Below are 72,089 nucleotides of genomic sequence, written 5' to 3'. Positions count from 1 at the left end.
AGTTGTCAGAACTAGACATCTATAAGGGAGAAATTCAAGTTAGTTGATTTAAGTCCTTAATATAACACCCAAAATGAAATATTAAGGCTAGGACCCAACACAATATTTCACAATTCGGAAGAGGGATGTCGTAATCCAATTGTAAAATGTTTGAAGGTAGGTAAACGACGATTTACCAATTTCCACCATGAAAAACGAAAATAAACATTAGGTTTTAAATGAATTGAAATTCCTAGATCCTTTGAGATTCATTGAACTTTTTCAATGGCATTTTTAATCTCGATTATGCCCTTCAAGTTTGTGACTGGGATGCCGAGGATCACAAACAAGGTGTGAATAACCATGCAAATTAACTTGGTACTCTTAATGTTACAAATCACCTAATCAATGTGCCAGTTAACCATACACGCAGGGCCGGTCCATTAGTTTTTCATGCCCAGGGCGAGATGAATATTAGTGCCCCTATGTTTGTACTATTCAATGCGCCGAACACATATAACAAAGAAACATATATTAATATAAACAAAAACTTGCGAAATGGGGTGCTTGAGATTACTTACTTAAAACAAATCATATTTTTTACAGAACGTATTGACTTATCTATACCAAAACAAAGTTCTGAAAATGTGTTTTGATTAGCTTATGAGGCCAAAACGCAAAAAGCTAGAAAGTTGTAACTATTGTTTAACAAATTCTGCTTATACATATAAAATGACCAAAATGTCATATTTTTTTTCACATATAACAATTTCTTTTTTATCACTTGGAATAATATTTTAGACAATAAATTTTATCAGCAAGAGAAAAATTAAATGGTTGTTCATTGTTCTTCCCTTCGCCTTTTCTTCCTCCTTAATCCCATTCGGGATTTTTTATTTTTATTTTGATTCCAAGTGTAAAAACCCATCAAATAAATCCAAGGATTGACTAATCATTTATGGGAATTCATTAAGTACTTACTCAATCCACCCAATTTTTGAAGCATATGTGAAGAGGATAGCTATTACAAAACATAACTACAAGTTGTTGCCGTCACTAATTAGTTTCATAGAAAACCCAAGATCCATTCTTCCTAACTAATCTTTCAATAAAAAGGATGTCAAGGAACTAAACTGTTTGATCACAAAAGAAAAGGCAGATTTTAAGGTCAAAAACACAGTAGGCCATTTGTTGACTTTTATGATCATAACAAATCAATATCAAAGACATATATTTAAAACAAATATTGTTAATGGGAATGTTACTGATGTTCACAAGAGCTATACCAATCGGAATTTTAAGGTCAAAAGCACAGTAGGCCACTAGTAGCAATTTAAAGCAATGAAAACCAATTTTTATTATTTGCTTCCTTAAAAAAACAATCATGAGCACGGTAGCATCAATTCAAAAAACAATCAAACAAATAGGCGTGCAAAAAAATTGCAAATCACTAATCGAATAAGAACAATAGAAAAAAAATAATAACTAGTTAGAACCGAAAAATTAGTTATTTCACTAATCAATTAATTAGCACCCACAACAAGAAAATCAAAATTCATAACAGGAAAACTGTAAACAAGATTCTCAAATAAAAAATCGGAAATTACCTCAGGCTCATGCTCGATCCTCGTCGCCCTAATATTTTCACATCAACAACACCACTAATCAAAACTAAGAACTCAGAAGAACTCGCATTCCGCTTTCCACAGCCTCGTTTCTCAAAGACTCGGACTCTAAAGACTAGAAATCTGGATGAAAATTTCTGAACGCAACTAAAAATGAAAAAGACTCAAACGATTGGTTTTTTTACCATTGGAGAGGTGAATGACAATCGAGTTAACATCGACAATGCCAATGCTGATTTTCCAGATTGCAACGACTAACAAGTAACAAGACTCCTCGTCTTCTGAATTACTTAGGAATTAAGCGCTGATTTTTCTTTTTTTGCTTTACCGTGTTTCGTTCACTTTCCAAGCGATGCCTCTTTCCCTTGTTGAAGTATTGGATCAAACCTTTAGCCCAAGTAAAAGGTACAACCATAAGATATAGAATAAGTCTGAATATTTGATGCCCCTCATGTTTTGATGCCCTGGGCCGTAGCCCAAGTCGCCCATGGCTTGGGCCGGCCCTGCACACACGCTCCACTGATCCATGATTAACATCAAGCTACCCTTTGCCACCCTTGCTAGTCCCAAATTAGTGTGTCGGTTAACCACACACGCTCCACTAACGACTTAGTAAGGTGCAAAGTGCAATTTCATGAGTTAGCACCAAATTCACATTTTTCCTAAGTAACTAAGATTGAGAATTTATAAATGTTTAGTTACTTTGTATGTTCATCATACTTTAAGTGGGAGTTTGTGTCCTATCCTACCCGTTCGGCTAACGACCCTCCACCAATCAAGGAAGCGGTGGGTGAGAGTGGACACCCATTTAACCGTCATTTTATAGGCAGTTTCCTTATACCCCCCCTTATAGATTGGCTTCGTAAATGAGGCCTGCTAACAGTAAGACTGACCTTTTACTTATACATATATAATATATTAAACTTCTAATTTTATATAGTATAAGGGTGTATTTTAAACTTTTAAAATACTTGATGGTTTAATCTATTAATAAATTATACTCTTAATTTAATTAAACTTAAACCATATGATTATGGATTTAATAATAATCTTTTAATTAAACATTTAATTAACTATTAATAAAGTCCATAAGAGTTAATTGAACTTATTCAAAAACATCAAGATGCTAGATCAAATTAAAACTATTTAATTAATTTTAAGTTATGAACCCATGAGTTACATTTTTGAAAACTTTTCAAATTACTAGGGTTTCTATGAATTCAATGTTTCTTAATTGAGACTTTTCAACTTTTAAAACTTGAGGGCAAGTTTTGTAATTCTTGAAAACTTTTGAACTCCATAACTTAAGGAGTTAATTTGTTTTATGAAGATGAGACTTTTCAAGTTCCATAACTTATGGAACTCTTCAAAAAAACTTTTGAGTTGAAAATTTGATAAAAAATATTGTAACTCCTTAAAAAAAACTTTTATAATTCCAAAACTTAAAACCAAGTTTTGTAACTCCTTAAAAACATTTAGATCAAATTACAAACTTATAAAATAACCATTTTTATCTTTTACCAATTTGATCATAATACAACTCTTGAAAACATTTTCATTTCCATAACTTATGAGTTTATTGTCATTTTAATGGATAAGACTTTTCATGTTCCATAACTTAAGGACAAGTTATGGAAGTCATTAAAAAACATTTAGGTCAATTTTAACAAATATAATTATCATATAATTCATGATTGATCTAACCAAACTCATAAAGCAAGATAATATCAAATCAACAATTTACAAGTAACTTTGTTTATCATATAACCAACAATTATATTAAAATTTTGACAATTATCATTTGATTGGATGAGTATAACAACTACCATATCAAAAACAGATTTTATGATACAAAACAGTTTGTGGTAGTGATCCCAATCCAATCCAAGCCAAAAATCCTGGAAATCTGCCAAACAGACTGTCCGACTCGTCGAGTCAGTTTATGGACTCGTCGAGTTCATCCATGGACTCGGCGAGTCCAGTCTGGCAGAATGCATTTTTTCAGTTTTCCAGCTTTGAACAATTCACAAATGGAACTATATAACAGAAAACTACCCATGGCTCTGATACCACTGTTGGGTTTTGTGTACTATAACACTCCTATGGTGCACATACAACCCTAATAGCTTTGGATCTAAGTTTTCTCTAGTTATACATGCAACAAAAATTTCCAAAGCTTGAAACCTACAACTAGCATACAATTTGACATATAAATCATAAAAGTAAGTTAGAAGATTACCTCTTAATTGTAGCTTGTATGAATTGGTCTTTCAAGAGCTTAGCACCCCAAGTGTTGTGCCTCAAACATGTCAAAAACATCATGAACAATTGGAAGACAAATGAGAGAGAGGTTAGGCACTATAAATCGTCCATACTCATGCAATGTCACTCTTAGGTCCGATTTTGGCTAAAGGGGTTACACATATATAGTGTAGAATTCCAAGAGTTATATTTAACCCTAATTCTTACACTTAGGCTTATAATCCATAACTTATATGGACTAATAATTTATGGACTTTCACATAAGCTTAGCCCATTACAAATTGTTCATGGATCATTAGCCCAAACCATATGTCTCACTGATTTACATAATTAGTCCCGGTTAATTTAGTTAGTTTCTTTTGACCACTAAATTAATTCCAAATCAATTCTTGATCAATACTAATTAAATAATATGATTTCTCAATTAATATATTATACTTATAATATATTAATAAATCACAAATAACCTCTTACTCAAATATCCATCCTATCAAATTGTCCCGATGAAGGCAACCCGAAATGGACCATGCTACTCTCGGGTCAAGCACATACCAATTATAGTTATGAGTTTAGACACCTAATCCAACACGATTTTGCTGCAGTAATTGGGGTCATTGGGTTGTCGGGAGCCACCCAAAACAATAGCAGCTCCGCCGGATTTGATGATTTATCAAATATGCGTCTATTTCATTCATAATCGACATGGTATTTCTCTCTCTCTCTCTCTCTTTCTCTCTCTCTCTCTCTCTCCCCCTCTCTCTCTCTCGGTAGCTCCCACGATGTTGGTGGACAGGTACAGAGAAGCGGTGGTCTTCTCTCTCTTGATAGCTCTGACGACACCGATGGTTGCCCTGATAACCTGAAGATGAACTGATGATGAAGATTAGGGTGGTTATGGTTTTTGTATATTGGAGATCTGGTTCAAAATAGTGATGAAAAGAGGAATAAAATGGATGGGGAGTGTCGTAGATGATAAAAGAGAGGGTTATTTATTTTTTATTTTTTTTAAATGTGATTAATAAATAAACAATTCAAAAATAAATCAAAAACAAATAGATAAGGTTAAAATAGACTTTTTAAGTCTGGTAAATGATTTTAAGGACGGAACGTGCATCTTTTTACAATATAAGGGACTGTCCGAGTTAATTTTTGAAAATAGGGACTAAACGTGCATTTTGACACCTGCACGAGGGACGAACCATGTAATTACTCACACACACACACACACACACAAATTATATATATATATATATATATATATATATATATATATATATATATATATATATATATATATATATATAGAGAGAGAGAGAGAGAGAGAGAGAGAAACATGATCAGGTTAGAACTCTTTTTACAGTGAGAACTCGTAAGAAAACCTTAAAAAAATTTTAAAAAACTCTACAAAAATACAAATCCTAAAATCGAGCATAGTACTATATTCGGGAGGAAAAAAATTGGAAATTTATTTTTGCATCATTAAAATTGAGGCAATGATCATTTTTATGATCCAATATTCAATTTTTTTATGATCCATGATTCAATTTTAATGATACAATTTTTTTTCCAATTTTTTTCTTCCGGATATAGTACTATGCTCGATTTTATGATTCGTATTTTTTTAGATTTTTTTAAGGTGTCCTCACGAGTTCTCACTTTAAAAAGAGTCCTCACTGGAACCGGACCCTATATATATATATATATATATATATATATATATATATATATATATATATATATATATATATATATATATATATACGCACACACACACATAGAGAAAGAGAGGAAGGTTCAAGTGTTCTAACTAAGTATTATGTGGATGTAGGAATCATTGTAGACCAATCATTTCAAAACCCTAAATAAGGATAAAATTGTAATCTTGCTTTTTAATTAGTTTTGGTAATTAAATAAATATTTAATTAATTCTTAGAATTTTGGATTACTTTCCTTTAAATCCTAAACCTAAATAACCATGCCGTCTTCAGTCTCCACCATATCCCAATATGTTACCGGTGATTGTTCAACCCTCCGACTGTGGAAGAATAGAGGAAGGCCGAAGCTGGCCCCTTCACCGGCGATGATGACGTCATATCCAAAGAGGAAAACATCCACTCCTTTATTGTGTGTGTGATCGGACAATCACAACCTCTATTTTGTTGTGTATTGCCATCGATCTAAACCATTGCAATCAACCTTCATCTTCTCGGTTTTCGTTCTAGTTATCATGTTGATGGATGTTTGATTATAGTTAGCTTCAACAAGAATCTTGAAGATGAAGGGGTTCTGTATAGATCTGCAATTGAATGCTCTTGTTCTTTTTGGGAGGTTCCAACAACGATGTTATTCTTTCTGGGAGGTTCCCTCAACACAGATCTATACAGAACCCCTTCATCTTCAAGTGAAGCTTTTATTCAAATTGTTATAAATGTTAAGTTTTTTTTATACAAAATGCTGCTATTTTTTTATTAACAATTGTTATTTTTCATGTCATAGTGCTAGAAAAAGTTTTGTTGTAGAAACCTTGATGTTGCCTCAATAATATTTGACTTTGTACCATTCGAATCAATATTTTTCTCCCTTTGATGTTGTGATACCAATTTATTGTGCTTTGATTTATTTATTTATTTTAGCACGGTATAATTTTACTGTGATTATTGTGAAATTAAAGGTGTAAAGCTTGAACAATTTAGGAAGAAAAAACAAGAAAATTTATGTGATAAACAAGGTTCCATTTTATTTCTTTTTCTTTGTATGTGTTCGTGTTTGAGTGTGTAAACGTGCACTATATCTCCTTTTCAGTTGGCTTTTCATTTCAATTTTGACATATGTGTATTAGATCTACAACATTAGTTTATTATAGTTTAATTATTTTTCTCACACATTTGTTAATATTCTCATTCTATATCATTAGAATATTAACTGTTACTAATCACATCATAATTCGTACATTGTAAAAAAAAACTTGGAATTTTCACATTTTATTTTGGTTGTAACTAATGAATAGATGGTTGCAAGATTCAGATCCTATGTTATGGATAGGTAGTTGCAAGATCCAGATCCTATCCTAAGTTATGGATGGGCATGTGTATTATATCACAATATATGTAGTATATTCTATCAGAATATCTTAGTATAAATGTATTCTATCAGAATATCTTAGTATAAATAAATGCCTAAATATGAAGATGACTTTAAGTGTTTTTATTGAAAAAAAGTTAATCAATAGTCTACTGAAGTAGATGTTTCTCTCGAAATGCCACTTATTTTGACAAAATATGATTTCATGACAGTTATTCTCATAAAATGTTATGGTCAAGGGCACAAATGAATTACCTGAAGAATGACTTGAAGACCTGATAGGAATGGTTTGAAGAAGGAATCAAAGAATGATCACACTCACAGTTTAAGAATGTTGTTTTTTTATTTGATTTTTAACCATTCTCAGTTTTATTGTTAAAGAATAAATGTAATTGTTAACTATTATTATTTATATTCTTTCAGAATGAATGTCATTTATGTATGTTCATAGTTGTATTTATTAAGAATGAATGTAATTACTGATTTTAAGATATTAAAATTTTTTTCATATAAAATTTGTATTCATTAAAACTTATTAATCTTAATAATATATGTTTATAGTATTCTGTCAGAATTTAATGTTTTTTTCTAGATAATCATTAACATAATATTTTAAAATGTCCGAATTAATATATTTATTATCCTAAAAATCAAAATTTTAAAGTTTAGAGAATTAATTATTCTTTGAAATTTGCAATTTTCCTTTTTCAAATTTATGTTAATTGACTAAAATACCCTTAGAATAAGATTAGATGGTATTTTTTAATTATCTTTAATTTAATAATATGTATTAATCACTTTATTAAAATAAATAAAATGATTGGCCCACAATCATTCTTACATCCACACAATAATTAGTTAGAATACAATAATCTAAGCATATATATATATATATAATGTCGTTGAATGAAGTGAAATGTAGTTAACATTCAATGAGTTAAATTTAGGGGTGAGCAAAAACCGAACCGACGACAAAAAAACCGACAAAACCGAAAGAAACCGTAACCGACCAATCGAAACCAATGCAAAAACCGACGGTGCGGATTTAACTTTTACAAAAACCGAAGTTATCGGCGCGCTGCGGTTTTTATAAAAAAAAAACCGGTCCACCAAAACCGAACCGCACCGAAAATGGATAAATAATAAATTACTAATTTATATTATATACATAATCATATATTGCATATTATCTAAAAGAGTAATAAATACTTAGATATGCATATATAAATATTGACGGTTTATTAATTTAGTCACATTGCAAAGCTTTTAAAAGAAGGTCCACTGTTCCCTTCTCCGCTTCGTGTTCTCGTATTAGACGAGTTTAATGTTTGTTTAATTGTGTTTGTGGAACCACAATATTTGGATTGAGGCCACTGTTAGTTTCTTTTTATACATAAATACGTTTTATCATTTTGTATGATATAAATTGTTTTTTTTTTCCTACAAAACTTATTTAATCTGTTTATTATCAATGATTTTGTATTTGTATATATATAAAATAACTTGTTTCAGAAAAGGGTATGGCATAAAATCATAAATAAAACGTTGTTTTTTGTTTTTTTTGTCCATATGTTGGCTATTTAGTTAAAAATCGGTTGAATTAGTTTCAAAAAATGGCACCAGACACTATAAGAAAAATCCTAAATAGATACGGAAAATTACTACGAAATCAAAATCCGTAGTCATTCTACTACAGAATAGGCTACCGAATAGCTTGTCGTAGCTATTTTGTTACGAAAATTGCTACGAAATTGCATTTCGTAGCTAAATCTAGAATGGCTACGGAAGTTGCTATAGAATCAAAATTTGTAGCTAATTTGCTATGGAATATGCAACAAAATGGCTTGTCGTAGCTATTTTGCTATAGAAATAGTTACGAAATTGCATTCCGTAGTTAAATCCTAAATAATTGTTACGGAATCGAAACCCATAGCTATTTTACTATAAAATATGCTATAAAATTTTGGTTGTAGCTAGTTCGCTATGGAACTTGTTATAAAATTTATATTCGTAGTTACTTGGTTAGAGAATTGGCTATGGAATCAAATCCGTTGGTAGTTGGCTACGAAATATTCCGTAGTCAAATAGTTATAAAATATGTTTCTCTTGCAAAATATATAAAATTGTTTTTAAAGACAAACTAGTAATATATTTAAAAGAAAAAAAGGTATCCATGATAATTTAAAGAGGAAAATGATCAACACAAACTAGTAATTTCAAATAAAGATATTGGACACTTTTTTAATTAATATAATATTACGGATACTAAGCAATCCAATTATATATATTATTTGTAACTTATATTAATAAAAACTGCATATATTTAGTAATAATGAATAATTAATTTATATAATACTTTTAGGAAAAATTAATTAACTCTTATTAAATTTTTTGACCTAAGCTAGTTTCCCCAAATCATCTTCGTTCCCCTGTTCCCCTAGTCTCCACTCCAGCCATAGTCGTAGGACTTTTACCATTTTTCAGATAATTGACGTGCTCTGTGTGTGCTCTGTGTGCTTCGACATATTCTGCGGTCCTCTCACTCTTCTTGTCTACTCCGCCGTGCACCGCCTGCTCCGGAATCAGTAGGTACGTTTTTCGATTCTCCGTCAACCGGTAGGTACTATATTCATAATCAATACTATATTGAATTTCATTTTTGTTAGCGGTAACTTTCGTTTTCTTTATCAGGCTATGATGATATGTATCAATGTTTCATAATGGATGCGTAACAGTGATCACTAAACCTCTAAGTTTGAAGCTCAAGATGTTGCTTATCTGATGTGTGACAGTAAAACATTGTTAAGCTAATTGTACTGTAAGGTTCAACTTCAGATGCAATTTCTTTGCTCATATCATCTCTTTTCATGATAATTTTGAATTTCTATGAATTTTGTTTCAATTCATCTTGTTTTTGGATTGCAATCATTGTGTGTAGATTGATTTAGTTGTTACAGTAGCTGGCAAAGTAAATTACCTTATAATTAATCATCAATTTCTTCTTTTTTCAATTTTCAGTTCGGTTCACTACAAGAAAAAGACCCTTTTACGACGCGCAAACCACGACACTCATTGATTTATGTTACGCAAAAGAGGGTGACATTAAAAAAGTGTCATCCCTTCAAAAATTTAAGGATTTATGTCACGCATTTTTGCGTGCCCTTAAATTAGTGTCTCAAGAAAAAAAATTAAAAACACGGAGGGCGCTTTTTCTTAGACGTGCGTCCTCTATACATGTCGCTTTATAATTTTAATGAAACGCATTTAGTAGACAGGGGGGAAACAAAATCCCCAAAATTTTTAAAGCCCGCCGTTGTTTTCTACCTTCTTTCTATCTTTCATCTCCGCAATCGCCTCTCTCCTCTTCGATCCGCTTCTCCGCTACTCCTGACCTCCAAGCACAATCGACGGTGTCTGTTTACTTTTCTTCTATTGTTAATTTATGCAACTCGAATCCTAGTTAAACCCACCTCCATGGACAAAATTAAAGTTAAGCAAGAGGTCTAGGGTTTCGGGTATTGGTGGTGGTGACGAAGGTCATGGTCACCATCTTCACAATTGAGTTTTGTTTTCGTTTTTAGGTTTTTTCACCATCTGTTTCCCTTTCTTTTCTATGAAATTAATCCCTTTCCACATTAATCACGCAGGAAACCACATGCATGCCGTATCCATCCAATCAAAGCCACTGCCACTCAAGCACCTCCTGTTGTTTCAAGTAAGAAGTTGTATAAGCGTCCATAGCATGCATTCTATCTATTTGATGTTATATTGAAGCTACTTTTTAATTTTTTTCCTGTAACAAATTCACCCTGCTTTGATTTTCCATAGAGACCAGTAACAGAGGGAAGACGAAGGTTGGAATCAATGGTATGCTTTCTCAAAATTCTTAGGTTTTTCACTCTATGTTTCCAGAGATTAATTCTTTTTCTTTTATTTTGTTTATTGCATTTGGCTACTTCTAATAATTTTAAAATTAACCTCACGAAATGAATTGCAGGTGTTTGCAACTCCTGAAGTTCAAATGGGGTTCCATCCAGATGCAGGGGCTTCATTTTATCTTTCTCGTCTCCCTGGTTATTTAGGTTGCAATCCAACTCTTAATGCATTATTTTTTATTTTCATCATTTCCAAGAATAAAATATTCTTAACCCTTCAGAATTTTAAATCCTAATTCTGTTTTTCTTGTGTTTTTGTAGGTGAATACTAACCATGGTTGGTTTGTTGATAGGTCCAAATCATATGATGCATGAGGTACTATTAACATTTTTTGATTTAATGTATGCTTATTCATTTCATCAATTACACTTATATATTATTAACTATTTACATATGTGGAATCCTCTTGGAGTAGTTGGTGTTATTACAACACTGTGGAAGGCCCCTGGACCACAGTGAGACTAAACTATGTTGCACACGCTGCCTGCTGGCCATTAGAAAATGTTGTAGTTGCAAGTGAATTTCTTGTAGAGGATGGAAATAGATATGTGAATATCAGATCTTTGGTTTCAGTTACCAACAACACAGATTTAGTACTCGAATCGTAAGGCATGATCAAGCGATAAAGCAAAAGTGGAACCAACTCCCAACAGTGCAAAACACAATAGAAGAAAGTGCAAAACCAGCATCAACAGTCGTTGTATGTACGCAAACATCCTTCAGAGGCACAAGAAGGAGCACAATCAAATACGCGTGAGAGCACTGGTTCCGATGTGGCAGCGCCAATTGTCAAGAAATCAAGAGGCCCATAACCACCACCCGAGGGTCAAAACATGACAGATGCTTCCTAATGTGTAATACCCGAAGAGGCTCCTCCGTTCAATGTTGTAGACGAAAGTCAAAGTCTGATGCCAAATGCAACCAAGCAAGCACTATCACCTGTTGTTTATGTGAATCATGTTTTTCCATTGTCAGGTACTATAAACCATAAACTTGTTATTTATTTTTAATTTTTATTTTTTGGGCGGTTTTTTAATTTTCTACCATTTTAAATATAGGAAGGTTAAGAGGGATATAAAGTAAAAAGGGAGGAGGTAGCTGATGTAAGTAGTTGATTTGAAGATTTGTGGAGCTGGTGGATAGAGCATAGGTTTTTTTATTTTCTACCATATATATATATATATATATATATATATATATATATATATATATATATATATATATATACATCCTGTTTTCTCTCTCGCTTCCTATTTCTGTTTGGTTTAGTCTTCATTTTTTTTGGTCATTTTTAAATCTATTTGATATTCAGAACTAATGGAGTGTTGTTAAATGCTAAGGGAAATCAGGAATTGTTGATGGAGACTTTTTTTTTTTCCAATTTAGTGATCTGGTCTGATAGGAATAGGATTAATCGTCTTTTTAAAATAGTAATAGTAATGTTGTTTTATTGGTTGTTGATAATGTGAAATATTTGTTTGGTTGGTTGTACTTTGTAGATCACCATGGTCAAATAAATACCATCCTCCATTAGAAGGGCGGCTGTATCCATCTCCTGAATTGAGGACACTTCAAATAGAAGCAAATGAAGTCTTCAGTGTATATCGTGACTAGTGAGGTCCTTTACTTACACCTCGTTTGTATGTTGGATTTATTGTGTAATATGAAAGAAATATGAATGTTGTGTTTTAATTTAAAATTGGAATATGTATGTTGAATGTTGGGGATTTAAAGGTATTATGAAGGTGGTACTTCATCAGTGTACTTATGGGAGGATGATGAAAAGGAAGGCTTCCTGGCTTGCTTCTTGATAAAAAAAGGTCAGTGTTGACAGTTGACATCACATATAGGCCATTTTTGTATCCTTTTGAGTAATATTAATATTTGAAGTTTGAACTATGATATGAATGAAGATGGATCAAAGTATGCACATGGTGTGCGAGGTTACCTGAACGAGAGAGGTTGGGATGCTATACATCTTATTGAGGTAGACTGTAGAGTTTTTTTTGATCTGTTAACTGTTAAGAAGATAATATGATGATTAATTTTTTGTTGGAATTATTGGTACATTAGGTTGGGCCAGAAGTGGAAGGAATGGCTTATTACTGTCTAACAAGCACTGTGATGCTGTCAATGACTACAGATCATGAGAATTCTGGGACTTTTAGTTTGTATGGACCAATTCGCAGACAGGTATATGATCTTCTTATTCTTATTATGTCTGATTAACCCTACAGATGCTGAGGCTTTATCAAGTAAGTCTTCTTGAGGGTAGCTTAAAGCTAAAAAAAATTTCCTTAAATATGTTAGTTTATAATATAATTTTAATTTCATGGGTGTGCTTTTAGGGCTAAAGGCTTTAAGAGTACTCAATTTGGGATTCAATGATATTGATATTGTAGATGCTGTTAGTTTATGTTTTATACTAAACATGTATAAAGTCGAAGTTTTTGATGTCTATTAAATTAGAAGATTATATGTTTTTGTGCCACTTGATGCATGTTTAAATAATTTGGAGAGCTTGAAGTGGATTCATGTAGAATTCGGGATAATGGACTAATTAACTTGGCAGGTGATTCTTTTGTTACTTATCTTTTTATTATTATTTAAGTATTTTTTTAAAGCTTTTTACCACCCGAACCATATTCTAATCTTAAATGTATATTATTTCCTGACTACTTATCTATTTGATTTAACAAAATAAAAATGAATATTTTTCTAGAAAACAATTACCATTAAAATGATTTTTGTAAGACCCAATATCAAGTATTCAAAAACATAGTTATCGGATAATATTTTTATAACTACATATACGATAATTTTATTATCTTTGTATACGTAAAATAAAAAAAATAAAAAAAAACCTGACATAGTTATTTTATAGAAATATGAGGTGTGCTTCAAAAACAACAAATTAGATAATCGTTAAAAAGAAGCTTTTGTGTTGGAGAAGACACTTGAAAATATGTTTTTGATAGTTAACGTAGCGGAATAGATACTCTTATTCATATTAAAGATTTTTTTTTTGCTAATAATCTAACACGTATTTTTTAGTGCATATACGTTTTTATATATAGATGTTGATGCATATATTTGTAAATGACAGACCTTCATCGTTTGAAATGTTTGGAGTTGTCTGATACAAAAGTTGGAAGCAATGGTCATTGCCATCACTCAGGTTACACATTTTTCTAACTAAAATTAAGAAATATAAATTGCATAATTTGATTTTTAAGGGTTAATTAATTAATCTTTTATAAAATCTGTTGCAGGGTTGATGGATCTCCAAATTTTAAATCTTTCATTCACTGTTATCATGGATGGAGGTTTACCAAATATATCCGGATTATCAACTCTTAGATCACTTAACTTAGATGTTCGCCACATCACAGATGCTGGACTTTCAACTCTTTCATGTAAAAAAAATAAGGTTAGTTTCTTTCTTTGCTTAATAGTAAGTTCATTACTTCTTTTATATTAGTTAACATCAATTGATTAATAAGGTGAATTTGTTGTTTTATTCGGTACACTGCATAGCATAACAGCTAGCTAATGATCCAAGCGCTTACTTGCCATCCATACCACCTGGTGGACATAAACCCTAAGATATCATACTTTGGCATGGCTAGAAGCTTTGGAGGAAACGGGACTCAAGCAAACACATAGAGAGTTGTTGGCACATAGTAAGCTAGATAATGCCATTGTATATAAATTATGCTTCTCTTGAATTCAGTTTTTTTATTACATTTACTCAATATTGGAATAATTATTTGTATTTGACATATTAGCAAAATGAATTATCTTTGTTATTTATGGTATTTTATTTTGTATTATTGGAATAATTATTTGTATTTGACATATTAGTGAAATAAACTTCGTAAATGGTTGCTGAAGTTTATGACACGCAAATGCGTGTCATCTTCATTTATGACAGGGGCTTTAATGATACGCAATGCGTGTCTTAAACGCGCGTCGTAAAATTTACGACACGCAAATGCGTGTCGTCTTCCTTTATGACAGGGCCTTCCTTGATACGCATTGCGTGTCGTAACCGCGTGTCGTAAATGCGTGTCGTAAATGCGCGTCGTAAATGCGCGTCGTAAATAGACGACGCGCAAAAGCGTGTCGTCTCTCGTTATGACAGGGCCTTTCTTGACACAAATTTGCACGTCGTCTGAGCGTTTTACAACACGCATTACGCGTCGTAAAAGGCTGTTTTTCTAGTAGTGGTTGGTGATAATGTTGAAAGGAGTGATTTGCTTTGTTTAATAGGATAGTACTACTGTTATGGCTAAAGAAGAAGCTGCAAAGCTACTAAAGACCTACTTTAGCAGATGTTCGTTTTATCAACCAAAAATTCAGTTTCTCTGAAATTCTCATAAAAATAAAAATCGGCTTACCTCTAAAAATAATTACAGGCACAGTGGATGCATCAATTGATGTCATTGAGCCATTGACTTTGTGAAAAGAAAAGAAGGTCTTCAGGAATCATTGGAAGATGGAACAATGTCATTCTTGAATATAGCATCACATCAACCATATTAAGGTACTAACACATATAAGATTTTTAATTCATGCATTTATCTATTGTAACAAAAGTTACTATATTTTCTTTAGGCATACATTGATTGTCACTTGTAGATATATGAGAAATATGCTTTTGGCATTAATAGATGTAATCGGGGAGAATGTTTTCAATATACTCTATATGGCATGCATTATTTAAAAGTTAGTGGGAGTATTAATAACGCTTACCAATAAGATTTTTAGTACTGTTTTATTAAATTAAACTATTTGATTTTCAAGCACTGTATAGTGGACTTGGTCCTATAATTTGCTTTACCTTGAAAGACATGATGGTTCTTGGGTTGGTTATCATGAAGTTGAAAATTTAGCTTCTTTATTTGAAATTTAGCTACGCGTAACACTTATGACTTCACAAATTTGTTATCCATGAGTAAAAATTTTAGCTAAATATGGATTTATAAATAGAATATAAGTTTTTACATTTTTTATATATTGTGTAGATATATGGATTTGTAACAGGAGTGCATGTGCCAAGTATCTTGGTTTTGTAATAGGAGTGCATGAGTTGGACAGCAGAACTCCATGAATTCTTTGTTGAAGGAGTCAACCAACTTGGTGGTAGTGAAAGTGTGTATTAATGTTTTTTTTTAGTATTTAATTTACATATAAATTTTAAAAATATTGTTATTAAGAAGTCATGAGTGTATGTTTATAATTTTTGCTGACTTTTGTCTTTGACCTTGAAGGAGCTATACCAAAAGGAGTTTTGAAGCTCATGAATATTGAAAGTTTTGTAATTTATCATGTGAAAAGTCATATGCAGGTATGTGAGCAATTGATTGGTTAAGAACTTAATTTGGATAGTTATTTATAGTTGTTTCTTTTTTACTCAATCTGGGCAATGACTTAATGGTTAAGTTGGAAAATACTTGGTTTAATGTATTAAGACACTACCCTTTAACTAATTGTCCTTTTTTATCCCTTTAACTCCACTCATGTTGGAATTGATGACTATTGTGAAATATGTCTCTAGAACGTAGGGGTAAAATGGTCAATTAGTCTCATTCAGACGAAAAGATTCAAATTTTATGTATACAACGCTTTATCCAAACTCACATCATTACTCATAAACAACCCCTAAAAAGGAAATCTTGGCCTTTAGAGTGTGACATGTTGACATTTTAGGATAAAGGTGTTAAAAATAGTTGGTTTGACCACCAGAGTCAAAACTTTATATTTGATGTTTTTTTGTTGCTTTGATTTCAGAAATATAGAACAAATATCATGTACAAACCAGAGATAAAGAGTTATCTGAAGGTAGTAATATTATATCATTAATAAATGTTTCTTCAAAATATATTTTTAGAAAAAATTCATGATCTTTTGTGGGTTAAAAGCTTTGTGGTCCTTGAAGGCTTGAACAACTTATTATAAAAACTAGGGATGAACAAAAACTGAACCGCAAACCAAAAAAACCGCATAAACCGAAACCGAAAAACCGAAACCGAAATGAAAACCGATGGTGTGGTTTTTAGTTTTGCAAAAACCGAAAATACTCGGTGCGGTGCGGTTTCTAGTCTCGCAAAAACCGCAAAAAACCGAACCGCACCGTATATATATATATATATATATATATATATATATATATATATATATATATATATATATTAAGTGTTGATATTTGTAAGAACCAAGAACTTATGACAATTAAAATTTCTATAAATATAAATATATATGTAACATCCCAAAAATACAACCCAAAACTTTTTGTTTGAAAACTTTACTAAACCATAATATCAAATATTAAAAGATAAAAACCATGAATCATGTATCTCAAAATGTCATAATAAATTTATCAAATCGAAACTAGTGTCAAGATCATATCAAATATCAGAGTCTAACTCCCAGGCTAAACTGTGGTATGTACAATGCCATCATCCCGAGCCCTTCCCTTTTCTAGCTGAAGTACCTGAAACCAAAACTGAAACTGTAAGCACGAAGCTTAGTGAGCTCCCCCAAACTACCACATACCATACAATAACATATAAATCACATATTGGGCCTTGCCCACTGCATCAGACCGAAGTCCGGAACTAACTAGGGCCTTGCCCACTGCATCAGACCGGAGTCCGGAACTGCATCGGACCGAAGTCCGGAACTGACTAGGGCCTTGCCCACTGCATCAGACCGAAGTCCGGAACTGCATCAGACCGAAGTCCGGAACTGACTAGGGCCTTGCCCACTGCATCGGACCGAAGTCCGGAACTACATCGGACCGAAGTCCGGAACTGACTGAGCATAGCATAACATAATCATAGCATATAATATGAACACATATACTGCATACTGCATCAGACCATAGTCCGGAACACATAACACATACCATGCCTGTATCACAAAGACACCAAGCATACTGAACTACTGCATCAGACTGTAGTCCGAAACTACTGCTAACTAAACGGGCCGGCATTGTGGCCGTAGACCCGTTCCTACTGGAAGGAAAACTCACCTCGTAAGGCTGGCTGCTGAAATGCTGCTCGGGAACTGTCTGACTGCTGCTCCGGTAACTCTCCGACTACAATTCCCAAAAGACACTTAATCAGACACTGATAAGTAATCTTAGGGTAAAATGACTATTTTACCCCCTGGTCAAAGTCAACAATCCGTTGACCTGACTCGCCGAGTTGGGCCGCCAACTCGTCGAGTCCCTATCTTTCCTTCTACTCCCCTTCCGGACTCTAGTCGTCGAGTTTAACCAAAACTCGGCGAGTTCTCCTTCTTTACTGATATCCTGCCAACCTTCATCCGACTCGCCGAGTTGTATGATCAACTCGTCGAGTTCACCTTCAACATAAGAACACGTCCAGTCTGTGACTCGCCGAGTTGTATGAACAACTCGTCGAGTCTGTTCTTATGGGTAATGAGATTGCCTTGGACTCGCCGAGTCAGGGCGTGGACTCGCCGAGTCAGGGCGTAGACTCGCCGAGTCCCTCTACACTCAGATCTATGTCTTAACTCACTGAGTCTTTACTCCACTCACTAAACAGACTCGCTACTACTGAACAGGGAATCTAAGACTCGCGACCTGACTCGCCGAGTCAGAAGAACGACTCGTCGAGTCCTTTGCATGCAGTTTCTTTTTAGTCGATTCTAATCAGTTTTAGTGCATCCAATTCGTAGATCTGGGTTTCTGGGACTATCTGAACACGTAAAGTTGCTAACTTTACGTGTATCTATGATGCAATGAAGCAATAACACTCAAACTTGGCTATTATGGGGGTTACTTGTCTAGAACAAAGCCATGGCTGCCAAAAGGTGGCCTTCTTGAGCTCCTGGAACTCAAGAGAGGCTAGATCCGAGATATGGCTTGATTACAATTCTTCATCACTAGGGATTTGGGGTTTTTGAGCTCAAAACCATCAATTTGGGGACAAACTAGATCTAGCAATACAATAACCAAGATGAAAGCTTTATTACCAGAAAGGATGGCCAAAGAGGAGTATAATCTAGATCTACTTCTTCTTCCTTGAGTTCTTCTACCTTCTCCTTCTTCTTCTTGCTCAACAATGCACCAAGATTCCTTCACAAGGGCAAAGATCACTCACACACACTTCAAGGAGGCTAGGGTTTCGGGAATAAGTCTCTGAGAGGTGAAGGAGGATGGCTTGGGGCTATAATGGTGTTTAAATAGGGTACACTCCCTGAAAATTAGGGCTTCATCCAGACTGGCGGACTCGCCAAGTCCGAAATATGGACTCGTCGAGTCGCCACACCAACTCCACGTGCTGACCCGCTGCTACTCGACGAGTTAGGGCCACTGACTCGTCGAGTAGCTTCTAAAATAAGAAGAAAAATAATGTTTTAAATGCATACCAGGAACGGGGCGTTACAACTCTCCCCCACTTATCTTAGACTTCGTCCTCGAAGTCTGCTGCTACTGAATCTGAAAATAAGTCCGGATAATGCTCCCTCATCTCCTCCTCGGTCTCCCATGTCCACTCCGAACCCTTCCGGTGCTACCACTGCACCTTCACTAGCTGAACCACCTTGTTGCTCAAAGTATTCGTCTTCCGATCCAAGATCGCCACTGGTCTCTCGATGTAATTCAGGCTGCTGTCAACCTGAATATCCTCCAACGGTACAACTACTGACTCATCCACCAAACACTTCCGTAACTGAGACACATGGAAAGTGTTGTGGATCTGGCTAAGCTCTACTGGAAGATCTAACCGATAAGCAACCCGACCCACCCGGGCCAAAACCCTAAAGGGACCAATGAACCTGGGGCCCAGCTTGCCCCTCTTCCGGAACCTGATGACACCCTTCCAGGGTGACACTTTCAGGAGGACCATATCGCCTACCTGAAACTCCAAATCAGAATGCCTCCTATCGACGTAACTCTTCTGCCGACTCTGAGCAGTCTGGAGTCGGCTACGAACCTGCTGTATCAACTCGGTGGTCTTAAGCACCACCTCAGTGCTCCCCATGACTCTCTGACCAACCTCGCCCCAACATATTGGGGTCCTACACTTCCTCCCGTAGAGCATCTCAAAGGGAGGCCGATCTATACTGGAGTGGTAACTGTTGTTATATGAAAATTCCGCTAATGGAAGGTACGTATCCCAACTGCCACCAAAATCGAGGACACATGCCCGAAGCATGTCCTCGAGAGTCTGAATCGTCCTCTCGCTCTGCCCATCCGTCTGAGGGTGGAAAGCGGTGCTGAAAAGGAGACGAGTCCCCATCTCGTCATGGAACCGCTTCCAAAACCTGGAAGTGAACCGGACGTCTCGATCTGATACTACCGAAACAGGCACTCCATGACGTGCCACAACCTCTCGCACATAAATATCGGCTAACTTGTCGGCCGATATACTCTCCTGGATCGGTACGAAATGCGCGCTCTTGGTCAACCGATCCACTATGACCCGAATCGAGTCCACTCCACGTGCAGTCCTGAGAAGCTTAGTAATGAAATCCATGGTGATATCCTCCCATTTCCACACGGGAATGTCTAATGGCTGCATCTTGCCGTGGGGTCTCTGGTGCTCTGCCTTGACCTTCTTGCAGGTCAGGCATCTCTCCACGTACCAAGCTACGTCCCGCTTCATGCAGGGCCACCAATAATCAGGTCGAAGATCTCTGTACATCTTCGTCGCCCCTGGGTGGATGGAGAACCGAGACTTGTGGGCCTCATCCATCAATACCTGCTGTACTCCTCCCCAGTACGGCACCCAAACTCTCCCATGAAGGGTCAACAATCCTCGACTGTCATAATCAAAAGAAGCTACTCGGCCCACGATCCTCTCACACTTATGTCTTTCCTCTTTTAGGCCCTCAACCTGTGCCTCTCTAATATGCTCCAACAATGGAGTAATCACTGTCATCCTCAGACATATATCTCTGATTGGGGCCGTCATCGCCTTGCGGCTCAGGGTGTCGGCCACTACGTTGGCCTTGCCCGGATGATAAAGGATCTCACAATCATAGTCCTTAACCACATCTAACCACCGATGCTGCCTCATGTTTAGATTCGGCTAATCCATGAGGTACCTCAGACTCTTGTGATCCGTGTAGATGGTACAACGGACCCCATAGAGGTAATGTCTCCAAATCTTGAGGGCGAACACCACTGTCCCCAGCTATAAATCGTGCGTCGAATAGTTAGCCTCGTGAGGCTTCAACTGTCTAGAGGCATAAGCTATCACATGCCCTCGCTTCATCAACACTGCTCCCGTACCTGTGATCGAAGCATCACAGTAGACTACGAAGTCATCCACTACCTCTGTCAGGGTAAGAATCAGTGCCTCACACAATCTCTGCCTGAGGGTCTCAAATGCTGCCTGCTGCTCAGGCCCCCAGCGAAATGCCACCGACTTCCTGGTCAGTCGAGTGAGCGGAACTGCTATCTTGGAGAAATCCTGGATGAATCTCCTGTAGTACCCTGCCAAACCTAGGAAGCTCCGAATCTCAGATGGAGACCTCGGGACCTCCCACTGCATCACAACCTCTATCTTGGCCGGATCTACTAGTATACCCTTCTGGTTGACGAGGTGTCCAAGGAACTACACCTCGCGCAACCAGAACTCACACTTGGAGAACTTTGCGAAAAGTTTCTCCCTCCTCAGTATCTCTAGCACCTCCCTCAGGTGCTCCTCATGCTACTCTTGAGTCTTGGAATAGACCAAGATGTCATCGATGAACACTATCACAGACCGATCTAACATCGGTCTGCATACGCGGTTCATGAGATCCATGAACACGGCTGGTGCGTTGGTGAGCCCAAATGGCATCACCACGAACTCATAATGACCATAGCGGGTCCTAAAAGCGGTCTTCTGTACGTCCTCACCTCTGACCCGCATCTGATGATAACCGAAGCGCAAATCAATCTTGGAGAACCAAGATGCTCCCTGGAGCTGATCAAACAAGTCATCTATCCTCGGAAGTGGGTAACGGTTCTTCACCGTCACCTTGTTCAACTCCTGGTAATCTATACACATACGGTGTGACTCGTCCTTCTTCTTCACAAACAGGATCGGGGCTCCCCATGGTGAACTTCTCGGTCTGATAAAACCCTTGTCTAGCAGCTCCTGCAGCTGCGTAGACGACTCCTGCATCTCGGGAGGAGCCAACCGGTATGGTGCCTTGGCTATTGGAGCCGCACCAGGAACCAGGTCAATCCTGAACCCAACCTGTCTCTCAGGAGGTATCCCAGGAAAATCCTCTGGAAATACATCCGGGTACTCGCGTACTACCGGTACATCGTCAACTGTTGCCTTGCCCTTCTCCCGGGCATCTAAAACATAGGCGATGTACCCCGCGCAACCCTGCTGAAAGTAGCGCCTCGCTCTCGCTGCTGAACACAGAATCGGTCTGCGCTGTGGCCTCTCGCCCTGAATCACTAACTCTCCCCCACTAGGAGTGCGAACCCTCACTAACTGCAGTTCAAAATCAATCACTGCCCCATTGGTGCTCAACCAATCCATACCCACTATCACCTTATTCCCTCGCAGGGGAATAGGAACCAGATCTACTGAAAACTGCTCATAAAATAACCGCAGCAAACACCCCTTATGTACCCTCGCGACCCTAACCGTCCTATCATCAACTATCTCAACCTCAAGTGGACTGTCCAGCTCCCCCGGAGCTCTGCTAAACCGCTTGCTAAGCGCAAGCGAGAGAAACGATCGGGTGGCCCCCGAATCAAACAATATTGTAGCTGAAATGCCGTTCACTAAGAACGACCCTATATACAAACACATAACCATGAGAAATAATCAATACTAAATACAGAGATAAGAGGAAAATACATACCCGTCACCACATCAAGAGTCGCCCGCGCCTCCTCTGCTGTCATCTGGAAAGCTCTACTCTTCGCCACTGGCGCCCCAGCCCGACCCTGACGGCCGTCTGTAATCCTCAAAGTAGCAGGGGCAGGTGCTGCCACCTTCCCTGCTGCTGCTAAACTCGGGCACTGGGACTTTTTATGTCCCCTCTGATTGCAATGGAAGCAAATCAGATCAGCTGCTGTGGTGGTGGTGGTGGCTGTACAATCCCTACTCATATGCCCGGTCCGACCACACTTGTAGCAGCCGGAGATCCCTGCCTTGCACGCCCCATCGTGCAATCTCCCACACTTGCCACACCTATTGTGGCTCTGCTGTCCTATGGATCTATGATCTGATACCTTGGGCTTTTTGCCCGAACTCCCTGTGCCAGATGTCGCCTCTGGCTTCCTCTTCTTCTCCATCTCCAAATCTATCTCTCTCTCACGAGCCCTCGCAATCATGTCATCTAGGGTTTTACAGCTGGACCGGCTCACAAACTGTCTGATATCACTCCTCAACATCTCATGATAACGAGCCTTCTTCATCTCCTCATCAGCCGCATACTGAGGAACGAGAAGAGCCCTCTCCCTGAACTTGGCGGTAATCTCCGCCACAATCTCAGTAGTCTGAGTAAGATCCTGAAACTCCCTCGCTAACTGCTGCACCTCGATAACCGGTGCAAACTCGGCTCTGAACCTGGTAGTGAAATCGGTCCAGGTCATCGCATCGAGAGCTGCGTCATCTCCCATGACATGTCCGATCTCCTCCCACCAATCTCGTGCCCTGTCCTTCAGGAGACAGGATGCTAGTCTGATCTTGTCCCCCTCGGGACATCTGCTGGTGCGGAATGTATTGGCGACATCCGCCAACCACCTGGTACTCGCAATGGGATCCCACGCCCCATGGTAGTCAGGAGCTCCACATGCTCTGAACTCCCTAAAAGTGAGGGTACGCGACCCCATCATGGCCGCCACCTCAGCACGGAATGTGCTTAACTTCTCGTCCATCAGCTCCAAAATACCCTCCTTGATCGAACCGAAGATCACAGGAGTTTGCTCGAGTATGATGCGAGTAACCTCTGAGGAGAGAAACTCCCTAGTCTGCTCATCCAAATGCTCGGCCCCCGAGCCTGATCCCGATCCCTCACCGGCACCTGAACTGCCGACTGCTGGTCTAAGGCGTAAAACCACCATTCTGAAAACACATAATGACAACGTCAGGAATACAAATATATCTCGAGAGATCGCTACTACTACAAGTTTCCTGGTCTCATCTCAGCCTTCCTTGATTCGAGTACGGATCCTCTGCTTTCAGTAGTACGGGCCCATACTACCTTCCACATCTATCCGTACTTTCCTCAAGAACTGCCTTGACTCCACCAAGTCCCTTCTACTACCACCGCTCTCTGCTACTCTCATCCTAGGCTTGCCTTAGGGTAATCACCAACCCACTCTCCGCTATCAGCTTCACAAGAAGTCCCGGATACCTCCCCCTAACTAGCTCGTGAATACTATTACATATCACTAAGACTAGATAACTCTTCGAATGAGAGATCCTACCCTACAACGGTTGGACTCAAACAAGAGCTGCGCAATAGAGCTAGACCTAACCTTCTGAAATTATTTAATCCTCACAATATGTAACGTAACATATTCATATACTAGTTAGCGAAAGATAACTAAGACTCCTAAAAGCACAAAGCAAGCAGCATTCGAGCATCAAGTACACATAATCAAGCATATACTACTCTGGCTATCATACTGACAATTCTGTACTAGCATGCAATTTTCATAGAGCTGAAACACATATAACAGGCACATAAGGCATCCTTCCTAGATCCTTAGTCCTAATCTAGCATGCTGTTCTAATAAAGCTGATAATCATAACATAGCATAAACTTGTATGGATAATTTGGGAGTACTTACTTGAGCTCGGCTGATTGCATGCACCACACCCTTTTTCTCTTTTCAAAGTTCTTTTCTTTCTAAAAATTCTTTTTGCTTTTCTAAAACTCTTTTCTTTTTAAGTTTCTTTTTTGCTTTTCTAAAAGTCTTTTCTTTTGAAAACTTTATACCACTTCCTTAGTTTGAGTTCAGACACACTCGGGAGTGCGCCCGAATCCCTCAGACCAAGGCTCTGATACCAACTTGTAACACCCAAAAATACAACCCAAAAATTTTTGTTTGAAAACTTTACTAAACCATAATATCAAATATTAAAAGATAAAAACCATGAATCGTGTATCTCAAAATGTCATAATAAATTTATCAAATCGAAACTAGTGTCAAGATCATATCAAATATCAGAGTCTAACTCCCAGGCTAAACTGTGTTATGTACAATGCCATCATCCCGAGCCCTTCCCTTTGCTAGCTGAAGTACCTGAAACCAAAACTGAAACTGTAAGCACGAAGCTTAGTGAGCTCCCCCAAACTAGCACATACCATACAATAACATATAAAGCACATATTGGGCCTTGCCCACTGCATCGAACCGAAGTCCGAAACTAACTAGGGCCTTGCCCACTGCATCGGACCGAAGTCCGGAACTGCATCGGACCGAAGTCTGGAACTGACTAGGGCCTTGCCCACTGCATCAGACCGAAGTCCGGAACTGCATCGGATCGAAGTCCGGAACTGACTGAACATAGCATAACATAATCATAGCATATAATATGAACACATATACTGCATACTGCATCGGACCATAGTCCGGAACACATAACACATACCATGCCTGTATCACAAAGACACCAAGCATACTGAACTACTGCATCGGACTGTAGTCCGAAACTACTGCTAACTAAACGGGTCGGCATTGTGGCCGTAGACCCGTTCCTACTGGAAGGAAAACTCACCTCGTAAGGCTGGCTGCTGAAATGCTGCTCGGGAACTGTCTGACTGCTGCTCCGGTAACTCCCCGGCTACAATTCCCAAAAGACACTTAATCAGACACTGATAACTAATCTTAGGGTAAAATGACTATTTTACCCCCTGGTCAAAGTCAACAATCCGTTGACCTGACTCGCCGAGTTGGGCCGCCAACTCGTCGAGTCCCTATCTTTCCTTCTACTCCCCTTCCCGACTCTACTCGTCGAGTTTAACCAAAACTCGATGAGTTCTCCTTCTTTACTGATATCCTGCCAACCTTCATCCGACTCGCCGAGTTGTATGATCAACTCGTCGAGTTCACCTTCAACATAAGAACACGTCCAGTCTGTGACTCGCCGAGTTGTATGAACAACTCGTCGAGTCTGTTCTTACGGGTAATGAGATTGCCTTGGACTCGCCGAGTCAGGGCGTAGACTCGCCGAGTCCCTCTACACTCAGATCTATGTCTTAACTCACTGAGTCTTTACTCCACTCACTAAACAGACTCGCTACTACTGAACAGGGAATCTAAGACTCGCGACCTGGCTCGCCGAGTCCTTTGCATGCAATTTCTTTTCAATCGATTCTAATCAGTTTTAGTGCATCCAATTCGTAGATCTGGGTTTCTGGGACTATCTGAACACGTAAAGTTGCTAACTTTACGTGTATCTATGATGCAATGAAGCAATAACACTCAAACTTGGCTATTATGGGGGTTACTTGTCTAAAACAAAGCCATGGCTGCCAAAAGGTGGCCTTCTTGAGCTCCTGGAACTCAAGAGAGGCTAGATCCGAGATATGGCTTGATTACAAAGCTTCATCATTAGGGATTTAGGGTTTTTGAGCTCAAAACCATCAATTTGGGGACAAACTAGATCTAGCAATACAATAACCAAGATGAAAGCTTTATTACCAGAAAGGATGGCCAAAGAGGAGTATAATCTGGATCTACTTCTTCTTCCTTGAGTTCTTCTACCTTCTCCTTCTTCTTCTTGCTCAACAATGCACCAAGATTCCTTCACAAGGGCAAAGATCACTCACACACACTTCAAGGAGGCTAGGGTTTCGGGAATAAGTCTCTGAGAGGTGAAGGAGGCTGGTTTGGGGCTATAATGGTGTTTAAATAGGGTACACTCCCTGAAAATTAGGGCTTCATCCAGACTGGCGGACTCGCCGAGTCCGGAATATGGACTCGTTGAGTCGCCACGCCAACTCCACCTGCTGACCCGCTACTACTCGACGAGTTAGGGCCACTGACTCGTCGAGTAGCTTCTAAAATAAGAAGAAAAATAATGTTTTAAATGCATACCAGGAACGGGGCGTTACAATATATCTCTATCGGAGGATGATTGTATATTTTTAAGCATACATTTAGTAGTATTTACAATAACAAATAATGTTTATGAAATTTTTTTAACATTTAAATATGAAGAGTACTAGTGATATAGTATCATTTTTATGAATACATTAATTCATATTATCGTATGTACTTGTGAAACAAATGTTATATTAAATTCGTATTATATTGAAGCATTAGAAACATGTTAGATGAGTGGTTATGTAATTTGATTTCAAACCAAGAGGTGGTGGTATCGGTTTATCTCCAATAAATGATTAGCACTCTTCATCTGAGTCAAAGTAACTCGTTGAGTTACTTGAGTTTTAGTAAAAAGGCAAAACGAAAACAAAAAAACTAACAAAAAACCGCAAAAAAACCGAACCGCAAAAAACCACAATTAAAAACCGCAAAAACTGAACCGCATAAAAACCGCACGGTGCGGTTTCTAAATTTCAAAAAACCGAAGTTACGGTTTTCGGTTCGGTTTTGGCCAAAAACCGCACCGAACCGCATCATGCTCACCCCTAATAAAAACAATACAATGTCTATTGTTTTTCTGAAGTTGTAGATTGACACTACTTTTTTTTTCTTTTTTATCAAGAAAGTGTTAATACTTGGTTTAGTTGACATGTTGTCATTAAAGCTCATTAAAGGGAAGTATTGTAATTTTGATTTAGAAGCGATTTATGGCTTTTACATGATATGTTTTACCCTTCTATAAACAAAAGGCTCAGTGGACTAAGTACAAACTAATAGTGAGTTTATAGACCAAAAAATGTTTCATATAAACGGTTTGACTCTAAAACACATTTAGTGATCATGTATTTTAGTTTTGACATGTTATTGATATTTGAAATCTTTCAAAATCTATCTTGGATGTCTGCAATATTTTAATGTATATCTTATAAACAAAATACATATTATTTATAGATTTATACATTTTTGTTTATTGTCTTCAATATTTTGTGTAAGATTGCAGATTCTAAGATGCTTAATGCATTGTTCAACAAAAGTATGAGGATGCTCAACAAAAATACGAGGATGCTCAACAAAAGAATGTGAAGATTCAATAGAAAAATATGGATGTTCAAGCAAATTTTGAATAACAACTTGCACGAACAATGAACAATGACTGTAATTATTACTTTGAGCTAATAGGTCAAAACTTTTATTAATCAATGATAGAATATTATGTATCGAACAACGTTTTATGTTTAATTTGTAGCGACTTTTGATTTTGATGTATGTATCTTTTGATGTGTTGGATATTTCTCTTAGTTTCTATAGAAATACTATGTTACTTTTTGTGTTATATTAATTGTATTTTTATAAATTGATATAAATAGTCGAATGGAATAAACATATTTTATTGAATAATGGTATGAAAATATTGCTATGAAATTGGTTACGGAAAAATTGCTACGAAATTTGCTATGTAAAAATTGCTACGAAATTGGCTATGGAAAAATTGCTACGGAATTGGCTATGGAAAAAGCGCTATGGAATTTGTTACGGAAAAATCACTATGGAATTTGCTATGGAAACATTGCTACAGAATTGGTTACGGAAAAATTGCTATGACATTTTCTAGGGAAAAATCGCAACAGAATTTGCTACGGAAACATTGCTACGGAATTGGTTACGGAAAAATTGCTACGAAATTTGCTACGAATGTGCTATGGAACTCAAATTGCAACGAAATAGATGTCTTAGAAACAGACATAGCAAAATCGCTGCAGAATTATAATTCCGTAGCTAAACATTTTGCTACAAGAAATATAGCTACGAAGTCTAATAGAAAAGTTATGTAACGAATTCCGTAGTTATTCACCTTTAGCTACGGAATTTTATCTTTTTGTTATGGAATTTTTCTGTAGCTAAATTGGATTTTTCTTGTAGTGAGGCAAGAATTGGATTTGCAGAGTTACAAAAAACCCGACCAACAACAGCAGAAACCACACCAATGAATATGACCGGTTTAAAACCGAAACCGCATGATAAAACCGCAAAACCGAACCATTCAAAAACCACACTCATCGGTTTTAGTACGACAAAAACCGCACCTTGCGTTTCGTGGTTCGGTTTGGCTCTAAAACCGCACCATGCTCACCCCTAGTTAAATTTAACAATAGTAAAGAAATAATTAGATGATAAAGTTGTATAATTAAAATGTGAAATAATAATGTATCACTCCATTAACTCTAAAATTAAATGCAATGTGGTTGCTTAATATAACCCTATAGGACTTTGTCACGAATATTTATTTTGCTTGTAAAAGATATCCTAGTATCCAACACTAATGTTTAACATACTGTTCTTGTTTTACTTAAAAGTTTAATTAAATTAGATTACTATTAATGAAAGAAATTATAATATATTGTTCTCTTATGAAAGTGAAGGGGGCAGGGTAGAATACTATATATATGTCCCCACTTCCATTAGTTCCTCTCTACCACTTGGCCTTGATCTCCTCTCATATATAGTGACCGAATTTAATTCATCTCACTCTCTCCCTTCCAGCAAAAAGAATGTATATGCATATATCGCAATCTCTCTTTCTCTCTCTCCCTGTGTGTATGTGAATGAATGTTAATGCCGATCGATCAAACGATCTTCACTCCGGTTATCGCTCACTTCAAATCCACAATTACGCAAGCCCTACAAAAACTGATCGAACCCATAAGTGGATCAGGCTTCTAATCCATTCTCTCTTATCCAAACTTAATTAGTTTTGTCGTTAAAAACCATCTTCCAAAGATAGAGGAGCCTCTAACTGTATAATCACTTGAAACAACACGTTGTTTTTGACTCAACGCCCTTTTCTTCGAATCTAAGCCAATTCCCACCACTCATATTAATCCATAATCCATTACCGGCATCATATATATACTCTCTATCAGATTCTTTAATCTTTATCAAATATTTTGGAAAGACGATGAGTTGTTTAAGGGAATTGGAAGGTAAAATGGCTCATGATCATCACTTTATTAACCAAGGCCTTGGTCTGAGACGCCATGTATGGGTACCTGGTCCGGTCATCGTCGGGGCTGGACCATCTGGGCTTGCGGCGGCTGCCTGTTTGAAGGATAAAGGGGTGCCCAGCATCGTGTTGGAGAGATCGAATTGTATAGCTTCGCTTTGGCAATTCAGAACGTATGATCGCCTCCGGTTACATCTTCCCAAGAAGTTCTGTGAACTTCCGTTAATGCCCTTCCCTGAGGATTTTCCGATGTACCCATCCAAACAACAGTTTGTGGAGTATTTGGAGGCCTATGCCAAACGATTTGGGATCAAGCCGGTTTTCGAGCAGGAGGTGGAGAGTGCAGGGTATGATGAGAGTGTAGGGTTGTGGAGAGTGAAGAGTGTAGGGTTGAAAGGAGAAGAGATGGAGTATGTTTGCCGGTGGTTGGTGGTGGCCACCGGGGAGAATGCGGAGGCGGTGGTGCCGGACATCAAAGGGATTGAGAATTTTCGTGGAGAGGTACGACACACGGCGGAGTATAGAAGTGGGAGTGATTTTAGAGGGAAGAAAGTGTTGGTTGTTGGTTGTGGGAATTCGGGAATGGAAGTGTCTTTGGATCTTTGCAATCATGATGCTCATCCTTCTCTTGTTGTTAGAAATGCTGTGAGTATTCATTCTTTTAATTACTCTATCTTAATCAATCAACTTCACCGTGATAAAGGTTACTTCAATTCATATATATGTCGATATATACTAGCTAGTCGATAACTTTTCTTAAATAATTATATATCAAATAAAAATGCTACATCTGTTTTAATTCCAAACACAAGAAGTGGTTTTTTTTTTCAGTCACACGATCATAATTTAGTATATTTCTGAAGACTAAAACATACGTTATGGGAGAGGCCACATACACCTTACTATTAGGAAGCCTTCAACTCAGTCATTATATAACCCATGTAAGCGACTTATTAATTGTTTAATAATTATCATTCCAATTAAAAATACATTACTCGTGTTGAGCAAGAAAATAAAATTCATTATCAAATGCCTCAGATATTCAAATAATCTAATCTATCCATCGTCCTCAAAATTCATTATAGAATTTATTTTTATTTTTTACCAAGTACTAAATTAAGAAGATGATATCAAAGGTTTTGTAATTTGTAAAATTAACATGTCAAAACTAATGCCACTTTCTTGGAACTCACAAGCATGCGAGCAAATAACACAAGACTCCATTCATTAAAAAAAGAAAAAAGGTAAAACAAGTTAATCATAATTACATGAGTGTTTCATTACTGTAAAGGTTCCTTCAGCATATGGTGTCGTTGGCCCTCTATGAAAGTGAAACTACTACTCCACGAACACAAAAGTGCTCTCATATATATATATATATATATATATATATATATATATATATATATATATATATATATATATATATATATATATATATCACCACTTTATGATTTATGATTTATATATTTTTCAAATTAATCAAAAATATATATAACTGACAATGCACGATATATATAGGTACATGTCCTACCACGAGAGATGCTGGGAAGATCGACTTTTGGGCTGTCCATGTGGTTGCTCAAGTGGTTACCCATAAGACTCGTTGATCGGTTTCTTTTGATCATGTCATGGATGATTTTTGGAAGCACCGGTAGTTTTGGACTTGATCGGCCCCAAGTAGGACCCCTTGAGCTCAAAAGCAAGACCGGAAAAACACCGGTTTTGGATGTAGGAACCCTAGCCAAGATCAAAAGTGGACACATTAAGGTAAACTTCTATATAATATATACCTACCTTTTTGGTTCTTTTCATGCATTTCCTTAAACATGTTCCCATATATATAATATCTTTGTGCTTTTCTTCTTCTTCTTCTTTGGACTTTTCTTTCTACTTTCTTTAATGTATATATAATCATTCCCTCAAATGTAACTTTTGGCTATATTAATTATGACAAAATTCTCCATTTTTAAGAAATCCAAGCTTTTAATATTTATGCCTTTTACGTAAAAAGTGAAGGCAACATGTTTTAAAGAGAAGGTACCGAATCTTTTTGGATGGGTGGAATATCTCAGAAATCTCCTATTTATTTAAAGATTGCAAAATTTGGTTAATTTTCAGAAAGTTTCATGTTAAAACTAGTCTTCATTACCCTCGTTAGAACGTACCATATTGATTTGAACCTGTAGGTTCATAATATATATTATTCAAATGTTTATTTTCTATGCGGTAAAACGAATATTGTCTAAAAGGTATAAAGTTTGCAAAGCGTTTTAGATAACCAAAACACATATGGGTGGTTAAACATATGTTAATATTAGATTTTTTCTCTTACAATTTGGAATATGTTCTACATGTCTCTTGAAATTTTGCATAGAGAGTTTCAATGTCCTCCTACTAAATATTTCTACTTATCCTCTTACTCATTTGTATTATGACAAATGTCAAAATAAAAAATATTTCTATTTATCCTGTTACTCATTTGTATTATGACAAATGTCAAAATAAAAAGAAGAGACCAAAAAAAAAAGTAATACAGTACACATGTTATTATTAAATAGGTAGAAGGATGAAGTAAAAGAAATTTCATTTTCCTTTTTTATGGCCAAAATATGATGGATATTGATTCTTTTTAAACCGCTTTAGATCTTAATATAATGTTTTATAAGTCATACTTAAGTGTGTACCTTAACTTGTACAGGTGCATCCGAGCATTCAAAGTGTGAGGCATCATAGTGTACAATTTGTGAATGGAAGAATAGAAAATTTTGATGCTATCATTTTAGCAACAGGGTACAAAAGCAATACGCCCTCTTGGTTAAAGGTGTTTTTTATATCTTTCTCTGTCTCTTTAATCTCAATAATTTGAATTCAAATTTTATATCTAAACCTATATATATTTTTGTCTATAGGAGAAGGACATGTTCTCAGAAAAAGATGGAATGCCTCGGAAACCCTTTCCACATGGCTGGAAAGGTGAATGTGGGCTATATGCAGTAGGGTTCACTAGACGTGGTTTGTTTGGTTCATCTGCGGATGCAAAACGAGTATCTGAAGACATAGAAAATTTTTGGAAAGCCGAAGCCAAACATCTCGCCATGACCATCAGACGATCATTCACATTTCAACCCTAGTTTCATTTAACTAGAAAAGATTTTGACACTAAAATCAACCAAATTGTTGCTCATCCAACTGTAGAAAATTAAGTAGGGATTATGGTGGAACAGCTTTCATCAACCAGTTAGAGTATTTAATTTTCTTGATTTGGGGAGGGGACCTCTATCTTGATCTAGGGTAGTGTATCTATACATCTTGTACATTGCCACATTAATTTCTTTTATATATTTTTTTATAGAAAGAGAGAACGAGGGGGATAGGGGTATATAGATTGTAGTGTTGTTTTTACTTTTTATTTTTTACTTCAACTTTTTCATTGTGGAGAGCATGCTTAACTCATAGTTATAACATATGATTTTCTGTAGTAGAGTTGATATTCAATAATGAAAAAAGAAAAAAAAAAATTCCTTGTTAATCTTTTTGGGATTGTACGTTTGAGACAGACAGAAAAAAAAACGTTGTATATATATATATATATATATATATATATATATATATATATATATATATATATATATATATATATATATATATATATAGCTTCAAATATTCTAAATAATTACTGTGAATGAATGGACCAATCACAAATTAACAAAAATTAAATAATTTATTAAATTAATAAGGGTAATTTGGTAAATGAATTATAAATCAATTAACTGAATTTAAAATTATAGCCTATAAACTTGGTAACTTTGTTTGAGATTAACCCTATTTATCCATAATCGCTGTCACGCCATTACTGGGTCTTCGTCCTCCCTCTTAAGAGTCGGCACATAGGCCTTCATCATCGGAATTGGTCTGTAACAATGACATCCAAAATCGAATTGCAGCCGTTACTTATTATCTATATGTATAACCAATCATGGATTTAGAGAAAAAAGTGTATTGGTGGTCAAAATTGACACGGCGAGAATGAGAATTATCAAGTAAGTCACATGCATTTTCTTTTCCTTTATTAATTGTTTACATGAACAAAAGAATTTCATATTGAACTGGTGTTGAATGAGATTAAAAGTTTCATGTAAATTCTTTTGGTAGAGGTAGTCTTCAATTTGCATCTTCCAGAAACGGAAATCTTTTCCATTGAACTTGTCGATCTTAACTCTCCCGTCTTCAGCCATAACTCTGATACCAGTTTTTTGGGTGACAACAAAATAAGTTAAGCACTTCAGACAAATATAAAAAAAAACTTCGGTGAACACACAATACTTCTGAAAAACGTAAATCAAATGAACATGATATTAAACTTGGTTCGGTGAAGGTGACCTATGTCCACGGACGAACTAGAGAGAGAGAGAGAGAGAGAGAGAGAGAGAGAGAGAGAGAGGATTTTATTAACTTTATTGAACTATTACAAGCACTCAAAATTGTATCTCACTTTGAATTCTCATAGAAATCTAGTAATTTACAATGATGGGGGTATGAGCCTATTTATACTTGAGGGATAATACCTAAAACCCTAATAGGCCAAGTCCATTGGCCCATAGGCACATGAATGGTGACAACCAATCATATTCCACCATGCAAAATCTTATGGAACATGCTTCCATTTCATACAACCCATGAGTATCAACAACACACATGATGGACCTCCTTGACCATAGTGGAGCATCATGATGCACAGGTGGCGCACATGAACACTATTAGTCTAAAATTCATCATGATGGCACTACATGGTGTAAACCTTGAACAATACCAACTTCTGAGCATCTTTAAACGATCTTGATCATCATAGTGGACTTCATAGCATACTTGGCTTATCAAAGACCAAGATGGTCCATCTTGCGCCATCATGCCGCAACAGGAATATGGATGGCGCAAGTGGCTTTAAGTGTGGCACAAGAATATCAAGATTTGAGCAAAAACACCACCATGGCACAATAGGAACATGCATGGCGCAACAAGGCCATGCATGACACAAGAGCATACCTTATGGCGCAAGAGGAGTACCCATGACAAAAGAGGGACCATTATGGAACAAGAAGGAATTCCATGGAGAAAGAGCATCATCCTTGGACCATCCCTTTAACATATGGCGCAACAAGATCACCCTGTTGCTCCATATCACTCCCAAGCGCTCCAAACCTTTTGCGTGTGCTTGAAACCCCCTTCTACATGATCTGTTCCTTTGTCAGACGATCCATTCCTTTCTTAGATGATCCGTTCTTTTGTCACATGCATCATGAACCGCAAGTGCTCTATTGTGATCTAAGTTCTCCATGTTGGACAAGACTGAAGGGTTTTGTTGTATAAAATAAATTGTGTTTCACAAAAAACCGGCAACGGAAGTTTTAAAGTTTCTTATAAATTTCGAGTGTGACAACAAAACAAACCATCAAGGATCCTTTTAAAGAGGTTAGAATGATATTACAACAACCATAGGGTGTTTAGAAATAACAACCTTTGTAGCCTTTGGACCCTTTCGGATTTGGGGTGTTGAAGTAGATGGCAAGAACAAGAAGCTTGATCTTCTCTACAAGTAATCTACCAACAATAATAAGGTACCAAAATTGCTAGATTTCTTCTTGTACAACTTTGTTCTTTAAGCCTTAAGTACTTAAACAATTAAGCACTTGAAGGAAGACACAAAGTAAGCACCAAAAGCAAGTAATGTCTTCAAAAGAGGAAAAGGCTTTAAGCTCTATGTTGCTCATGGTTTAGAGAGAAATGGAGAAGATTTTTGGAACAAAAACTTGAACCATATTCATGTAAGAGACCCTCTATTTATAACCCCATCCAAGCATGGCCTCTTGAATATTATATTTAAAAGTACGGGCTATAAAGGGAGGCATGGGGAACATTATGATGGAGGTTGACAAGCAACCTCTTGTTGGGTTTTATATACTACAACATCCTATGGTGCACATACAAACCTAAATGCCTTGGATCTATGTTTTCTCTAATTATACATGCAATATGGTTTCCAAAGCATTAAGCCTGCAACTAGCATACAATTTACATAAACAACATAAAATACTAGTTAGGAGTTTACCTCTTTATGTAGCTTGTAGAACTTGTTGTATTTGGCCTTTAAGAACTTAGTGCCCCAAATGTTGCACCTCAAATGGTTCACAACACACCTTAGACAAAGGATGACTTTTGAGAGAGTTTATGCACACTAAAATCAGTTATGGCTCTCCAAGAACACTCTAGTAAAACTTATGCCACCAATTTTAGGCTATAGGGTGTCATATATATAGTGTAGGAATCCAAGAGTCATGGTTAAACCCTAATCCATACACTTGAGCTTATTATCCATGATCCATGATTCAAGTGGGCTAACTCTTTATGGATTCATCCATAAACTTAGTCCATCATGTATCATAAGCCCAAACCATATATATATATATATATATATATATATATATATATATATATATATATATATAACTAATTTACATAATTAGTCACTATTAATTTAATTAGTCTCTTTTGATCACTAAATTAATTCCAAATTAATTCTTGATCAATACTAATTAAATCATATGATTTCATATTAATATATTAGAACTTATAATATATTAATAAATCATAAATAACCTCTTCTCAAAATTCCATCCTATCAAACCGTTGTGGTGATATGCAACCCAAATGGACCATGCTACTCTCGGGTCAAGTACATACCAATTATATTTATGGGCTTAGACACCTAATCCAACACCTCCATGCTCCTTACAACTTTCGGCCATATGGGCTTTATTATATAAATGATGTTTACTAGTCCTTTAACCATGATAGAGTAAGCCTTTGATTTAATCATGGTTAACCAAAGTGTCCAAAACTTTGTACATGAATTATTATATGATACCTTATCATATAAAGACTATTTTTCTAGTTCTTACAATATTGTTTTCATAGAAGAATAATTTTTCTCTAATTAAATACAAGAGTTGAATTTATTTATTAATATCAAATATATAATAAATATTCAATAAGTACCAACTTGATTAAGGTGTGAACCTATAGTATTATATGTCATGAGCAATGTCACTCAATAATGATTCTTGGGCATATAGATCCAACAATCTCCCACTTGCACAAGATTCATTAAAGATTGACATAGACAGTAGCTGACATCTAGCAATGGGCTACTGCCCCTAATAACACACGAAGGGGTGCCATCAATCAACATCCAATTCCAGGAGCTCACTAGCTACAATTGAAGTATAAGGTAAGTGTATCAATAATCTATTTGTTACATACATCATGTTGGATATGAGACATGGAACATGATCATTCTCATTTGCCATCCAACTTATAAAAAAGGCGCCTTAGATGTCTAACTCTCAACACATAAGAGGAACAAATCCCATCTTGACTACATACATACTCTCATATAGTTCATTCTCTACCCAACGAAGGCTTTTATAACTGCACGGTTACGAACAACGTTTAACCATGTCAAAGTATAACCATCCCCATACTTGAGTTCTCCAATATGTATCTCAGGTCAAAAGACATAAAGATATTTACTTGTGATCAAGATTCACTTATGATATCGATCCATGAAGTGATTCTTGATGCGGGTCATTTCCAATAGTTGTTCTCAAACAAGTACATATGAGTTTGGATGCAACACCTTGTTATTTTACCTCTTGAAATCAACCAAGCCGATTCATATTAGTCTTAACTCACAGTTTCTCCCGCAACAGTGACTAACTATGGACAAATTTTGAATAATTACATTATTCAAGGATTTAATAACATGCTAATATAGAACACAATAATATTCAACACAAAAGTGATCTCATATTAAGAGAGATTACATATCATTGTTACATAGTTCTAAATATCCAGATATTAGTCAACTACAGATTTAAATCCAATCACTAGCTAATCGTAGACCAATTCCTTTTGCATGACTCTCAAACTTGATTTGAGGTAGAGCCTTTGTAAACGGATATGCTAGATTATCATATGTATGAATCTTTTCAATGCGTACATTTCCCAATTCTAATTCTTGACGAATGAAATTGAATTTTCATTAAATGTATCTAGTCTTGTTAGTAACCATCAGATCTCTTGCAATAGCGATGGCACCAGTGTTGTCGCAAAGCATCTCAATGGAATTTTTGATGCTTGGAACAACATCCAGATCACCGATGAATTTCTTCATCCAATCAACTTCTTGAGCCGCTTCACACGCAGCTATGTACTCTGATTCTGTTGTAGAGAGTGCAACCACTTCTTGCTTTGAACTCTTCCAGGCAATGGCTCCTCCATTAAGTGTGAACACATATACCGACTGTGATCGTGAGTTATCTCGATCAGTGTTGAAACCAGCGTCAGTGTAACATCTTACAGTAAGCTCTTCTTCAACTCCTCCATAGACCAGAAACATATCTTTAGTTCTTCTTAAGTACTTAAGTATGTTCTTAACACCCACCCAATGCTTTTAGCCAGGATTAGCTTGATATCTACTAGTTATACTAATAGCATAAGCTACATCTGGCCTTGTACATGTCATAGCATACATAATTGAACCTACTGCTGAAGCATACGGTATGCGTTTCATTCTTTTGATCTCATCCTCAGTACTAGGGATGTTAGCCTTAGAAAGAATGGTACCAGACACTATGGGAGCAATTCCTCGTTTTGAGTTATCCATTGAAAAACGTTTTAAGATTTTGTCAATGTATGTACTATGACTCAAACCAATGAGTCTTTGGGATCTATCTCTATAGATCCTAAGACCGAGTATGTATGCAACATCCCCTAGATCTTTCATTTGAAAGGACTTACTAAGGTAGGCCTTAGTCTCCTTCAATGTCGGGATATCTTTCCCGATCAATAATATGTCATCAACATATAGAATTAGAAAAACAATATGGCTCCTACTTGCTTTGATGTATACACATGGTTCATCGGGACTTTCTGAAAAACCAAACCTTTTGATGTTTTCGTCAAAACGATAATACTAGGCCCTAGATGCTTGTTTCAATCCATAAATGGACTTCTTTAGTTTACACACCTTCTTTAGGTTATCTGGTTTGACAAAACCTTCAGGTTGTTCCATATAAACATCTTCCTCAATATATCTGTTGAGGAAAGCGGTTTTGACATCCATTTGCCATATCTCATAGTCATAATATGCAGCTATGGCCATGATAATACTAATAGATTTAATATTAGCTACTAGAGAGAAAGTATCTTCATAGTCAACATCTTGAATTTAAGCATATCCTTTCGCGACAAGTCGTGCTTTGAAAGTTTGTACATTTCCGTCCATGTCGATCTTCTTCTTGAAGATCCACTTGCTTCCAACAGTCCTACTGTTAGGAGGTAAGTCAACCAAGTCCCATACTTGATTGTCATTCATGGATTGAATTTCAGTTCTCATGGCTTCAAGCCATTTATCAGACTCTGGTTCTGCAGTAGCAACCTTGTAATTGATGGGCTCACATTGATCCATCAAGAAGACTTCCTCTTTAGGAATGACAACAAAATTTTCAGGTTCCTGACGAGTTCTACTGGAACGTCGTACAGTTGGTGTGGTTTCCGACATCTGAACGATAATTTCAGGTTCAACAGTGCTTTGTTGATTATCATTCTCAACTAAAGGTTGTGTCTCTCGAATTTCTTCGAGGTCAATGGGGCTCCCACTTACTTTCTGCGAGATAAAGTCAGTTTCAAGAAATAGTTCTTTACGGGCTATGAACACGCGGTTCTCATCTTTCCAAAAGAAGTAATAACCCACAGTTTCTTTTGGGTGTCCCACAAAGATAAACTTATGAGATCTACGGTCAAGCTTATCAGAAGTTTCTCTTTTAACATATGCTTCACAACTCCATATCTTTAAGAAAGACATTGATGGAACCTTTCCATGCCATAACTCGTAGGGAGTCTTACTAACCTTTCTAGTTGGGACCATGTTTATAATTCAGGCTGCGGTTTCAAGGGCATAACCCCAAAATGAATGAGGAAGGAAAGTATAACTCATCATTGATCGCACCATATCTAGTAGAGTACAGTTTCTCCTTTCTGAGACACCATTATGTTGAGGTGTTCCCGGTGGAGTGAGTTGTGACACTACGCTACAATTCTTCAGATGTTCATCAAACTCATAGCTCAGATATTCACCACCACGATCTGATCGTATGGACTTAATCCTTTTACCAAGCTGATTCTGTACTTCATTTTGGAAAACCTTGAAGACATCGAATGCTTCATATTTGTGTTTTATGAGATATACATATCTAAATCTACTATAATCATCAGTAAATGTAATGAAGTATCTTTCCGCTTCTGGTCATTGTTCTAAAAGGTCCACATACATCAATGTGTATGAGTCCTAATAGATCCGAAGCTCTTTCACCAACACCGGTAAAAGGAGCTTTGGTCATCTTGCCACATGGACATGATTCACATACATCAAAAGAATCTGAGCCTGTTGACTCTAAGATCCCATCCTTTTGGAGCTTAGCAATGCGAGTTTTACTTATGTTCCCAAGTCGATAATGCCATAAATAAGTTTTATTTGAGTCTAACTTTGTTTTCTTATTTAAGTTGAACATTGAATTATCCTTTGTGTATGAACCATTTAAATCAATTTCGTATATTCCATTTTTGGGACTAGCCTCAAAATAGAACACATTATCTTTAAACACATAAATGTTTTCAGACTCAAAGTAAAACTTATAACAAAAACCTCGTTCATACAAGCGAGAAGTAGAGATAATATTCCTAGTTATACTAGGTACATAACAAAAATTGTTCAAAATAAGATTAAGGTCATTTAGAAGCAAAATATGATATTGTCCTATGGCTTTGACAGCTACTCGATTGCCATTGCCAACATGAAGTTCCAAATCGCCATCTTTTAGTTCTCTAACATTCCTTAGTCCCTGCAAATCATTGCAGATGTTAGTACCACTTCCAGTATCGAATACCCAAGAGTTAGTACAGAATGCATGTAATTCAATCACATATATACCTGAGGTGCCAACTTGGTTGGATTTGATCTTCTTAAGTTCCTCTAAGTATTTAGGACAGTTGCGCTTCCAGTGTCCCTTTTCATTGCAGTGAAAGAAATCAGCATCAGCAGCAGGTTTGGGTTTAGGAGTTGAGTTAGAGGAAGGAGGCTTCCTTTTACCCTTTCCATTGCCCTTGCCTTTCTTGGCAACTTTGCCTTTCCCTTTACCAGTATTATTACCGGTTTTCTTCTTGGAGATTTGACTCTCACAGATCATCAACACTTGGTTGTTCCCAGATTTCTTGATGTTTGCCTCAACATTTTTGAGCATGTTATGAAGCTCATTAATTCTCCTCTCCCAGTCATTCATTGTGAAGTTCATCACAAATTGGTTGAATGACTTAGGCAATGAGGCTAGGATCACATCGGTCGCTAGCTCATCCCCAAATGGGAATCCGAGGCGGGCAAGTTGCTCAACATAAGCTTTCATTTTGAGTACATGTGCACTCACAGAAGATCCATCGGCCATCTTGCAACCAGTGAAAGCATTCAAGGTCTCAAACCTCTCTTTCTTAGCCTGAAAATGCTAAAAACACTTCGTGGCCCAAACCATGGACCAATTTTCCAAATTGGGCCCAAATCCTTCCGGGGCCTTTTCAACATCACTAACAGTTCAAAACCTGATGGCCCAACAGGGCCCAAGACAAACAAGCCAAACAGCTGGCCCACACCGAAGCCTAATAGTCAAAACTCCACCTGACTGAGTACGCATGGCGTACTCGGCTATGCGCTAAGCGTACAAGCGGTTTGGCTTGTACGCTGCGCGTACGGGCTTGTACGCCCAACATACTCTCCTGTTAACCCAAAATCCCAAAAGAGCTTAATCCTTTAAGATCTGAAGTTTCAACCATAGTTCTGAGTCCACTGAAGGGTCTTAATCCATAAAGTCGATTACTTGATGGCTTGCATGCCCCCAAATAAGCCTAAACTCCAAAAAAATAGCATTCTACTTCCATGAAAATGACCTTAACTTATGCATGAACACATCAAGACCTTCAAGATGGCAACTTTTTGTCTTAGGGACTCAAATAGCACAAAGGGTGGCAACCCTAAGCCTAGGAAACGGATTTGAACAATAAATTTGTTGGGTTTTGAGCATTCTAACACTCCTAAGTGTACATGAAACCCTAATAAACCTTGGATCTATGTTTTCTCTAAAATACATGCAAATAATAATTTCCAAGGTTTACATCCTAACTAGCATGGCATGAAGAACTAGAATCATAAAACACTAGAAGAATGACATACATTTTGATAGTGATTGATTGCTTGGAGTTTGAGAGCCTAGCACCAATAATGTGAATGCCTCAAGTGGAATCACAAATCACCACAAACCTTGTAACCTTGAGAGAATAATATATGTGCTCAAGAAATTAGGCCACCACTCTTGTTCACACACAACTAGTGTCATTTCAAGCATCATAAGCTCCTTTATATAGTGTGGAGGATTAGGGTTACATCCATGTAAACCCTAATACCCATGACTCTTCCTTTCCAAGGATCCATGGGTTAAAAGCTCCATGGACTATCCATGGATTCCCATGCATGCCAAGCCCATTCAAAATGAGTATTAGCCCACACTACATAAAATACAAGAGCCCATATTTAATTAGTCACCTTTTTGATCACCAAATTAATTCTAAATTAATTTATGACCAATACTAATTAAATAATATGATTTAATATTAATATATTATAACTTATAATATATTAATAAAGCATGAACGTACTATTCTCAAAAGATTATCCAAACAAATTGTTCGGGTGAAGTGCAACCCAAATGGACCATGCCGGGTCGGGTTAAGTACATCTCAAATATTGTTATGGACTTAGACACCTTATCAAACAGTCTCCCACTTGGATGAGTCTAATAACATATTTGTAGATATAACTTCAGGAACCAACCGACAATCGTAGCTCTCAAACCCTGTTGAACTATGAAGCGTCATTTTAGATAAGTGATCATATAATCCTTTGCTCTCATGATATCAGCCGGACAAATACATGGAACAATGTCTTACTTATTGTCCAACAGTTTGTTTCCCGATTTCCGATTTGTTTGACAAAGAACTTAATCGAACACATCAATTTAGTTCTGACCGGGCCCGGTACATAGGTCAAAACAAAATCATCGAGGGGCCCAGATATCGCTTCTAATCCTCCAAGGACTAGAAGGAACAGATAAACTTCGACTCATATACTTGTTTCTACTACTTGTTGAATTATACACAAAGGCATGTTTTATAACATCAAGTTACTGATGCGTTTACGTGCAATCAATGCACAACCAACTCATAGGTAACAACTCATATCTCTAGGTTTGAAGACTTATATGATATTACTGTCTCACGATCACTCGAGATAAATTCCATGAAGTGATGCAAGTGAGCGTGGGTTGAATCCAATACTCATAACTTATGAGCACTCATGAGTGTTGTAGCCATGTCCAACATCTTAGACCTCTACAACCAACTCATGACAGTCTTGATTCATATCTACTTCCAACATATGGCCGACTGTGGATGGTTTGAATAACTTAATCATTCGGAAAGAATAACCTAGTTATTATGGAAGTCAAAACATGCAAAGTGAAACACAATAATAATCGAATCCAATATGGTCTCAGAACCCTTTTGAATATAAATAAAACCACCTTTTATTTATCACCATATTTATTACACATTATTCATTGTATAATGTTTCAAATAATCAACTTAATACTTGAATAAAAACAACAGTTGTCCCATGCTCCTAGCATGTACACTTTGTTTTTCTAAAAAATAGTTATGCCATACTCCAAGTATACACACTATGTTTGTCTATGATCTTTACTTTGTGAAATAGATCAATTGAACATGATTCCAATGATGCTCATTTCACAATCCCAAATCCTTATTGTAAATGTGAAAATTCCTAATTCCTACCATTTACCAAAAATCTGTTAGATTTTAAACTTATATGCACTGATCCTTTCGTAATGATTATGCATAAGGTCACCAAAACCTTGTCATCAGTCATTACAGAGGATTCCAAAGGAGATCAATTCCATGGAAACGAAGTCTCATATTCAAAGTACATTGCTTTAAACATCCTTCTTGCATAAAAGTTTCTAACTTTCTCATAGATTCTTAATATCCAACTCCCAATATGGAAAATTTCCATATTCCCATTTTGATTATCATATCTGAACAAGAGCTACCTCTTTTCAGAATATATCCATATGGTCCTTCCAAAATTTAACACTATACTTCCAACTGTCCCTTAGCAACCAATCTTGGTGAACCTTAGATTGTCCTCGACAATTGCTTAATCATTTTAGTCATATCCGGTTCTATTCCTTTTTCCCTCTTAATGCTCTAAGAATTTTGAAAAATTTAGAACGGATAAATATTATAGCACATGTGACCGATCCTATATCCGAAGCATATGGGACACGATTCATGATGTCTCACATAAAGACCTGATACTAGATCAGTCTTTTGCTACAATATTTTTTATTTGCCATGTTTTCAAAAATCGACTATGAAGAGGGATGCCGTAATCATAATCGAATTTGAGAACGCAATATATAATGTTGAACCATTCCAACATAAAATCCATATATATATCCTTGACTAAAGATGATTGAAATGTCAATCTAAACTTTTTAAGATTGAAATGAAGTATAATCTCCTCTCCCTTAATTATAGCAAAACAACCTTTTCCAAGTGAAACTCTTGTTTTCTATAATTAACAATACTCATCATAATTGATTATGCTCCCACTAGCATAATAATTATTTAGCACAACAATTATGCTCCCACTAGCTTTGACATGTACTCTGAAATCGACTTATAGAAATCAATACTTTATTGACTTTCATCACCAAAGTTCAGACTTCTGACACGAGATGCTTCGACAAAACTTTATCTAAGCTTCTCAGACTCATACATCTTTCCTTAGATAGCTCACATGTGTGTCTAAACAATTATGAAGAGGGATGCCGTAATCATAATGTTTAGACCTGTTTGCCATTTCTCACAAGTCCATGTTAATGTGCCGGTTAACCACACACGCTCCACTAACGACTTTGAGAATGCAAACATCATAATTGCTATCTACTTAAAATCTACTTAGTGAAAGCGTTTCCTCACCATCATTTTCATGAATCGGAGAGAAACCTTATGACACTTAGATTTTATAGTGTATGAGTTTCTATCCATGTGAATTTATCAAAACCATAATCAAAAGACAAGGTTAGTGATAAATTCAGCCTTACATGGATTGAACTTGTTCAAACTTAATTTCTTGTCACCTGGTAGCACAAGGCCCACCAATGCTTCCAAGCTGTTATGCACACAGTTTAGAACTAACAAAACTCATATGCATAGTCAACTTAATAGAAACAGACACATAAACAAGAATCATGTCAACTTAATAGGTTGCAAACCTTAAGTCGTGTGCTAGTGATAAAACTCAGGTTTTACTCTTGATTAAATCTTGAAATCCTTTCAGGATCTTTAAGACTCCCACTGTCCTCTTGACATATAAGTTTCCCTAGTCAAGGACCATTCCTTTACAAAACAAATATTCAAGGGATAGTGCGGATTCTTATCAAGATAAACACTTCACACAATTGGTCTTAGTTGGTCTTTGTCTTATCCAAGACATCACAACTTACCAATTTCAAATGTACATGAGTAGAAAAAATTTTACACTACATTTGATAAGTGTTTTAAACCTTACTTTATGTCACTCAATGTTACAATCTTGGAGTATGACTCTAAGAGTTGTTTTGGAACGAAGTATGATTCATCTTTTTGATTTTAATCATTCCAACAATTCATGAATCCTCTTCTTAGCCATAAAATGCACTAAGATGTCCTTAGATGATGAATTGTGACATGGTTTCTTAATCATTAAGATGATCATAAAACAAGATACTAAAGTACTCTCCCATCTTTTCAGATTTGAGAAACCTTTTATCTTTCTGCCCAATTTGATTCTTCCCATTCGTCATGCCGTACATTGAAACTTTTCCAATGTTTCAGAATTGTACTACAACTTGTAGGTACAACCATATTTACTTAAACTTTAGTAAATCATGACAAATAGTCTTATCGATCTTTGTGGTGGACCTTGACCAGCACACACCCAGTGTATCTAATTCCTTAATCCTTCAATTGACTCACATATGCATGTGATCAATGAATTAGTCTCAATTTTACAAAGATGAAAATTCTCATTCATCATACAATACAGCTTGTATGATTCAAAGTTTCTGTCCAATTGAAGCTTGGGTGATGAGAACCTTTCCTCATTTGGTAAATTCAGACACAACCACAAATGAGAGAATCAAACTCATATTTCCATTATTGCTAGAAACATACAAACATAAATTTTCCATAAATGCCATTGCAAGGAGATATAAAATAAAGTAAAACAAAATTTTATTTATTCATAAAATGCGGAAAAACTTTTCCTTACAATGCAACTTTAAATGGAAACTATGCTATTACATATTTACTAGCAATCTATCATAACTTCTAAGTAGTAGCTCAAGAATCTGATCCTCGAACCATGCGATAGAAATCCATCTTCGTGATCAGATTCAGCACACTCTTCTTTTAACCTTCCTTTTGCTCGATCGTGCTAAACATCAAGATGCAACCTAGTCACATCATGTAATAAGAAACAACAATTAGGAACTTTAACAAAGTTAGATAGTGGACTTACCTGAAGCCGAGTCAAACATTTTGTCTCTACTTGCTTTCAAATATTTCAGGTATTCAGGGCAGCTTCGCTTCCAATGTCCCTTCTCATGACAATAAAAACATATAGACTCTTTGGGAATGGTACACGAGACAATCACAGACTTAGCCTTTCCCTTTACCTTTTGGTCAACCGGGTTGACCAAGGCCGATCCCTTTCCATTGGGAAGAGAAAGCTTTTCTGGACTTCCAATGTTACCATTGTCCATGTCCATGGAAGTTTGAGAATTAGACCTTCCATCAATATTTGCTTGACCATTGTGCCAAATCATTGCTGATTCAGCAGCAACAAGCAAATAAGAAAGATCTATTAGGGTTATGTTAGGATCTGTCATATGGTAGTCTTTAATAAACTCACTATACAACTCAGGAAGTGACTGAAGAACCCAGTCAGTAGCCAACTTCCTTGGGACAACGACACCCAACATTCTCAACCTGTCAAAGTGTGACTTCATTCCTAAGACATGAGTGCACACAGGTCTTCCATCTTTATGTTTCATTGCTAGTAGGGCTTGAGTGACCTTGAATTTTTCAAGTCTTCGAGCTTGTGGGTCAGGGAGAATAAATGGAGGATGTGGAGGTAGAGAAATATGATTTCCATGAGATTTGGGAAGATCATAGTTGTCTAAACCAGACATCTACAATGGGAGATATTCAAGTTAGTTGATTTTAAGTCCTTAATATAACACCCAATATGAAATATTAAGGCTATGACCCAACACAATATTTTATAACTTGGAAGAGGGATGCCGTAATCCAAGCTATAAAATATTTGAAGGTAGGTGAATGACGATTCACCAATTTCCACCATGAAAAACGAAATGAATTATTAGGTTTTAATTGGATTTGAAATTCCTAGATTCTTTTGAGATTCATTGAACTTTTCAATGGCATGTTTCAATCTCGATTGTGCCCTCTCAAGTTTTGTGACTGGGATGCCGAGGATCACAAAACAAGGTGTGAATAACCATGCAAACTCACTTGGTACCCTTAATATTATCACCTAATCGATGTGCCGGTTAACCACACACGCTCCACCGATCTATGATAAACATTAAGTCACCCTTCGTGATCCTTACTAGTCCAAGTTAGTGTGCCGGTTAACCACACACGCTCCACCAACGACTTGGCAAGGTACAAAGTGTGAATTGTTGGATTAATGTCTAAGTCCATAACTATATTTGGTATGTACTTGACCCGACCCGGCATGGTCCATTTGGGTTGCACTTCACCGGCACAATTTATATGGATAGTCTTTTGAGAATAGTATATTTATGATTTATATTAATATATTATAAGTTCTAATATATTAATATGCAATCATATTATTTAATTAGTATTGATCAAGAATTAATTTAGAATTAATTAAGTGATCAAAAAGAACTAATTAAATATGGACTCTTATATATATGGAATGGGCCAAGTTCATTTAGGTTGGGCTAAGCTTTCATGGATGGTGTAACATCCCGAAATTCAGGTACAACTATTTAGCCATTCTTTTATTCAAAGTGTCAAGTTAAGCCCTTAAGAGGAATTGGTAGCAAATGAGTACGCTGGGCGTACTCAAGAGTACGATGCGGGTACTCATGCGCTTATTTTGGACGCGGACTCGCCTGAGTACGCTGGGCGTACTCAGGGTTACGCTGGGCGTAATGTGTCCAGGTGCAAACCCTAATTTCTGACTTGTGCCCTATATATTGGATGCTAAGGCTCATTTCTCAGCCTCCATAGCAGTGAGTAAAACCCTAAGAGAGAACTTTTCATCGTTCTTAGTGAGTGTGTGTGATTTTGGAGCTAAAAGTGCCTTGGTGTGCTAGTGAAGAAGAAGGAGAGGAGTTTGTGGAGACTAGAGTTTGAAGTGCAAGTTTGGATCTGAGATCTACAGAGGAAGGAGCTGCATTTGGAGGCGGAGGCTAGACCTGATTTTACAGAGTTCGAGCTTTACCGAGTTACCCGAGGTGAGTCTTCTCACTATACTTTACCTAGAGTGGTAACAGAGTTATGTGACAGAGTTATTGTATGCTATCTATGTGATTTGTGGCACGACATTATTTCTATGTGATTTATGCTGTGTGTATACCAGAGTTAGGACCGAAAGATCCAAAGAGCTAGGACCAGAGGGTCCACAGAGTTAGGGCCCAAGGGCCCACAGAGTTATAGCCTCGAGTGGCTAATGTGTGTTATGTTTTATAGTTATGTGCCAGTGTATTTGTATGCTATTTATGTGTTGAGATTTATTGTGATATGTGATATGCATGATCCAGAGTTATCAGAGTTAGGACCTTGGGGTCCATAGAGTTAGGGCTAGAGAGCCCACAGAGAGTTGGGACTGGAGGGTCCCACTGAGACACACTGACCAGAGGGTCAGCAGTCATAGCCTCGAGTGGCTAATATGTGTTAGAGTGGTATTTTGGGGAACTCACTAAGCTTTATGCTTACGGTGTTATGTGTTATGTGTTTCAGGTACCAGTGGTGATCGCGGGAAGGCGCCGGCATGATCTGTACACACACCCGCAGAGTTTATTATGATTTGATCTTGGGATTTGTAGTGAGATAAAATTGATACATTGTTTTTGAAAGCAATTGTGGATGAATTTATATGGTTTTAAAAAGTGAAAAATTGTTTTGAAAATTTGGGTGTTACAAGTTGGTATCAGAGCCTTGGTTTGAGGGATTCGGATACATCTTCGAGCGTATCTGAACTCAAATTGAGGAATTGAGAGATTTTCAAAATAAAATTTGCAAAATTTTTCACAAGAGTAAAGAGTTTTGAGACAAACAGAGCAGAGCCGTGTGTACGATCAGCCAGCGCCCGAACGGTGAATTCCCAAAATACCCTTGCAATTAGTGTTATGAGATATATTATGTTATGATATGCGATGAGTTATGCTATGCATGCTAGAGTAGACTAGGTATTCTTATTAGGACTAGAGTGGCCTGATATGTGATGCCTTAGTCTAGGAGTTTTGCTGCTAGGGATACTTGAGAGTGTTTAGATAGCAGCGAGGAGTTATGAGAGAGCTGCTAGTGAGTAGCATATGGTTAAAGAGAGTAGAGTACTTGGGACTTGGGATCCAAGGAGGAGGACTTAGAGTGAATACTGATGCGGTGTGGACGGTAGTATAGGGCCCGTACTACTGAAGACACTGGAGCAGCGCGCACCCTAAATAAGAATCCATTGGGTACTCAGGAACAAGTAGGGTTGAGTTATCGAGTGCGAGTATACTCGATCGAGTCTCTGGTATCTTCATATTGTGTTTCAGAGACATCATGGTTGGAACACCGCACATGCCGGAGGGCAGCGGTATTAGCGATGAAGAGATTCGGAGTATGATTTTGACGAAATGACCGTGGCGATCCGGAGGATTGTGAGTAGCGGATCGAGGGGTGATGTCATGGTTCGAGTACCATGATTAGTAGCAGATCGAGAGGTGATGTCATGGTTCGAGTACCATGATTGGTGGCAAAATGAGAGGTGATGTCATGGTTCGAGTACCATGATTAGTAGTAGATCGAGAGGTGATGTCATGGTTCGAGTACCATGATTGGTGACAGATCGAGAGGTGATGTCATGGTTGGAGTACCATGATTAGTAGCAGATCGAGAGGTGATGTCATGGTTCGAGTACCATGATTGGTGACAGGTCGAGAAGTGATGTCATGGTTCGGGTACCATGATTGGTAGCAGATCAAGAGGTGATGTCATGGTTCGAGTACCATGATTGGTGGCAGATCGAGGGGTGATTTTGTGGTTCGATTACCATGATTTGAGGCGGGTTGAGAAGAGAGGACATGGTTCGAGTACCATGAAATGTGGCGGTGAGTGCTTCTGGTTTTGCCGGTTATTCCGCAGCGATTATCTACACCAAGGTCGGATGTGAAGGAGTATGGGCCCAGAAGGCCAGGAAGAACGAGTTTTAGTGGAGCATCCCATGATAGAGAAATCGCGTTAGCTCCAAGGGATTGTTGGTGATATGCCATTCGAGTCGCAAGAATCAGAGTAGAGTAGGGACGGTGCGTTATGGAGGGATACGGTCTGAGCTGGAGAGCCGGCCGATAGTAGATATGTCACTTCCCGTGACCCGAGTGGTGCTATTTCCGTTTCTTGTGGGGGGCGTAAGAGGTGTTGAGATTTCGGTTTCTGAGTTGGAGTGAACCCTGTGGGATCGCACTGATGGTGACTTTTTAATCAGAGTATCCGGCAGTAGGTCTTCCGCGAGGGAGTGATATAGTTTGAGCAGGTTGACAGTGGAGACTGAAATGGTCAAGGATCAGGATGCACCCTAATTGAGTATAATAGGGCAGGTGTTAGGTGCGGTATTGGGCGATCAAGAAGGGTATATCAGGGCAGTGACTCCTATTATTTCTGAGAGGTATAAGGGGTGGAAATGTGGTTTCGGCTCTTGTGATAAGGAGCATGTTGGAACGTTGGGCAAGGAGTCAAGGATGAGGAGTATGATGGTTCATTATTTCCAGATCCAGAGTTAGTGTTAACACGGGACAGTTGGGAGGTCCGGTGAGAGTATAGTGTGAGGTCCTGAATGACTAGAGGTAGTCACGATGGTAAGTTCTGAAGGTTGCATACGAGACCTTGGTATCTGGAGTTGTTTGATCCTTGTCAGAGAAATCATCAAGCGTTGCATAGCACCTTGCGGAATTAGGTGCGATGTTACTGGTGGAGACAGCATGAGGGATAGAGTGTTGGTGCACCAATTGGTGGTGGTTCGAACCCTAAGCGGGGAAGAACCGAGTATTTGAATTGAGGAATCCGCACCTGCTGCTAGAGTTACCGAGGTTCGGCCAGCGAAGGTCGAGGCACCGAAGGCTCGCGGGAGAGCTTTACAGTTGACAGCGAAGGAGTTCCGCGCATCGCCCGATGTTGTGGTTGGTACTTTTTGTGGGTTCCGTACCTGTTTTGGTGATAATTGACTCGGGAGCGAGTCGATCATTTGTGTCAATAACGTTTGGTCGGCACATCAGTAGCCGACGAGAGGCGTTGAGTTGACCTCTACGAGTTTCCATAGCGGACGAGCGAGCGGAGTATGTTATGAATGTGAGTCGAGGATGTGTACTCGAGATCTTCGGTGTTGAGTCCCCGATAGATCTGGTCCCGATATCGATGGGGGACGTGTGTGTCATAGTGGGCATGGTTGGGTTAAGCCGATTTGGGGCTGTCATAGACTGCGAGCGACAGTTGGTGACGATACGAGACCCCAGTGGGGGAGTACTTACGGTGTACAACGAGGGTAACCGATGTGGGTCGGCGTTTTGTTCAACCGCCAGAGCGAGACAGAGTTTTCAGCAAGGCTGCAGCGGGTATGTGTCCTATGTGATGGACACACGAGAGGCCGCTGGGAGGCCAAGTTCGATGGATGACGTTCCGATAGTGCGAGAGTCCCCGGATGTTTTTCCCGAGGAGTTGCCGGGTGTGCCTCCCGAGAGGCAAGTAGAGTTTCACATCGAGTTGGTTCCGGGGGCAGTGCCTATCGCCAAGGCGCCTTATCGCCTTGCGCCGCCAGAGACGCAGTAGTTATCCTCGCAGCTTCAGGAGCTACTAGGGAAGGGTGTTGTGATGTTACGGGAAGCCGTAGTACTCACTAGTCAGAGAGAGGTTGTTGTGATACTATGGGGAGCCGTAGTACTCACTAGTCAGAGAGAGGTTGTTGTGATACTATGGGGAGCCGTAGTACTCACTAGTCAGAGAGAGGTTGTTGTGATACTATGGGGAGCCGTAGTACTCACTAGTCAGAGAGAGGTTGTTGTGATACTATGGGGAGCCGTAGTACTCACTAGTCAGAGAGAGGTTGTTGTGATACTATGGGGAGCCGTAGTACTCACTAGTCAGAGAGAGGTTGTTGTGATACTACGGGGAGCCGTAGTACTCATTAGTCAGAGAGAGGTTGTTGTGATACTATGGGGAGCCGTAGTACTCACTAGTCAGTAGGAGGTTGTGGTGATGTTATGGGGAGCCGTAATACACACTAATTAGCGAGAGGTTGTTATGAGGAAGCCTTCTTGATCTGAGCATGACACAGGAGGGTTTTAGGCTTGAAAAGCCCTACGCATGAGTTTTGGGAGCCTGGTGGTCGGACCAGGGGTGAGACCGGGGTCTCCTCAATGATTGGGAATCATTACATTCTGAGTAAGTGTGGACATCCAATCCGAAGGGATTGGATAAGTAAAGTACACATGGGTTGCGGGTCCCCAAGCTATGAGTTGAATGAGTAATTGGAACGAGCGATTCCAACTACGGGCGGACCAAACTCTTGAGTTGAGTTGAGTCCTGGTGATGTGTTGTACAGACCGGACCGAAGGGTCCAACGATGAGTATCAGATGATAGAGGTCGGGGTTGAGTCGATCTCCAGTTGGGTACGAGGTTGCATTTCAGTACCGCCTACCACCCACAGACAGACGGGCAGAGCGGGCGGACGATTCGGACGCTCGAGGACATGCTTCGGGCATGTGTATTGGACTTCGGAGGAAGTTGGGACACGTATTTACCCTTGGTTGAGTTTTCCTATAACAACAGCCATCATTTGAGCATCAGTATGCCACCCTTTGAGCTGTTGTATGGGAGGAGGTGCTGGACTCCCATTTGTTGGGGTGAGGTCGGGCAGCGTGTGATGGGTAGTACAGAGATAGTACTTCAGACGACTGAGCAGATTCAGCGGGTCAGACAGAGGTTGTTGAACCACTCAGAGTCGCCAGAAGAGTTATGCGGATAGGCGACGATCCGAGCTTGAGTTCCAGGTTGGTGATTTAGTACTCATGAAGGTATCTCCTTGGAAGGGGGTGATCCGATTCAGGAAGAGGGGTAAGTTGGGACCTCGGTATATTGGTCCTTTCAGGGTGACTGCCAGGGTGGGCAGGGTAGCGTATCGTTTGGAGCTACCTACGGAGTTGAGCCAGATTCACGATACCGTCCACGTGTCTCAGTTGAGGAAGTGTATCGCTGATGAGTCGGCAGTGGTTCCGTTAGAGGACATTCAGGTGGATGCGAGCCTGAATTATGTTGAGAGACCAGTTGCGATTGTGGATCGAAGGATCAAGACTTTGAGAAACAAGGAGGTGCCATTGGTTCAAGTCCAGTGGCAACATCGGAAGGGTTCTGAAATGACCTGGGAGCCGGAGTTATAGATGCGCGAGCAGTATCCAGAGTTATTTGTTGAGTGAGACTTCAAGGGCGAAGTCTAGTTCTAGTGGGGGAGAATTGTAACATCCCGAAATTCAGGTACAACTATTTAGCCATTCTTTTATTCAAAGTGTCAAGTTAAGCCCTTAAGAGGAATTGGTAGCAAATGAGTACGCTGGGCGTACTCAAGAGTACGATGCGGGTACTCATGCGCTTATTTTGGACGCGGACTCGCCTGAGTACGCTGGGCGTACTCAGGGTTACGCTGGGCGTAATGTGTCCAGGTGCAAACCCTAATTTCTGACTTGTGCCCTATATATTGGATGCTAAGGCTCATTTCTCAGCCTCCATAGCAGTGAGTAAAACCCTAAGAGAGAACTTTTCATCGTTCTTAGTGAGTGTGTGTGATTTTGGAGCTAAAAGTGCCTTGGTGTGCTAGTGAAGAAGAAGGAGAGGAGTTTGTGGAGACTAGAGTTTGAAGTGCAAGTTTGGATCTGAGATCTACAGAGGAAGGAGCTGCATTTGGAGGCGGAGGCTAGACCTGATTTTACAGAGTTCGAGCTTTACCGAGTTACCCGAGGTGAGTCTTCTCACTATACTTTACCTAGAGTGGTAACAGAGTTATGTGACAGAGTTATTGTATGCTATCTATGTGATTTGTGGCACGACATTATTTCTATGTGATTTATGCTGTGTGTATACCAGAGTTAGGACCGGAAGATCCAAAGAGCTAGGACCAGAGGGTCCACAGAGTTAGGGCCCAAGGGCCCACAGAGTTATAGCCTCGAGTGGCTAATGTGTGTTATGTTTTATAGTTATGTGCCAGTGTATTTGTATGCTATTTATGTGTTGAGATTTATTGTGATATGTGATATGCATGATCCAGAGTTATCAGAGTTAGGACCTTGGGGTCCATAGAGTTAGGGCTAGAGAGCCCACAGAGAGTTGGGACTGGAGGGTCCCACTGAGACACACTGACCAGAGGGTCAGCAGTCATAGCCTCGAGTGGCTAATATGTGTTAGAGTGGTATTTTGGGGAACTCACTAAGCTTTATGCTTACGGTGTTATGTGTTATGTGTTTCAGGTACCAGTGGTGATCGCGGGAAGGCGCCGGCATGATCTGTACACACACCCGCAGAGTTTATTATGATTTGATCTTGGGATTTGTAGTGAGATAAAATTGATACATTGTTTTTGAAAGCAATTGTGGATGAATTTATATGGTTTTAAAAAGTGAAAAATTGTTTTGAAAATTTGGGTGTTACAGATGGTCCATGGAGCTTTTAACCCATGGATCTATGTAAATGAAAGGTCATGGGTATTAGGGTTTACATGGATGTAACCCTAATCCTCCATAATATATAAAGGGGTCATTGGCTCACAAAATTGGCACAAGTGTGTGAAAATAAGAGTGGGCCGATTTTAGTGTGCATACATATTCTCTCAAGTTCTTCCAAGGTGTTTTGGTGATTTGTGATTCCATTTGAGGCTTCTACACTATTGGGGCTAAGCTCTTAAAGCTTGAAGACAACAAGCTACATTAAAAGGTATGTCATCTAACTAGAACTTTGTAGTATAGGTGCTTCATAATATGCTAGTTAGGATGAAACCTTAGAATAGTTAATATTTGCATGTATAATAGAGAAAACATAGATCCAAGGTTTATAGGGTTGCATGTACACCATAGGAGTGTTAGAATGCTCAAAACCCAACAGTGGTATCAGAGCCATGAGTTGTTTTCTGTTATATTGATGCAAATGTTTTATTTTCAAGTTGAAAAAAAAGGAAAAAAAAACATGACGTTTGTCAAATTTTAAGATAATTACTTGTTTTGTGAAAAAGGAATTATTTGTAAAATTTGAATCATTTGTTATATGAGTTGAATTAGGTCAAATTTAGTAAAAGATAAAATGATATGATTATTTTATTAGTTTTAAAAGTTTGATCTAAATGTTTTAAGGAGTTACATATTTTGTCATAAAATTTTGGAGCTCAAAAGTTTTTTTTTAAAGTTGTGATCTTAAGGGTTTTTGAAACTTCCATAAGTTATGGATATGAAAGTTTTTTTTTTAAAAAAAAAATTTGATTCAAAGTTTTTATGGAGTTACAAAATTTGGTGTTAATGTTTTAAAGAATTCCATAACTTGTTCTTAAGTTATGGAACATGGAAAGTTTCATCATAAAACACCATTAATTCCATAAGTTATGGAATCCAAAGGTTTTCAAGAATTACAAAACTTGCCCTCAAGTTTTGGAATTTGAGAAAAGTTTTTTATGAAAAAAAGAATTGAATTCTAAAACTCTTGGGTTCATAACTTAAACAATTAATTAAATGGTTTTAATTTTGAGTTTAATAATTGGAATTATGATGTTTTGTTGAATAGTTCAAATTAACTCTTATGGACTTTATTAATAGTTAATTAAAGCGTTTAATTAAAAGAGTATTATTAAATCCATAAATATATGGTTTGAGTTTAATTAAATTAAAAGTCTAGTTTAATTAATAGATTAAACCACCAAGTATTTTAAATGTCTAAAATACACCCTTATACTATTATAATATTAAAAGTTTAATATATTATATGTATAAGAGCAAGTCGTCTTACCATTAGTAGGCCTCATTCACGAAGCCGGTCTATAAGGGGGGTATAAGGTTACTGCCTATAAAATGGCAGTTTAATGGGTGTCCACTCTCACTCACCGCTTCCTTGACCGGTGGAGGGTCGTTAGCCGAACAGGTAGGACAAGGACTACAATTCTCCCTTCATTATAAGTATAATGATAAATACTAAGTAACTAAACACTTATAAATTCCCAATCTTAGTTACTTAGGAAAATGTGAATAAGGTGCTAATCCATGAAATTACACTTTGCACTTTGTTTAAGCTGTTAGTGGAGCGTGTGTGGTTAACCGGCACACTAACCTGGACTTAACAAGGTAGGCAAAGGGTAACTTAATGTTTATCATAGTATCGTTGGAGCGTGTGTGGTTAACCGGCACATCGATTGAGGGGTAAATATTAAGGGTACCAAGTATATTTGCATGGTTACTTCACACCTTGTTTTGTGATCCTCGGCATCCCAGTCACAAAACCTGAAGGGCACACTCGACATTGAAACATGCCATTGAAAAGTTCAATGAATCTCAAAAGAATCTAGGAGTTTCAAAACCAATTAAAACCTAATAATACATTTCGTTTATCTTGGTGGAAATTGGTGAATCGTCATTCACCTACCTTCAAATATTTTATAGCTTGGATTACGGCATCCCTCTTCCAAGTTATAAAATAGTTTGTTGGGTCCTAGCTTTAATATATCATATTGGGTGTTATATTAAGGACTTAAATAAACTTTACGTGAATTTCTCCCATTGTTGATGTCTGGTTTAGACAACAATGATCTTCCCAAACCATGCTTTCCTAATGAATATGACTTCCCGAGTTTGGCTCATGGAAGTCATACTTCTCTTCCTCCACCTCCTCCAATTATTCTCCCTAACCCACAAGTTCAAGGTCACTCAAGCCCTAATGGAAAGCAAGGTCTATGTGTGATCACATCTTAGAGATGAAGTCATATATTGACAAGCCGGGAGAGTTGGGTGTCAAAGTCTTGAGAAAGTTGGATGTTCAATCACTTTCTAAGTCACATAGTGAGTTCCTTTGGGACTACTATGAAACAGACTATGACATGAACCTTAATGATCATATCTATTTGATTGGTGCTGCTGAATCAGCAATGATTTGGAACGATAGTAAAGCAAATTTGATTAGAAGATCAACTTCCCAAAAACTTTATGGACAGTGACAATGGTGACACTGGAAATCCAGAAAAAACATTCTCTTCCCAATGGAAAGGGATTGGCCATAGTCAACCCGGTTGACCAAATGGTAAAGAGAAAGGCTAAGTCTGAGATAGTCCCATTACCAAAGGGTCCATATGTTTATTTTGCCAAAGGAAGGGGCGTTGATTGCAAAGCTGTCAAATTTACCTAAGGATGTTAAAGTCAATAAGTTTGACTCTACATCAGGTAGAGCCCATTATCTAACTCTGTTAAGTTCTATTCTGAGATCCTCATTACATGATGTGACTGGGTCACATGTTGATGTTTTAAGAATCAAAGAATAGAGAGAAATCTTAAAGGAAGTATATGCTGATTCTGATCGCGAAGGTGGATTTCGATCGCATCAGAATTTTAAGCAGTTGCTTAAGAAGTTATGATATATTGCTAAGGAATAGATAACAACAATTTTCCATGTGGATTGTAAGGATAAGTTTTTCCGCAAAGTTTTAAAATAAAAGAAAATTGTTTAATTTTATTTATTTGAAGTATCCTTACAATGGCATTTGTGGAAAATTGTTGCTTATATGATTCCACTGACAACAATATTGGAAAATGGATTTGATTCTTTCATTTGTGGTAGTGTCTAAATTTACCAAATCAGGAAAGTTCCTCATCACCCAAGTTTCAATTGGACCGAAACTTGGAATCATGCAAGTTGAATAGTATGATGAATGAGAACTTTCAAGCATTGGAAAATCAAGACTAATTACTTGTTCACATGGATGTGTGAGTCAAGTGAAGGACTAAAGGGATCGAGTACACATTCTTGTGCACTGGTCATGTCCACCACAAAGCTCGTTAAGACTATTTGATTTACTAAAGTTTAGTAAATATGGTTATACTTACAAGTTTAAGTATAATTCTGAAACATTGGAAAAGATTCAATGTATGTCAGAACGAATGAGAAGAATCAAATTAGGCAGAAAGATAAAAGTTTCTCAAATCTGAAAAGATGGGAGAGTACTTTAGTATCATGTTTTGTGATCATCTTAATGATTAAGAAACTATATCACAATTAGTCCTCTAAGGTCATCTTAGTGCATTTTAATGGCTAAGAAGAGGAGTCTTGAATTGTTGAAGTGGTTAAATCAAGGAGATGAGTCATACTTCGTTCCAAAACAAGTCTTAGAGTCATACTCCAAGATTGTAACTTGAGTGACACGCCTTAAAGAAGGTTTATAACACTAGTCAAATGTAAGAGTAGATTATGTTCTACTCTTGTATATTTGAAATTGGTAAGTTGTGATGTTTTGGATAAAACAGAGACCAACTAAGGCTAATTGTGTGAAATGTTTGTCTTGATAAAGAATCCGAACTATCTCTTGAATATTTGACAAGAGAGTCTTATATGTCAAGAGGACAGTGGGAGTCCTATAGGTCTTGAAAGTCTCAAGAGCTAATCAAGGATAAAAACCTGAAGTTCATCACTAGCACACGACTTGAGGTTTATAACCTATCGTGTTGACATTTCTGTGCCTATTCTAGTTAAAGTTGGCTTCGCATATGAGTTCTGAAAGTTCTCAATTGGTTGCATAACAACTTGGAAGCAATGGCAGGCCCTTGTACTGCCAGGTGGCAAGAATTTAAGATTGCACAAGTTCAGTCCATATGAGTTTGGATTTTTCATTATCCTTGTCTTGTGACTTTGGTTTTGACGATTCACATGGATAATAACACATACACCATAAAATCTAAGGGTCATAAGGTTTCTCTCCGATTCATGAAAATGATGGTGAGGAAACACTTCCACCAAGTAGATTTGAAGCAGATGGCAAAAGGTCTAAACAATTGAGACTATGATTACGACATCCCTTTTCATAGTTCTGAAATTGTTTAGACACACATGCATGCTATCTAAGGAAAGGTGTATGATTTTGATAAAGTTTTATCAAAGCATCTCGTATCAGAAATCTGAACTTTGGTAAGAAAGTCGATAAAGTATTGATTTCTAGAAGTCCAGCTGATTTCTGAGTACATGTCAAAGCTAGTGGGAGCATAAGTGTTATGCTAATAATCATCATGTTAGTGGGAGCATGATCATTATTGTTAGTGTTGCAAGTTAGCAATGTTAATTATAGAAAACAAAAGTTTCAATTCGTGGGGCTGCAGGGATTGAAAAAGTTGTTTTGCTATAATTAAGGGAGAGGATATACTTAATTTCAGTTCTAAAGGCTTAGATTGAGACCTTAATCATCTTTAGTCAAGAATATATATATGAATTTCATGTTGGATTGGTTCAACTTAAGGAAATTCTATATATTGCGTTCTCAAAATTCGATTATGATTACGGCATCCCTCTTCATAGTCAAATTTTGAAAACATGGCAAATAAAAATATTGTAGCAAAAGACTGGTCTAGAATCATGTCTTTATGTGAGACATCATGAATCGTGTACCATTTGCTTTGGGTACAGGATCGATTGCATGTGCTATAATATTTGTCATTTCTAAATTTTTCCAAATGCCCAGAGGCATTAAGAAGGGAAAAGGTCTAGAATTGGATATGACTAAAATGATTAAGCAATTGTCGAGGACAATCTGAGGTTTACCAAAGATTGGTTGCTCAGGGACAGTTGGAAGTATAGTGCTAATTTTGGAAGGACCATATTGACATATTCTGAAAAGAGGCATCTCTTATTCAGAAGTGATAGTCAAAATGAGAATATGGAGTTGTCTCCATAGGTGGAAGTTATCTGTGTAAGATTAGAAAACTTAATGCAAGAAGCATGTCCAAAGCAATGTACTTTGAATATGAGACTTATTTTCCATGGAGTTGATCTCCATTGGAATACCTTATAATGACTGTTGACAAGTCTTTGTGACTTTGTACATATTCATTACAGGAGGGTCAGTGCATATAAGTTTAAAATCTAAACAGATTTCGATAAATGATAGGAATTTGAAATTCTCACATTTTTCGATAAGGATTTGGGAGTGTGAAATTAGAATCATTGAAATTATGTTCAATTGGTTTATTTCACAAAGTAAGGATCATAGACAAACATAGAGTGCATACTTGGTGTATGGCAAAGCTATTGTTTAAGAAAAACATAGTGTACATGCTTGGAGCATGGGACAACTAGTGTTTTTAATTCAAGTATAAAGTTGATAAAACTGAAACAATGAATAATGAGTAATCAGTATGGTGATAAATAAAAGTGTTTATTTATATTCATAGGGTTTGATATCATATTTGATTCATTTATTCTTGTGTTTCACTTTGCATGTTTTGACTTCCAGAATAACTAAGTCGCTCTTCTTGAATGATTAAGTTATTCAAACCATCCACAGTCGGTCATATGTTGGAAGTAGATATGAATCAAGAATGTCATGGGTTGGTTTGTAGAGGTCCAAGTTGGTGGACAAAGTGGTGCTACAACACTCATGAGTGCTCATAAGTTCTGAGTATTGGATTCAACCCGCGCTCATTTGAATCACTTCATGGATTTTATCACGAGTGATCATGAGACGATAATATCTTATATTCTTCAAACCTAGAGATATGAGTTGTTACTATGAGTTGGTTATACATTGATTGCACGAAAACGCATTTGGTAACTCGATGTAATAAAACGTGCCTTTGTGTATGATTCAACAAGTAGTAGAACAAGCCATATGAGTCGAAGTTTATCCATTCCTTTTACCTTCGAGATAAAAGCGATATCTGTGGGCCCCTCGATGATTTAGCGATGACACATGTGAGTGCTTGGCCAAGACAGGACTGATTTGATTTGTTCAATCAGTCAGTCATCATAAATCGAAAATCGGGAAACAACAAATGGACAGAGAGAATGATTATAATCCATGTCTCAGTCCATATGATATCTAGAATGGAGGAATATGTGATCCCTTATCTAATGGACAAGTCATTGACAAGGTCAGAGTTCGACAGTGGCTTTAAGAGCTACGATTGCCAGTTAGGTTTTGAAGTCATACTCAATAATAGTTTTAGACTTATCCAAGTGGGAGACTGTTGGATTAATGTCTAAGTCCACAACTATATTTGGTATGTACTTGACCCGACCCGACATGGTCCATTTGGGTTGCACTTCACGGGCACAATTTATATGGATAGTCTTTTGAGAATAGTATATTTATGATTTATATTAATATATTATAAGTTCTAATATATTAATATGCAATCATATTATTTAATTAATATTGATCAAGAATTAATTTAGAATTAATTAAGTGATCAAAAAGAACTAATTAAATATGGACCCTTATATATATGGAATGGGCCAAGTTCATTTAGGTTGGGCTAAGCTTTCATGGATGGTCCATGGAGCTTTTAACCCATGGATCCTATGTAAATGAAAGGTCATGGGTATTAGGGTTTACATGGATGTAACCCTAATCCTCCATAATATATAAATGGGTCCTTGGCTCACAAAATTGGCACAAGTGTGTGAAAATAAGAGTGGGCCGATTTTAGTGTGCATACATATTCTCTCAAGTTCTTCCAAGGTGTTTTGGTGATTTGTGATTCCATTTGAGGCTTCTACACTATTGGGGCTAAGCTCTTAAAGCTTGAAGACAACAAGCTACATTAAAAGGTATGTCATCTAACTAGAACTTTGTAGTATAGGTGCTTCATAATATGCTAGTTAGGATGAAACCTTAGAATAGTTAATATTTGCATGTATAATAGAGAAAACATAGATCCAAGGTTTATAGGGTTGCATGTACACCATAGGAGTGTTAGAATGCTCAAAACCCAACAGTGGTATCAGAGCCATGGGTTGTTTTCTGTTATATTGATGCAAATGTTTTATTTTCAAGTTGAAAAAAAAGGAAAAAAAAACATGACGTTTGTCAAATTTTAAGATAATTACTTGTTTTGTGAAAAAGGAATTATTTGTAAAATTTGAATCATTTGTTATATGAGTTGAATTAGGTCAAATTTAGTAAAAGATAAAATGATATGATTATTTTATTAGTTTTAAAAGTTTGATCTAAATGTTTTAAGGAGTTACATATTTTGTCATAAAATTTTGGAGCTCAAAAGTTTTTTTTTAAAGTTGTGATCTTAAGGGTTTTTGAAACTTCCATAAGTTATGGATATGAAAGTTTTTTTTTTAAAAAAAAAATTTGATTCAAAGTTTTTATGGAGTTACAAAATTTGGTGTTAATGTTTTAAAGAATTCCATAACTTGTTCTTAAGTTATGGAACATGGAAAGTTTCATCATAAAACACCATTAATTCCATAAGTTATGGAATCCAAAGGTTTTCAAGAATTACAAAACTTGCCCTCAAGTTTTGGAATTTGAGAAAAGTTTTTTATGAAAAAAAGAATTGAATTCTAAAACTCTTGGGTTCATAACTTAAACAATTAATTAAATGGTTTTAATTTTGAGTTTAATAATTGGAATTATGATGTTTTGTTGAATAGTTCAAATTAACTCTTATGGACTTTATTAATAGTTAATTAAAGCGTTTAATTAAAAGAGTATTATTAAATCCATAAATATATGGTTTGAGTTTAATTAAATTAAAAGTCTAGTTTAATTAATAGATTAAACCACCAAGTATTTTAAATGTCTAAAATACACCCTTATACTATTATAATATTAAAAGTTTAATATATTATATGTATAAGAGCAAGTCGTCTTACCATTAGTAGGCCTCATTCACGAAGCCGGTCTATAAGGGGGGTATAAGGTTACTGCCTATAAAATGGCAGTTTAATGGGTGTCCACTCTCACTCACCGCTTCCTTGACCGGTGGAGGGTCGTTAGTCGAACAGGTAGGACAAGGACTACAATTCTCCTTCATTATAAGTATAATGATAAATACTAAGTAACTAAACACTTATAAATTCCCAATCTTAGTTACTTAGGAAAATGTGAATAAGGTGCTAATCCATGAAATTACACTTTGCACTTTGTTTAAGCTGTTAGTGGAGCGTGTGTGGTTAACCGGCACACTAACCTGGACTTAACAAGGTAGGCAAAGGGTAACTTAATGTTTATCATAGTATCGTTGGAGCGTGTGTGGTTAACCGGCACATCGATTGAGGGGTAAATATTAAGGGTACCAAGTATATTTGCATGGTTACTTCACACCTTGTTTTGTGATCCTCGGCATCCCAGTCACAAAACCTGAAGGGCACACTCGAGATTGAAACATGCCATTGAAAAGTTCAATGAATCTCAAAAGAATCTAGGAGTTTCAAAACCAATTAAAACCTAATAATACATTTCGTTTATCTTGGTGGAAATTGGTGAATTGTCATTCACCTACCTTCAAATATTTTATAGCTTGGATTACGGCATCCCTCTTCCAAGTTATAAAATAGTTTGTTGGGTCCTAGCCTTAATATATCATATTGGGTGTTATATTAAGGACTTAAATCAACTTTACGTGAATTTCTCCCATTGTTGATGTCTGGTTTAGACAACAATGATCTTCCCAAACCATGCTTTCCTAATGAATATGACTTCCCGAGTTTGGCTCATGGAAGTCATACTTCTCTTCCTCCACCTCCTCCAATTATTCTCCCTAACCCACAAGTTCAAGGTCACTCAAGCCCTAATGGAAAGCAAGGTCTATGTGTGATCACATCTTAGAGATGAAGTCACATATTGACAAGCCGGGAGAGTTGGGTGTCAAAGTCTTGAGAAAGTTGGATGTTCAATCACTTTCTAAGTCACATAGTGAGTTCCTTTGGGACTACTATGAAACAGACTATGACATGAACCTTAATGATCATATCTATTTGCTTGGTGCTGCTGAATCAGCAATGATTTGGAACGATAGTAAAGCAAATTTGATTAGAAGATCAACTTCCCAAAAACTTTATGGACAGTGACAATGGTGACACTGGAAATCCAGAAAAAGCATTCTCTTCCCAATGGAAAGGGATTGGCCATAGTCAACCCGGTTGACCAAATGGTAAAGAGAAAGGCTAAGTCTGAGATAGTCCCATTACCAAAGGGTCCATATGTTTATTTTGCCAAAGGAAGGGGCGTTGATTGCAAAGCTGCCAAATTTACCTAAGGATGTTAAAGTCAATAAGTTTGACTCTACATCAGGTAGAGCCCATTATCTAACTCTGTTAAGTTCTATTCTGAGATCCTCATTACATGATGTGACTGGGTCACATGTTGATGTTTTAAGAATCAAAGAATAGAGAGAAATCTTAAAGGAAGTATATGCTGATTCTGATCGCAAAGGTGGATTTCGATCGCATCAGAATTTTAAGCAGTTGCTTAAGAAGTTATGATATATTGCTAAGGAATAGATAACAACAATTTTCCATGTGGATTGTAAGGATAAGTTTTTCCGCAAAGTTTTAAAATAAAAGAAAATTGTTTAATTTTATTTATTTGAAGTATCCTTACAATGGCATTTGTGGAAAATTGTTGCTTATATGATTCCACTGACAACAATATTGGAAAATGGATTTGATTCTTTCATTTGTGGTAGTGTCTAAATTTACCAAATCAGGAAAGTTCCTCATCACCCAAGTTTCAATTGGACCGAAACTTGGAATCATGCAAGTTGAATAGTATGATGAATGAGAACTTTCAAGCATTGGAAAATCAAGACTAATTACTTGTTCACATGGATGTGTGAGTCAAGTGAAGGACTAAAGGGATCGAGTACACATTCTTGTGCACTGGTCATGTCCACCACAAAGCTCGTTAAGACTATTTGATTTACTAAAGTTTAGTAAATATGGTTATACTTATAAGTTTAAGTATAATTCTGAAACATTGGAAAAGATTCAATGTATGTCAGAACGAATGAGAAGAATCAAATTAGGCAGAAAGATAAAAGTTTCTCAAATCTGAAAAGATGGGAGAGTACTTTAGTATCATGTTTTGTGATCATCTTAATGATTAAGAAACTATATCACAATTAGTCCTCTAAGGTCATCTTAGTGCATTCTAATGGCTAAGAAGAGGAGTCTTGAATTGTTGAAGTGGTTAAATCAAGGAGATGAGTCATACTTCGTTCCAAAACAAGTCTTAGAGTCATACTCAAAGATTGTAACTTGAGTGACACGCCTTAAAGAAGGTTTATAACACTAGTCAAATGTAAGAGTAGATTATGTTCTACTCTTGTATATTTGAAATTGGTAAGTTGTGATGTTTTGGATAAAACAGAGACCAACTAAGGCTAATTGTGTGAAATGTTTGTCTTGATAAAGAATCCGAACTATCTCTTGAATATTTGACAAGAGGGTCTTATATGTCAAGAGGACAGTGGGAATCCTATAGGTCTTGAAAGTCTCAAGAGCTAATCAAGGATAAAAACCTGAAGTTCATCACTAGCACACGACTTGAGGTTTATAACCTATCGTGTTGACATTTCTGTGCCTATTCTAGTTAAAGTTGGCTTTGCATATGAGTTCTGAAAGTTCTCAATTGGTTGCATAACAACTTGGAAGCAATGGCAGGCCCTTGTACTGCCAGGTGGCAAGAATTTAAGATTGCATAAGTTCAGTCCATATGAGTTTGGATTTTTCATTATCCTTGTCTTGTGACTTTGGTTTTGACGATTCACATGGATAAGAACACATACACCATAAAATCTAAGGGTCATAAGGTTTCTCTCCGATTCATGAAAATGATGGTGAGGAAACACTTCCACCAAGTAGATTTGAAGCAGATGGCAAAAGGTCTAAACAATTGAGACTATGATTACGGCATCCCTTTTCATAGTTCTGAAATTGTTTAGACACACATGCATGCTATCTAAGGAAAGGTGTATGATTTTGATAAAGTTTTATCAAAGCATCTCGTATCAGAAATCTGAACTTTGGTAAGAAAGTCAATAAAGTATTGATTTCTAGAAGTCCAGCTGATTTCTGAGTACATGTCAAAGCTAGTGGGAGCATAAGTGTTATGCTAATAATCATCATGTTAGTGGGAGCATGATCATTATTGTTAGTGTTGCAAGTTAGCAATGTTAATTATAGAAAACAAAAGTTTCAATTCGTGGGGCTGCAGGGATTGAAAAAGTTGTTTTGCTATAATTAAGGGAGAGGATATACTTCATTTCAGTTCTAAAGGCTTAGATTGAGACCTTAATCATCTTTAGTCAAGAATATATATATGAATTTCATGTTGGATTGGTTCAACTTAAGGAAATTCTATATATTGCGTTCTCAAAATTCGATTATGATTACGGCATCCCTCTTCATAGTCAAATTTTGAAAACATGGCAAATAAAAATATTGTAGCAAAAGACTGGTCTAGAATCATGTCTTTATGTGAGACATCATGAATCGTGTACCATTTGCTTTGGGTACAGGATCGATTGCATGTGCTATAATATTTGTCATTTCTAAATTTTTCCAAATACCCAGAGGCATTAAGAAGGGAAAAGGTCTAGAATTGGATATGACTTAAATGATTAAGCAATTGTCGAGGACAATCTGAGGTTTACCAAAGATTGGTTGCTCAGGGACAGTTGGAAGTATAGTGCTAATTTTGGAAGGACCATATTGACATATTCTGAAAAGAGGCATCTCTTATTCAGAAGTGATAGTCAAAATGAGAATATAAAGTTGTCTCCATAGGTGGAAGTTATCTGTGTAAGATTAGAAAACTTAATGCAAGAAGCATGTCCAAAGCAATGTACTTTGAATATGAGACTTATTTTCCATGGAGTTGATCTCCATTGGAATACCTTATAATGACTGTTGACAAGTCTTTGTGACTTTGTACATATTCATTACAGGAGGGTCAGTGCATATAAGTTTAAAATCTAAACAGATTTCGATAAATGATAGGAATTTGAAATTCTCACATTTTTCGATAAGGATTTGGGAGTGTGAAATTAGAATCATTGAAATTATGTTCAATTGGTTTATTTCACAAAGTAAGGATCATAGACAAACATAGAGTGCATACTTGGTGTATGTCAAAGCTATTGTTTAAGAAAAACATAGTGTACATGCTTGGAGCATGGGACAACTAGTGTTTTTAATTCAAGTATAAAGTTGATAAAACCGAAACAATTAATAATGAGTAATCAGTATGGTGATAAATAAAAGTGTTTATTTATATTCATAGGGTTTGATATCATATTTGATTCATTTATTCTTGTGTTTCACTTTGCATGTTTTGACTTCCAGAATAACTAAGTCGCTCTTCCTGAATGATTAAGTTATTCAAACCATCCACAGTCGGTCATATGTTGGAAGTAGATATGAATCAAGACTGTCATGGGTTGGTTTGTAGAGGTCCAAGTTGGTGGACAAAGTGGTGCTACAACACTCATGAGTGCTCATAAGTTCTGAGTATTGGATTCAACCCGCGCTCATTTGAATCACTTCATGGATTTTATCACGAGTGATCATGAGACGATAATATCTTATATTCTTCAAACCTAGAGATATGAGTTGTTACTATGAGTTGGTTATACATTGATTGCACGAAAACGCATTTGGTAACTCGATGTAATAAAACGTGCCTTTGTGTATGATTCAACAAGTAGTAGAACAAGCCATATGAGTCGAAGTTTATCCATTCCTTTTACCTTCGTGATAAAAGCGGTATCTGTGGGCCCCTCGATGATTTAGCGATAACACATGTGAGTGCTTGGCCAAGACAGGACTGATTTGATTTGTTCAATCAGTCAGTCATCATAAATCGAAAATCGGGAAACAACAAATGGACAGAGAGAATGATTATAATCCATGTCTCAGTCCATATGATATCTAGAATGGAGGAATATGTGATCCCTTATCCAATGGACAAGTCATTGACAAGGTCAGAGTTCGACAGCGGCTTTAAGAGCTACGATTGCCAGTTAGGTTTTGAAGTCATACTCAATAATAGTTTTAGACTTATCCAAGTGAGAGACTGTTGGATTAATGTCTAAGTCCATAACTATATTTGGTATGTACTTGACCCGACCCGGCATGGTCCATTTGGGTTGCACTTCACCGACACAATTTATATGGATAGTCTTTTGAGAATAGTATATTTATGATTTATATTAATATATTATAAGTTCTAATATATTAATATGCAATCATATTATTTAATTAGTATTGATCAAGAATTAATTTAGAATTAATTAAGTGATCAAAAAGAACTAATTAAATATGGACTCTTATATATATGGAATGGGCCAAGTTCATTTAGGTTGGGCTAAGCTTTCATGGATGGTCCATGGAGCTTTTAACCCATGGATCCTATGTAAATGAAAGGTCATGGGTATTAGGGTTTACATGGATGTAACCCTAATCCTCCATAATATATAAATGGGTCCTTGGCTCACAAAATTGGCACAAGTGTGTGAAAATAAGCGTGGGCTGATTTTAGTGTGCATACATATTCTCTCAAGTTCTTCCAAGGTGTTTTGGTGATTTGTGATTCCATTTGAGGCTTCCACACTATTGGGGCTAAGCTCTTAAAGCTTGAAGACAACAAGCTACATCAAAAGGTATGTCATCTAACTAGAACTTTATAGTATAGGTGCTTCATAATATGCTAGTTAGGATGAAACCTTGGAATAGTTAATATTTGCATGTATAATAGAGAAAACATAGATCCAAGGTTTATAGGGTTGCATGTACACCATAGGAGTGTTAGAATGCTCAAAACCCAACATGAATTTCATGGGTTAGCACCATATTCACATTTTCCTAAAGTAACTAAGATTGGGAATTTATAAAAATATTTAGTTACTTTATAATCATTATGCTTTTAATGAGAATTAAAGTCATTGTCTTACCCGTTCGGCTAACGACCCTTCACCGATCAAGGAAGCCGTGGGTGAGAGTGGACACCCATTAAGTTGCCGTTTTATAGGCAACAACCTTATACCCCCCTTATAGACCGGCTTCGTGAATGAGGCCTACTAACGGTAAAACGACTTGATCTTATACATATATATAATAATTAACCATTAATGTTATAAATAGTACAAGTGTTGAATTTTAACTTTTAAAACTCTAGGGTATGGAATTAAAGTTTGTGTGCGACTTTACAAATTCCAAAACTTGAGGGCAAGTTTTGAACAATTCAAAAACTCTTGGATATTCATAAGTTATGAGTTTTAATTAAGTGTTTTAAAACTTTTAATGAAGAGACTCTTGGATATCCATAACTTGAGGACAAGTTATGGAGTCCATAAAAGCATTTATTAGAAAACTCTTCAAGAAAATGTAACTTATGACTTCTTAAAAAAAACATTTAAAAGAAAAACTTTTGGAATTCCATAACTTGAGGACAAATTATGAATTCCATTAAAACACATTAAGATCAAGAATTAACTAACAAACAATTTGCAAATAATTCCTATGATCTAACAAAACTCATATGAACATGAACATCCACATCAACAATTTCAAGAATCATATGAACACATATAAAAACTTGGAATTTTGATATTAGCCTTGAAATTGGTTTACCACAATCATTACCACATCAAAACAGGCTTTATAAGTCCAAAACAGTTTAAGGTAATGATTCTAGACCAATTCCAGCACAAAATCTCGAAAATCTGCACTCAGGCCTGCCAACTCGTCGAGTGCATGAACTGACTCGGCGAGTTGGTTGAATATATGCATGAACTCGGCGAGTTCCATGAGGGACTCGGCGAGTCACCTGTGCAGAATGCAGTTTTTCGACATTTTTCAGCTATTTGCATCAAGTATTCAAGAAAACAAGCCTAGCCTCTGATACCACTGTTGGGGTTTGAGCATTCTAACACTCCTAAGTGTACATGCAACCCTAATAAACCTTGGATCTATGTTTTCTCTAAAATAGATGCAAATAATAATTTCCAAGGTTTACATCCTAACTAGCATGGCATGAAGAACTAGAATCATAAAACACTAGAAGAATGACATACCTTTTGATAGTGATTGATTGCTTGGAGTTTGAGAGCCTAACACCAATAATGTGAATGCCTCAAGTGGAATCACAAATCACCACAAACCTTGGAACCTTGAGAGAATAATATATGTGCTCTAGAAATTAGGCCACCACTCTTGTTCACACACAACTAGTGTCATTTCAAGCATCATAAGCTCCTTTATATAGTGTGGAGGATTAGGGTTACATCCATGTAAACCCTAATACCCATGACTCTTCCTTTCCAAGGATCCATGGGTTAAAAGCTCCATGGACTATCCATGGATTCCCATGCATGCCAAGCCCATTCCAAATGAGTATTAGCCCACACTACATAAAATACAAGAGCCCATATTTAATTAGTCACCTTTTTGATCACCAAATTAATTCTAAATTAATTTATGACCAATACTAATTAAATAATATGATTTAATATTAATATATTATAACTTATAATATATTAATAAAGCATGAACATACTATTCTCAAAAGATTATCCAAACAAATTGTTCGGGTGAAGTGCAACCCAAATGGACCATGCCGGGTCGGGTCAAGTACATCTCAAATATTGTTATGGACTTAGACACCTTATCCAACAAAATTTTCATCCTTGGGACCAAAAAGGTCCAAAAACCCTACACAAGAGATCTAAGCATTCAAGAGGCAAGTTCAAGACTTTATACCTCAAGAAGATCTGAAACGGAGCAACAATCCCAGATCTACACCTTCTCCCTTGAACCACCACCTTGCTTCAACCTTCACTTCCTTGGAGAATAGATCAAAACACTAAGAATACTCTCAAAAGGCCTTCAAAGCACAAGAACACACAAAATATGAATTAGGGTTTCGTGGTAGCTGCTTTAGGGTGAGAGGGAGGCTGGTCTTTAAGACATAATGTTCTTTATATAGTGCTCAACCCTAAAATTTTAGGGTTTGGGGACCCTGAACGTACGTTGGGCATACTTCTTGTACGCTGGGCGTACATCTCCCAAGCCCGCGTTCACATTTCCTCTCTATGCTGGGCGTACTCTCGCACATGCCACCTTGCATGCATGGGATTTCCTTTCCATTTATTTCCATTAGGTACCAAAATTGCCAATAACTTCAAAGTGCCATAACTTCCTCTTCCGAGGTCCTTTCCATTTGTAAGACTATGGGCCACCCCGCAGTCTTACAACACTCCCATACTAACTGAGCACTAGTGAATGCTACGGGCCACCCCGCAGTCTTACTATACCACTATACTAACGGGTAACTAACGAATGCTACGGGCCATCCCGCAGTCTTACAATGTTTCTACTCTATCGGCCAACTAGTGAATGCTACGGGCCACCCCACAGTCTTATAACACTTCTACATTACCTGCTAACTAGTGAATGCTACGGGCCACCCCGCAGTCTTACAACACTTCTACACTATCTGCTAACTAATGAATGCTACCGGTCACCCCTCAGTCTTACCACATTTCCCATGCTATCTGGCCACTGGTGAATGCTACGGCTATCCCGCAGTCTTATAACACTTTCCAC

General features: G+C 37.1%; 2 protein-coding genes and 1 pseudogene across 3 annotated transcripts; 2 read left to right on the top strand and 1 right to left on the bottom strand.

The window, feature by feature from the left end:
- The first annotated feature begins 12,322 nt into the window (after positions 1 to 12,322).
- LOC145163552 (F-actin-capping protein subunit beta-like) lies at positions 12,323 to 15,871 on the top strand (annotated as a pseudogene). The gene is made up of 6 exons (XR_013739708.1): positions 12,323 to 12,327; positions 12,383 to 12,496; positions 12,618 to 12,703; positions 12,797 to 12,870; positions 12,957 to 13,076; positions 15,854 to 15,871. The product of XR_013739708.1 is annotated as an F-actin-capping protein subunit beta-like (transcript).
- A 13,551-nt stretch (positions 15,872 to 29,422) lies between these two features.
- LOC145165761 (indole-3-pyruvate monooxygenase YUCCA6-like) lies at positions 29,423 to 33,410 on the top strand. Its single transcript, XM_079084601.1, has 4 exons — positions 29,423 to 30,574; positions 31,451 to 31,699; positions 32,631 to 32,753; positions 32,842 to 33,410. Exons 1-4 carry the CDS (start codon positions 29,885 to 29,887, stop codon positions 33,061 to 33,063), a joined length of 1,284 nt encoding a protein of 427 aa, XP_078940727.1. The 5' UTR covers positions 29,423 to 29,884; the 3' UTR covers positions 33,064 to 33,410.
- Positions 33,411 to 38,030: 4,620 nt separating this feature from the next.
- LOC145163551 (secreted RxLR effector protein 161-like) lies at positions 38,031 to 38,387 on the bottom strand. The gene has a single exon (XM_079082383.1). The coding sequence runs from the start codon at positions 38,385 to 38,387 to the stop codon at positions 38,031 to 38,033; it is 357 nt and encodes a 118-aa protein (XP_078938509.1).
- Positions 38,388 to 72,089: the final 33,702 nt, after the last annotated feature.

This window comes from Lactuca virosa, chromosome 3, assembly GCF_052849685.1.
Source record: "Lactuca virosa cultivar CGN04683 chromosome 3, Lactuca_virosa_CGN04683_v6, whole genome shotgun sequence".
Lineage (NCBI taxonomy): Eukaryota > Viridiplantae > Streptophyta > Magnoliopsida > Asterales > Asteraceae > Lactuca > Lactuca virosa.
Note: the sequence above shows the minus strand (reverse complement) of the source record. Positions and strands in the feature narration are given on the sequence as shown.

What these genes read in the sequence shown, in the direction of transcription:
- LOC145165761 (XM_079084601.1), top strand. Translation starts at nt 29,885, where the DNA reads ATGAGTTGTTTAAGGGAATTGGAAGGTAAAATGGCTCATGATCATCAC. An exon ending in CTCTTGTTGTTAGAAATGCT is followed by an intron (nt 30,575 to 31,450) that starts GTGAGTATTCAT and finishes CGATATATATAG; the next exon opens with GTACATGTCCTACCACGAGA. An exon ending in TCAAAAGTGGACACATTAAG is followed by an intron (nt 31,700 to 32,630) that starts GTAAACTTCTAT and finishes TAACTTGTACAG; the next exon opens with GTGCATCCGAGCATTCAAAG.
- LOC145163551 (XM_079082383.1), bottom strand. Translation starts at nt 38,387, where the DNA reads ATGTTTCTGGTCTATGGAGGAGTTGAAGAAGAGCTTACTGTAAGATGT.